The 60,948-nt window shown below is 51.4% G+C and overlaps 1 protein-coding gene across 7 annotated transcripts; it reads left to right on the top strand.

The window, feature by feature from the left end:
• Positions 1-2,321: 2,321 nt before the first annotated feature.
• Positions 2,322-43,324, top strand: LOC109284360 (leukocyte immunoglobulin-like receptor subfamily B member 2). Of its 7 annotated transcripts, XM_059728112.1 has the most exons (12): positions 2,322-4,020; positions 8,475-8,540; positions 23,775-23,810; positions 24,489-24,773; positions 26,313-26,597; positions 27,610-27,906; positions 39,147-39,254; positions 39,884-39,911; positions 40,339-40,373; positions 40,918-40,955; positions 42,598-42,726; positions 43,060-43,324. In XM_059728112.1, the coding sequence occupies exons 1-12, from the start codon at positions 3,381-3,383 to the stop codon at positions 43,075-43,077; spliced, it is 1,965 nt and encodes a 654-aa protein (XP_059584095.1). In that variant the 5' UTR covers positions 2,322-3,380; the 3' UTR covers positions 43,078-43,324. The 7 variants fall into 7 exon arrangements, 6 of the variants coding, with proteins under 6 accessions (XP_059584095.1, XP_059584094.1, XP_059584096.1 ...); XM_059728111.1 differs by having other exon boundaries at positions 42,598-43,324; XM_059728116.1 differs by lacking the exon at positions 2,322-4,020 and adding an exon at positions 6,000-6,068 and having other exon boundaries at positions 42,598-43,324.
• Positions 43,325-60,948: the final 17,624 nt, after the last annotated feature.

The following is a 60,948-nucleotide window of genomic DNA, read 5'->3' as shown; positions in this document are numbered from 1 at the left end:
AAAACTTTTAATGGAAGGGAAGAAAAAAAGAAGAAAGAAAAACAAAAGGAAGACCAGTCCAACATTCGCATGTTGGCAGTAGTAATACAGCCCACAAATCCCTATAGAACCAATCTGCCCCGTGGCCCGAGGCCCTTTGTGCCTAGGCCACCGGGCCGTACCCACCAACCGTACGGGCCCAATGTGTGTCATTACTGTAAACAGGAAGGACACTGGAAAAGAGAGTGCAAGTTAAGACCAAAAAGATCCCCAAGTGATAACCCTGAAAATCAAAAATTCAAGAACCCTCAGTTCACTACTGTTACCCCAGATCTTGCTCAAACCCAATGTGACGACTGACGTGATGAGGGAGATTCTACATGCCACTTTCTGCAACTATCCTCTGTCCAACCTAAAGAAGTCACCCTAAACTGCAGTGCTCAAGATCCCCTAATACCCTTAAAGATAGGAGAACACGTCTACGAGTGCCTGCTAGACACAGGGGCAACTTTTTCCAGTATTTCCAAAGGACATCTTTCACCAAGTGGAAAACAAGTCACTGTTATGGGAATTGAGGGAAAACCCTTCCATTGCTCATTTTCTCAACCCATGAACGTAAAAATTGGCTCCCTCTCAGCAGAACACTCTTTTCTTCTAGCAACTGGCCCTGTAAACCTTCTTGGACGGGATCTTCTTTGCAAACTACAAGCCACCATACAGTGCTCACCTGACGGAATTATTCTAATGTTTCCATCCTCCCTGGTCCCAATGATAGCCACAGTGCTTGCAGTTACAGAAGACTCGAGCTTGCAGTCTCTTCCCCTTGTTCTAAAAGAAAGGGTACCCCCAGAGCTTTGGGGCCTCACCTCCAGCTCGGTGGGACTCCTAAAATCTGCAGATCCTGTCAAAATTCTAATTCGTACCAATCTTGAGCCACCTAAAGTACCCCAGTATCCTTTAAAAGCAGAAGCTATTGAGGGACTCAAGCCTTTAATTGAAGATTTTTCTAAACAAGGAATTTTAATTCCCTGTCAGTCCCCCTGTAACACACCTATACTTCCAGTAAAGAAACCCAAGCCTGGTCCAGACAGGAAACCCATGTATCGTCTGGTTCAAGATCTCAGACAAATTAATAAGTATGTCATTCCTCGACACCCGGTCGTTCCTAACCCCAATACTATTTTAACTGCAATACCCCCTGACACTGCTTTTTATACCGTAGTAGACCTCTGTTCTGCTTTCTTCAGCATCCCCATCCACCCTGAATCCCAATATCTTTTTGCCTTCACCTGGGGTTCTTCTCAACTGACCTGGACAAGGTTACCCCAAGGATATGTAGAATCTCCCAGCATTTTTTCTCAAATTCTTCACAAAGATTTGCAAGATGTTACTTTTCTTAACTCCTCATCCCTCCTAATATACATGGATGATTTACTCTTATGCTCTGCCTCATCAAAAGCATGTATTCAGGACACCATCGTTTTACTCACTGCACTAGCCGCCAAAGGCCACAAGGTGTCACCCAAGCAAGCTTCAGTTTTGTAAATCCACTGTTAAATATACTTGGGCCACATTTTGGAGCCTGGCCAAAGACGCCTGAGTGATGGCAGAATCCAAGCTATCCTAAATATTCCCAAGCCTATAACAAAGTGTCAAGTTCGGGGTCTGCTGGGAATGGTGGGGTTCTGTTGCTCCTGGATTCCAGCCTTCGGAGAGTTAACCAAACCACTTGTACAGCTTACCACAAAAGAGGCAGAAGAGCCAGTCTTTTGGGATCATGAAGCCGCCCGCAGCTTCAGTAATATAAAATCTGCTTTAACTTCTGCCCCTGCCCTAGGGCTACCAGATTATCGAAAACCTTTCACACTCTTTGTCCATGAGTGACTAGGAGTAGCCTCTGGGGTACTTACTCAACCCTTAGGCAACACCCAACGCCCAGTAGCTTACTTCTCTGCACAATTAGATCCAGTGGCAAAGTGGGGAGTAGGCTGCCTTCACGCAGTGGCAGCAGCTGCAACAATAGTCGAAAAAGCCCAGGAATTAGTCCTCGGATACCCCCTTATCCTAAAGGCTCCACACACAGTAGCCCTCCTCTTCCAAAAAATACTCAACATTTTTCTCATCAGAGAATAAACAAATAGAAAACCACACTTTTAATGGCTACAAACCTGGTCATAGAGAGATGCAATACCCTGAATCCGGCTACTCTATTACCTCTACCCAGCAACGGGGAACCAGGCTCCCACGATTGCCTTCAAGTTGCAGCATTTTCAGACAAACCCAGGGTAGATCTTAGTGACTTACCCTTAGACAACCCTGACTTGATTTTTTTTGTAGATGGCTCTTCAAAATTAGTCAATGTAGTTAGAAAAATGGGTTATGCAGTAGTAACTCCATTTGAAGTACTTGAAGCTGAACCACTGCCTGGGCAGTTGAGCTCACAGGCGGCTGAACTTACTGCCCTTACACGAGCTTGTCAATTCGCATCGGGCCACTCTGTAAATATTTGGACTGATTCTAAGTATGCCTTTGGAATCTGTCATGCCACTGGACAATTGTGGAAACAGAGGGGATTTATGACAGCCTCTGGAACTAAAATATCAAATGCTAAACAAGTCTATGATCTCCTACAAGCTATAATGTCCCCAAAAGCCATAGCTGTAATGCATTGCCCAGCCCATACCAAAAAGGGAGATCAAGTCTCAAAAGGCAATGCCCTGGCCGACGCTGCAGCTCAAACAGCAGCCTTACAGCCACTATCCGCCCTAGCCTTCCAAGCTCAAATTCCTCAGTCAAAGGCATATTTGGGAATATTGCTAGAGCCAAAAATGTACGAGTCTGCACCACCTTTAGAACAACAGAGATGGAAAGCGGCAGGAGCCACCTGTGAAAAAGATGGAATATGGCGATTGCCAGATGAAAGGATAGTGCTACCTAAAGCAGCCCTTAGACCCTATCTGCAACAACTCCATCAAAGCGAGCATTTAGGTTGTGAAAAACTTGCCACTATCACTAACAGGCTGTTCTACGCACCTGGAGTCTACCAGGAAGCAAAAAGGCTTTTAGAACACTGCAGTATATGCAAAAGTTTAATATCAAAGGAGAAAAATCAGGACCCCCTGGAGCCCGCCCCTGGGCTTATACTCACTTTGAAAGACTACAAATAGATTTTGCTGAGATGCCTAAAGACAATGGGTACAAAAACCTCCTAGTAATTGTTGACCAACTCACGGGGTGGGTAGAAGCCTTCCCACCAGAAGAGCTACAGCACAACTAGTAGTAAAAATACTCCTTAATGAAATTATACCCAGGTTTGGTCCTCCACGTATTGTTGAAAGTGATCAAGGATCACATTTTACTGCTGACATAAACAAAACACTGGCCAGCTGCCTAGGAATAGAATGGAAATTCCATACCCCTTGGCACCCAGAAAGCTCAGGACAAGTAGAGAGAATGAATCAGACCCTGAAACAAAAATTGGAAAGCTATGTGCTGAGAGCGGGTTAAAATGGACTAAGATTCTCCCACTGGCCCTTATGTCCATCAGAATGACCCCCAGGAGAAAACTAAAGCTCAGCCCTTACAAACTGCTGTTTGGACACCCTGTCCCCCAACACTTCCCCTTACTACTGGCTTACACTTCTCTTTTAGGCGATGAAGGACTCACCTCTTATATTTTATCTCTACAGTCTCAGTTAAAATCTCTCCATAGGTATGCTGCTTTAAGCCAACCCCTCCCTGCCGATATCCCAGCACATGGCATCCAGCCTGGAGACTGGGTGTATGTAAAAACTTGGAAACGGTCTCCCCTTGAACCTAAGTGGCAAGGACCGTATCAAGTCCTCCTCACCTCCCACACCGCCGTAAAAGTAGCAGAAAAGGACAACTGGATTCATTATACTCATACAAAGAAGACAGAAGTTTCACCAGAGCTCAGGATCGGCTCCAACGCAAGCTTCCCTGACCTGGAAAAGGGGAAGCCAGAAGAAGACGACTGCAGAATTCGCGGGAGCACCGCACGCCCACCTGACCGCGACAAGGGTGAGCCAGAAGCAGATGAAAAAATAAAAACAAACACCTCCTGGACCTTCAGCTCATTAGATAATATAAAACTCAAACTAACCAAAGTCCATTAATAAACTGTCACCCTTTTGGGGTCCTGCCTAGCCCAGGGAGCACCGAACTCCAAGTACTGCATCCTCTAGACACTTTTGGATCAGCTGAAACTGAGCACTTTGAGACTGTAACATGTCCCAGAAGATCAGTTATTGGAGCTGCAGGGTTGTGCATACTGTTTGTGCTGATTTTGTTATATGTTTTTTATAACTATGTTATTTCTAATATTTCTCTTTGCTGGAGAAATAAGTCTTTCACAGGGGTTGGTTATAGCTACCAGTTGCTGCAGATGTGCTAATCCTGGTGCCTGAGGTTTTCCTGTCTGGATAAGCGATTCAATCGAACTCTCTGATATAGATGGGAAGGTCAACATTGCCCGTTGGTATCCTCCCTCACATTGCTGTAATTCAGCAAAAGTCCGAGTATTTACTTATGGAACAGAATATTGTGTAAATCCTAGCTACCCAGTTTTCAGACAATTTGCAGAGTCTCCTCAGGCTAAGGCTACTCTTAAACCTACTGTTGCCCAAATCTCTGATAACAATATGTACCTCCAATACATTGAGAGAGCCACTAAAGCAGAAAACCAAAGTGACTGTTGGGTGTGCAGTCATTTTCCTCTCCACACCCAAGGAGGAATTTCCATGACTTCCATCCCCTTGGGCCCCATTGAGTCACTTTTAAATCCCTCTAATAACCAAGCTTGGGACCAAAGTCAGCAGGAGTTCCTTTTAGTAAAGCCTCTTGTTAGAGATTGGTGTTTCTATATAAACTGCTCAGTATCAAACTGTATCAGTTTAGACACGAGCATATGTTACCACTATTTTACTAGTTCAATTGGAAAAGACTGGCGTAATAATGATACAGCAACTCCTACCTGTTGCAGCTCCTACAATGATTTCTACAGCAGCAAAATTTAACCAAGGGCACTAATCCTATCTGTACCCCCATCTCCTCTTTAAATAATACCTTGTGGTATTGTTTCTACACTGATACCTCCCGGGGACAATGCTTCTTCAATGGAACTGCAAATCCTTCCTTTAAATCTAGGGTGAACGTGGGGTGCTAGGATTAGAAAACGGGGGCCGAATACCTCCTAAGTATTCAAACCTCGCTGCTTTCAAAGGACAACACTGGGTCTGTGGCTCCCACACCTATCATAAAATCCCTGCCAAAGAAAAAGGTATCTGCTATCCGGCACTGGTAAATCCCTCTACGTCCTTTGCCACGCACTTTCCACGGGGCAGGTGGTGAAACAAGAGGGATTTGCAAGAAAGCCGTGATATAGTAGACAAACATCAAAAAGCTCAGCTTACCAAGGGAGTATTACTCAGGTGTTCCCTTGCAAGTATGCTCCCAGGAATAGGCACTGTGTATCTTGGAAAATTTACATTATGCCTCCAAGCTGTGATAGAAATCATAGCTCACAAATTCAGCGAAGGTCACAAAGACCTCTCGAAGGCCGTTGCTGCCTTGGCTGACACCCAAGAAAAACTCTGACAAATGGTAATTCAAAACCATATAGCCCTTGATTTTCTCCTCACTGCTAAAGGGGGAGCTTGTGCGGTTATCGGACCAGAATGTTGTGTATGGGTTAACAGCTCTTTTACCATAGTTCAAACCCACCTCAATAATGCAGCTGTACATATCCAAAAAGCCGAAGATGTAGCTAAAATCCCCAAAGATGCATCTCTTAGCTGGCTTACTAACTGGTTCTCTTCCCTTACAGGATGGCTTAGACCTTTTATGCTAAGTATAATTAAAATAGTTATAACTATAGTCTGCCTGTTATGTTGTTTCCAGTGTTTATGCTCTCTAGGACAACAGTTTATGCAAAGGCAAGTAAAAATGTATGGTCAGTTTGTACAAATATCCAGCATCAATCATCAAAACCTAACCCCACAAGAAGTTGAATACCTATAAGTGTGTTCCAAAATTCCCTCTGGAAAATTGGAACAAAGGGAGGACCTGTGGTGAGTATGTTTGTTATTACCCTGAAATAGAATAGTTTTCTGATAGCATACTGTTAGGTTAACAATAATTTGGATTATTAAGAAGTATTAGCTTTACAGCTGAATACAAGGCATGACCTGTGGCCTAGCAATGCAGCTGACCACAAGGCAGAATGATAGCTAAGCCTTTGCTTGTGTCAAGTAATCATTTTAACTGTATTAAGCATTTTCTGAGTTAAAAAGTGGATCTGTGTCTGTGTGCTGAAAAATCAGCTACAGCAAGAAGTAAGATAAGACAGGGAAGCCATTGTTCTGGGTGCAGTGGTTGTGTCCTTGAGAAGTATCTACTACTGTGTAAGTTTTTGCTAACATATTATAATGTTACTGTTACTTAACTTTTAGCTTTTAAAAAAAGTGCTAGTTCAGCTTAATAGAAATATGCTGTTACAAAGATTTGTAAAGCACCGCCCAAATATTGCTTTTTGTTAACCCTGTAAGTCTTGCCTTATTGTAATAAGTATAAAAGATCGCTTCACCCTTGAGGGGGGGGCATTTTGCCTTTTGCTGGCTTTATGGTCTTTGCTCGAGCAAATAAACAGCTGCCTTTCTTTACCCGCATTGTCTGTCTATCAAATTACAGCTAGACAACGAACCTTAGGGAGGTTTCTCCCACCACAAGGGCACTGGCAGGGCCACAGGGCTCTGGGTGGGGAGTAAGGGACACAGGCAGGCCTGAGGGGCTGTGACTTGAGAGTGAGGGTCTGGACCTGTGTTCTGTGAGTGAAGGAGGCAGGGGGAGCTCTGATTTTCCATGATAAAAAGCCTAAAATCAAATACTGAAATGTATAGGTATTTAGAATATATTTTATTATAGTGATTGAGGCACTGGGAGGCTTCCAAATTGTTTTATAACTGTAAATATCTCAATAAAACATTATCTTCTTCTGATAGCTGTATACATAGAGGTCTTCCATTTTAATCACAGGTTTTGTGGTTTTAGTCGGAGAATACGCATATTTTTTATGATATTCCACTTGTGCTCTCTGTAGACTGGCATAGTTCCAGCCTGCAAGGGGCTAGGGGAGCGGGAGGAGGGCAATCAGGCAGTGGGGCAACGTGATGTGCATGTATATGCATATGGCTGCCAGGCAGCCGGGAGAGCAGCTTCTGCAGGGAAATTTGGGAGGGGATGGAGAATTGAGGCCCCCATAGGGAGGGAGAGCATTGAGCAGGGCTGTAGCTGGAGGCCTTGGGGCCCAGAGCTGGAATATGCAGCCACTGAGTCCCAGCAGGGAGTGGGATGGCAGCTCTTCCAGGGGTGGAAGGGGTGTGGGGCTGGCTCTCTGCAACTGCACACATTCCCAGGAGGGGCAGGGGACCCGTGTCCCCCAGATCTGTGTGCAGGGCAGATGCAGGTTGCCCACTGCAGGGTCATGGTCCCCGCCCTGCTGCCCTCCTCCAGGGCTTTGTGGTCTGGTTGGTGAGACCCGGAGCAGCAGGGCAGAGCAGGGCTGGGTGGAGAAGATCCTTGCAGCTGCAAGCTCCTTGCATGCAGCCCCAGGGAGGCATGCAGGGCACATGTCCACTGGATTTGTGCATGGGGCAGAGGCAGGCTGCCACTGTGGGCTGGAACTCTGTGCCCCCACACCTTCACAAATTCCACCCCTACACACACACACCCCACCCCAACTATACAAAGTACCAGTGTTGTAGCTGGGGGGGCAAGCAGGGTGACCATCCTGGGGACCGAAGTGAAGGGAGTGTCAACAGGTGCTACCCAGCTGAATTGGGTTGCAGGACAGAGCCGTTAGTGGGTTGTTTGGGTGGTGTGGGAATAGGGGAAGGGAAGCTCCTGTCGTTGTGTGCACTCCCGACAAGCATGCCAGGGGCGGGCGAGGGGGGGTGTGCCTATTTGTGCATGGGCGAGGTTGAGCAGCCACTGCGGGCTTTGCCCTGGGCACCAAACTTCAGTGCTTTGGCGCTGCAAAGTACCTGCATAATTTTGCATACCTCTAAGTTTTTTCTAACATAATTTTGAGTTGTTAGCTCTGCAATTAAAATTGTGATTAATTGTGACTATTTTTTTTAATTGTGTAACTAATCACGATTAAGTTTTTTATTTGTTTGACAGCTCTACTGTAAATATTTCAATAAAATATTGTATTCAATTGATATATATATAGTAGCCTTTGTTTTAATCATGGATTTGGGGAGTTTTACTAGAAAAGTTGCAATTTTTTATCAGGGAAAACCAGGATCCCTGGTTATATGATAAGGAGAGACACCTTCCCAAGACACTGGGCACCCAATCAACCCCTCAAAATGGAAGTAAAGAAAAGAGTTCAGCTGCGAGGAAAGAGAGCAAACACTAGGCTGCTGTTTCAAACCACTTGCCCCACTCCTCACAGTGTCTTTCTCTCTGCACAGGAGGAACTGACCAGACTGAGCCTAGATGGACACTGGCTTTGACAGATGAAGGGAGCGCTGGGACAGGTACAGTGCTGGAGGGGTGGACTCTGTGGATATCCAAATTACAGGACTCCTTACTAGCAGCAAAGCTGAGTGGGGGCTGTTGAGACTGCCTACATTTACAATCCCCTACCACGGCCTGACACAGCCTCAAAGAGTGCCAGCTCCACCTGGCCCAGGGAGTGCAGGGACTGGAAGTGGGATGTACAATCCTCATCACCCACTCACCCTTCATCCCCACAGGCTGTCAGCACTTTCCTTCTCTGGGGACAAGGGAACAGCCCCTCCGTACCTGGTGTGGATGGGAGAGGGATCCTGGCTCAGTAAAATGTATGAAGCAGGGTGGCCTTTCCTGGGGGATATTGCCTGAAATCCCTGAGTCCTGGAGGCATGCAGAGGAATCAGGATGAGGGGCTGCCGAGCCAGTGCCTGCCTTGTACTAAAGCTCCCAGCATCTCTTTGTGTCCACAGCACAGGGGCAGCCCGTTAAGAAAGGCCTCCCTGTTGTGCTGCTCCCCTAGGGGCAACGGTCTTCTTCCATCAGCCTTCAAAGTACAGGAGCTATGCTGCCTGCTAGCTGGGGAAACTCTGCAGGAACTTTGTCTTTCCTCCCCAGGGCTCAGAGCAGAACCTGGCTCTGTGCATTTGGCCCACCAGCCCATAGACCTCCTGAGGGTCCCAGTGTGGTGAGGCTGGGAGTGAGAACACAGAGCTAGACCCTTCACCTTTTATGCCCAGCTTCACTGGGTTGCTGGGATATGACCATGAGAGAGGTTTTTAGACATGGTAGCCTGAAGTCAGTCAGAAGGCAGGTACATGTGCACCCACAAGGTCTGATCTCTAGGAGATAAATTCCTCAGCCCAATCAGACCCTTGCACAGCTCCCCACAGCCAGCTTCCCCCCATCCCTACCCCACAACCCCCCAGTACCCTGCAAGCCAGTGGCGATGCGTGGGGGGTGCACATGCACCCTCTGAGAGCACCAGTGCGCCCCCTGAAAAGCCACCCTCGCCCCTTAGTCAATGGGCAGGGGGGGTCAGGCGGGACCGCCGGTGCAATCCCAGCAAATGCCTGCCAATCACTGCAGCCGCTCCCATAAGCGGCCTCAGCCACTCCCGGAAGCGGTTGCAGCGGTCGGCCACAACGATTGGCTGTCACGGGATCGGCTGCGGCGGACCCACCCGCTCCGGTCAGCAGGAGTGGTCGGGGGGGCGGCAAACTGAACCCCACTCCCGGTGCCAGCCCAGGACGCCGTGCACAGCGTCCCAGCGGGGCTGGTCCCGGGAAGGTGCAGTTGTCTGGGTGCTGCTGAGCTCCCCGCACCTCCAGTGCCGCCTCCTGCCCCTGCTGCACCGCTCCTGACAGTGGCAGGGCTGTGGGCAGCGCGGAAGCTGAAGCGGGGCAGCTCCTGCCCCACCATGTGGGGATCCAGCTCCCGGCCACGGACACCAACACAGCCAGCATCAGGGGAAGGCGGCCGGGAGCTGGAGCTGCAGCCTCACGCACTGGGGCCAGAGCCTCCTTGCTGCACCTTCCCCCCCAGCCCGGAGTGGGGCAGCAGGGGCAGGAGAGCGAGGAGGAGCTGCTGGAGGTGGGGGGAGCCGAGCAGCTCCCACATGACTGTAGTGGCACAAGGAGCAGCCCTAAAAGTGACTCCTCAAGCCCCTCACTAGTAGCTGTTACCCACAAGCCCCTCTGCTCCTGGAACCCCAACATGAAGTTCTGAAGCCCCTACACTTACCCCAATCCTTTGTAGTCCTGAAACCAGGGGTCTCCCAGTCCATCAGCACTGTATGCATTGGGAAGCTTTGGGGCAGCCCCTCCCAGCACTCACTGCCTGTCCTGCTGTCTCACGCATACCAGAACCAGAACCAAAAGCCCCACAGAACCAGGCTACCCCCATTGCCATCGCTGTGGTGTGCTCCATCCTCCTTTTCCTTGTGGCCTTCCTCTGCTACAGAAGACTGCTAGGAGGGAAGGGCTCTATCAGCTGCTTACCAGGGTTGGGAAAGGTCAGGGCTTGGATGGGAGACTGGGAAGGAAACAAGGGAAGAGGGGTGGGGACTTAGTAGCCAACCCTGGCCCCTCACAGCCTGTGCTGCCCTAGGGTGGTGCTAGAGGGCCTTCCCTGCAAGGAGCAGTGAGTGTGATTATAGTGGATGCTGAGAGAGGAGTCCCTGTAGAAACAGCCTCTGACCCCCCACCCCAGAGGCAGCTGCACCTCAGTGCCAGCGAGTTGCCAGCACCAGGCACCTTGTTCACTTGGGTCCCAGGGAAGTGCCTGTCCTATGGGCCAAGTCATTGTAACCAGCACCACTAATGGGTCTTGCAGCGATCCAGTTTCCCTGCTGTCTCCAGTTCCTCTTGTGCTGTGATGCTGACCCTGGTGGACAGTGTTGCAGACAACACCCCCTGAACCAGCCTGGCACCCCAAAGGGATTCAACTCAGCATGTGGCAGGGAGGGAACACTTTTCCCCCTGCCCCTTCAACTCTGGTGCTGTGTGTGTGGGAAGTGGTCAGGGCCCAGCCATTGGGAAACTTGGTATAGATCAACTCATGAAGGATTGTCTGTCTCTCTCTGCAGGGAAAGTTTGGGCACCAATATGGTGCAGGTAGGGATCTGAGCCACACACTCATCTTTCTCTGGGGTTTCTCTTGGGGTTTGCCCACCCCAAACGTCTTTCCCCTGTGGGACCCAAGGGCCCAATGAATCGCACTCCCTCAGGTGTCTGTGGTCAGGGTGCAGCTTGATGGGGACTCCTCTGCTGGAGCGCTGTGACAGCTGAAATTTATGTCTGTGTGATAAAGGTGCTTGCTCTGTGAAGATTAGACCAAGTGTTTTTTTGTCATTTGTTCAGATATTAAGCTATATGTTGTTGTTAGAGCCTAACTAAGTCAAAGATGTAGTGAGGCCTTGTACGTAGTATGAGGCCTAGTAAATTTAGCAAAGCCTTGTAGAAGTGGTAGTAGGCCCTGTGGTATAGTAAAAATTAACCTTATCAGATGAATGCTAGGCTTGTACTGCTATTGGTCAGTCCTAAAGAAAGTTTGCAGTGGGAGAATCTGGATGGCTGTAAGTTATCAGCCTAGCTCAGAAGTTATAAATTAGCTAGCACATCCAGAAATCATTTAGAAGGGAGATACAGCTCTGTGAAAGGAACTACTAATTAGCTGCTGACCTGGATCAGTGGGCCTGTGGATATCGAGGAGCCCAAGGATTGAATATCAGAGTCCTTCCCAGTACACCTTAGATAGCACTGATCGGGGACACCTGACTTCGCTGAGATTTGCAGAAGAGAAACTTGCCATACATCAGGCATCAGAGGGGACTGCCAATAAGTTGCCAGTACAAATTATTATTGTCTATCCTTTTGTTATTTGTGTGTTGTTGTGTGTTTGTTAAATCAATAAACCTTCCTTACCTTTCTACCCATGACCACACTCTCAATCCCAAACCTTCCACAGGCAGCTGGGACAGAGCGCCTCTCCAGGCCTCTCTCACACTGCTGGGCTCCTCCCCACCCTGTGCCCTGCTCTGGGCACTGAGGGCTCAGCTCCTCTGAGCTGCTGCACCACAGCTCCTGGCTTCTGGGTGCTGGGCCTCATGCTGCAGAACTACTATTTCCCCGTGCCCTAGCTTTGGCACTGAGAGCTCTTTTAGCATAGGTCAGGCTCTTCAGGCTATGGCTGTCCATCCTCATGCTGGGTGGCTAACCCAAGGAGCCTCTGCTGCTCCCTGGCTCCCAAGGCTCGAGCCTGTGCATCGCCCTGCACACCGTGGGACCTGGCCGCTTGCCGGGAGATGAGGCCTAAGTCGCCACACTGTCCCTGTGCGCTGCTCTGCGCACCATGTGCCCCACTGGCCTTGCCAGGGTTGCAGGCTTGAGCCACCACTTGTGACTCCCAAAGCCTGGACTCTGTGCACTGAACCGTGTGCTGTGATGGGCCCGAGCGGTTTCACATGGCTCCCAAGGCTGCTCCTCCAATGGTGGTTTCAGGAGCCTTGGGCCTATTGCCCAGTAGGGGAGAACTCCCCCGCTTTTCTTGACTCCGCTCTTCTTGAGTCCCTTGCCACATCATTTATCTATGCTGGAGGCCCCACCCCTGAAGTGGGCGGGACCTGCAAAGCTCAGTCTTTATTCAGGTCCAGGAACTCCTTGCATCCCCCGCCTGCCTCAGAGCAGGGGCGGGGCAAGCCCCACCCAGCTGTTACCCGATTGGTGGAAATGTTCCACCAATCCAAAGTGTCCTTTTCTAAGCAGGGTTGTAGGTTACACAACACTTCCCAGAGATGAGCCTATGAGCTCCTTTTCATCAACCTCCTGGATACTAGAGATCATGGACTAAACATAGGCAGACAAGGTTCCTTGGGTGAATTTGATATCTTTTATTAGACCAACCCAAATGGTTGGAGAATATTTATTAAGCAAGCTTTCGGGTTCAAAAACCCTTCGTCAGGCTAAGGAAGCTGCAGCAGTTGGTGTGTGCTCTTCCTGGATGGATGGATCCACTTCGATTCCATCCAGGAACAGCACACACCAACTGCTGCAGCTTCCTTAGCCTGACGAAGGGTTTCTGAACTCGAAAGCTTGCTTAATAACTATTCTCCAACTATTTGGGTTGGTCTAATGAAAGATATCAAATTCACCCAAGGAACCTTGTCTGCCTTTTCCAAGCAGGGCTTGCCAGGCAAAAGCAGCGAGCTCGCCACAGAATGTAGACTAGGCCTGTGCAAGTTGGCAGCTATTCGATCTGGCTTTGGATCCGGCTGCTTCAGATGCCAGTGATGCGATCCAGAGCTCCAGACCAGGTAACCCGCTTCGATCCGGCTGAAGAGGCTCCGAAGCTTCGGAGCCGCCTCAGAGATCTGGCCATAGGGTATAATGGGGAATCAGTGAAACATCTATAACTTTGTTGTTTTTTGTCTGATTTGAATGAAACTTGCAGGAGTGGTAGCCTCTGCTGAGAGCATGAATCTTGCCAAGTTTCAAGAAGATCGGTGCAGGGGTTTGGGGGAGGAACTGTACCCCAAATTCTTGAAAGCAAACCTCATGTCACATCTATGTGCTACACCACAAGGGGGTCAAAACTGCAGGGATGGTGGCCCCTGGTGAAGCCACAAAGCCTGACAAGTTTCAAGGAGATAAGTGCAGGGATTTGGGGGAAACTGCACCTCAAGCTGTGGACAAACAAAACTCGTGACATGGGTGACACTGTGTGTATTAAGGCGCAGCAGGGTGAAAGCTGCAGGGATGGTAGCCCCTGCTGTGGCCACGAAGCCTGCCAGCTGCCAAGGAGAGAGGTGCAGGGCTTCTGGGTTCTGGGGCCCTGCACCTCTAGCTGCTGACAGGCAAAACTCGTGTCATGGTGCTTGTGCAACTGACTGTCTCTGTCTTGGGGCAGTTGATTTTCTGTATTGATTCTTTCTTCTCCTTAGTCTGTTGTTTTTGTAGGTGTTAATTGCTGCTGATTAACTGGTTACATTAGCTAACAACTGTGTATTGAGCTGGTCCCTGAGTGAATCATGATTAATTGGTAACTGGTAACACAGTAGCTTAGCAGCCAGACCTGCAGTAGTTCCTGGCCCCCCCAACCTCCCCTGAAAATTTCATCCAAATCAGACAAAAAACAACAAAGTTATAGATATTTCATTGATTCCCCATTATACCCTATGGCCGGATCTCTGACGCCGCTCTGAAGCCAGTGCTTCAATCCGGGCATGCTGCTTCAGACACCAAAGCGTCCAAAGCGCCTCTGGATCCGAAGCCTCACGCAGCCCTAATGTAGACCCCTCGCCTGTTGTTCAACCTGCTTCAGCTGGGTGTCTCCTACCCCAGTGCTCAGGCCTCCAGCTCCAGCTCCCATCTGACTTCCTCCCAGCTCCACCCACCAGGCCTGATGAGCAGCCCCCTGCCGGCAGGTTGAGCAGGGTGAAGGTGCCGGGAGCTGGAGCTGAAGCCCCGCGTGCTGGGCACAAGCCACCAAGCTGATGCTTCCCCCTGCTGGGATTGGTGCAGCAGGGCCAGGAGCAGCAGTTGGAGGTGAGGGGAGCAGAACAGCTCTGCCACCCTGGCCAGGGTGAGGTTCCAATGCGGCTGTTGTTCCTGGTGCAGCTGCAGCTGCTCTGCTCCCCTGCACTCCAGGAGTGACTCCTCCTCCTCTAGCCCCTGCCGTGCTGCTTCAGATGGGGGAGTTCAGCCCCACTGCTCCCGCTGGAGGCGAGGGGAGCAGAGCAGCACCTACCAGCTGTAGCCACACTGGGAACAGCCCTGCCAGAAGCTGTGCTGGGGCCAGAGACATGCAGACAGGTGGGAGCACAGCACGTGCTGCCCTGGTGAGCTCTGCTGCACGTGCCTCTGCCTCCCTCTCCCTCCCCTCACCCCTGGCTGGCTGCCAGGTAGCCCCCCCGCAATATGCACATGCCCCCCCTCCCCCCTAGCCCCGCTAGTCAATTCCCTCTCAGAGGGCAGGGTACGCAGGGAGCAGATCACACCTGTCCAGCTCCTAAACACTGGTCTACAACCCACCCAAAACCCCATAGGGAGTCTTAGTGAATTACTGGGGTTGAGGGGGTGCCAACCTCACTGCCACAGCTCATCAAAACTCCCTAGGTGGCCCACAGGCCCAAATAATTGCCCACCCCTGTTATAACCCCATTTCTTCATTAGTTCCTTGGAGCATCCAAATACAGCAGTAGCTAGAAAATGGTATTTAGTGATTTGCTTTTTGGAATTGGCTTGTAGGTACAGAAGATATTGTGTTAGAACATGATCCAAGGAAAAGGCAAGGATTCACTGGTTTCAAAAAGCCTGTTTGTGACAAAGTTTCCTTCAAGGCAGACACCTGTCTGAAGCCAACAGACAAGCAGGAATAAACAGGGTGGGAAATCTGGACAGTGTACCCATAACATGAGATAAAGTGACATTAGGTCACAGTAATCAGCTGCAGAGCCCTTGAGATTTCTGGCTTTGGTGGATGGACCAAATTAGTAGGCCAGCAGATGGCCAAATTAAGACACTGGTAAATGACCAAATTAAGATGCGTGCATGTGATGGGTTTGGGAAACAAAGGAATATGCTGACAGAACAGAACATGGCCAGTATAGCTATCACAGGGAAACCTTTCAGTGGAGATGAAGAGTCATCAGAGGAGAGAAAGAACACAAAACGAAGTATTTCAGAGTAGCAAAGGGACCCAGAGGGGAGATCCTGGGGCTACCATGGACAAAGGGCACACCACCAGCCCTCTTACTCCCTCAACTCGGCCCTTGGCCTCCAGGCTGCTGACATCTGACATTCAAGAAAGAACCACAGGATGAAGCTATTATTGAATGGAAGAAGTCATGATTGATCTGAGGGTTTGGGTCCACCCAGAACAAGGTATCTGGATCATAAATCCAGTGTCGACATCTGGTATGTAGGCTGTTGAGACATCACCACCTTTGCCATGGTTCATCAGCCCCTGGGAGTATGGACTCAGCTGCTGAAGTGTCCATGTTTGTGTTGCCAGGTATTTTCTTCAGGCTCTCATTCCAGATCTATAATCATGTCTCCTTGGGTGTGACTTTGAGAGGTTGGGTGGTGGTGATGGAGCTCCTGCGTGACTTCAGACATTTGTGTGCGGTAGGATGGTCATACAGCGGGTGTCTCACATCTTCAGTTTGTCTCGATCATTCTATCCTGCTGGGCACTGCTCTTCTAATGTCCGTCAGAGTGATGCCAGCCAGCAAGTACACAGTGTTTTGGCTGGTAGGCTTCATACATCCTGTGATGCATTGCAGCTATCATTCAGGATGGGGTCAAGGCACTTAGCGTGTATAGATCTCTCCCATACAGGCCATGCATACTCAGCAGAGGAAAAGCTAAGAGCCAGAGCAGTGGTTGGGAAGGTTGAGGAGCTAGCTCCCCGTTTTGAGTTGGTGAGCTTATATAGGATGGTGTCATGAGTGCCCACCTTTGCTTTTGCCTTTATAATGTATTCTTAGTATAAGAGGGTTTGACTGAGGATGATTCCAAGGTCAGTTGGATTTGGACAATAGAATAATCAGCTCTCAGGCTCAAAGCCATTGTTTTGGGCTGTTATGCACATGTTGTCTGCATAGATAAAAGGGCTTTTTTGTAAACTGATTGGTTGGTCATTTGTATGGATGTTACATAACAGCAGTGCAAGTAAGCTTTCTTGGGGGAGGCCATTAATCTGTTGCCTCCATCTGCTTCGCTTTCCATCCCTTCAAAAAACTTCGCTACAAAAAACACTGAAGCAGAAATTGGTGAAATGTGCTTTTTGGTTAAACCTGATCAGCAGGACACAGAATTAATACAGGCCAGTGGACAATTGATGGATATCAGACTCACTTTGAAGTCACCAGTGGAAGAACACAGTGTAATGCAGGCTCTTATTGTCATAAAAAGGCTCTTGCTTGCTTCAATGTTAAGCCTCTTGTGAAGCTCACACAAAGCTGTGTGCAAGAATAATGTGTGAAACTTTCACCCTCCCTAACCAGAAGACAGTGCCTGAGTTGTCATGCAAGTGAAGATAAAGTAAAATAAAAAGAATTGGTATAAAGTCATATATATATTATGACACAGGTGTCTAGTGATGTAAATACACAACAGTAACCATAATATTATGTTTAAGTGGTTGAACCAAACAGTTGCATCAGGAGCAGCAGAGTGTATTGTTGTTATATGTCCTTCATATTTGCAGACTGGGCACTGAGTCCATGGTCTGCTCAGGGTGACCACGGTCACACACTCGAGAGGTTTTTATTTTCCATTTGCGCATCAAGTATCCACATCTTCCATGGTTTGTGGGGATATGGTATAGACTTGCAACTGAGTGACGTGGGAGGTCAAAGCCAAGCACCTTCTGCATTAGATCTATCACAAGATGTATATTTGGGACTTCCTGTGAACTCCATTTGGTTTCCCAAGTGTGACAGGAGCACTTCTCCAGGGTCGCTATGCCAGCTGGCCTACCCACAAGTCTAGGGCAGTCTGCCCTGTCTCGCCTGCTATGACTTGATCTAATATTGTTTTTTATGAGCAGGCGGCTGCCCATTCACTACCCTGATGCCAAGGGGTGCTATCCACAGCTCCGTATCTTCCCTATGCCGTGGTCCATGCCTCACAGTTGGCATCCAAACAAGTTCTTACACCTCAAACCTAATTTGGCCTCACAACATCTGAGGACTTACTGGGGTCGTGACTTGCCCTAACTCCCTGGGTCAGCCACGACTATCACTCTTGTCCCTTCCTGGGCAACTGGGTCAGCACACAAGCCAGCCCATCCTCTAGGCAACTGCCATTCTCACCCACCTCTGGGCAACTATTCACAAACTCTCACATTATCTCCCTATGGGGTTGGCCCATGTGCTGTCCTTCAGGGTGCGCACACGCACCTACTCGGTGTCATGACCCAATGATTGTGTGTGTGCTTTGGCACTGCAGAATTATTTCCCGCCACATGGAGCTTTCTTTGCATGGTGCAATTCTCAGCTGCAGAGAGAAACCCCGGTGCAAAGGAGTTCCCGCCACCTGTATGTAAATTTGTTCCCCATTATTGGCTGTTTCTAAATTATTCCCACGTGGCGGCTAGCGATTGGCTTGCTAGCCGTATAAGAGGCTTGAGCAGTTTCCGCCCAAGTCGGAGATCTCCGAGAATCTCAGGAGGATCCTGAGAACCCCAATTCCGAGAATTCCGGGAGAAATCCGAGAGAATTCCGGCAAGGAGTCCACAATTATCTTGTGGATTTCTACATATATCTCGAACCGAATGATGGTTTGATCAGCCATCAAGAATCTCTCCCCGTCACCGGACGATCCCTGACGTACCCCTGCCCTGCACACTCGTTGAGAGTCACAGCACAGACTCTCGTATCGGTTTAGAGAGCTCTCATCGTTCGAGTTTTCTTCTTTTCTTCTATCTACAACTGTAACCAAGCAAGTTTTCCTGCCTGCACCGCAACCATCTACAGTGTAAGTAAAATAATCTTTAATCAACCTCTACGCGTCAGTGCCTAATTCTAGTCCGCCGTGCCGACTTCCCTGGCCCACATGTCTGGGCTGCTGGCCACAGCCCCTCGGCCCCGACACTCAGCACACCTTTGGACCTTCAGGCCATCACTTCAGCCCTACTCAGCCCCTAAACGCACAGTTCTTCAGGCCACCGATGTGCACCCTGCTCTGTGTGGGCCCATACAACTACCCCCTTCCTGGGGTCACACAACTACCCCCTCTCCGGGGCCACACTACTGCCCCCCTCTCTGGGGCCCTCGGGGTCTTAACACTTCCCCATACATGGGGCTTAGGTGCCATGATAGGTGTGCCTGGCCCTGACCCACATAATTACCTACTGAGGAGTGGGGGCTAGGGTCATGAGGCGCCCTTCCTTTCCTTTCACCAAGGAGGTAACAGGCCTGGCATTTCTTGGGGACTCCCTCGCCACAGGGATCCACACCAGGCTACCCTGCCCCAGCAAGGTGCAGTTTCAAGTCAGGACCAGGAGGCTCCAAACCATCCCCAGAACTCCTGCCCTTACCTCCAACGTGTTCTAGGAGCAGGAGCTTGACAGGCTGATGCTGCTGCCTCGGCCACTGGCAGCAAACTATGGCCTGAGTTTGTAAATGGCTGCCCTAATCAAGCACCTGCCAGTTACCTGCTCCAGCCCTTAAAGTGGCAGGTACCAAAAAAGGCACCCGGCCACACCAAGCTTCATCAAGGTTGAAGTCACATTGATGGAGGCTAAGCACATGGATCTAGGAGGGTTTGCACCACTTTAGGCATGGTGAAGGGCATTGTTGAGGTTCTGGTGGATGGGGAAACAGTTGTTTTCCTTAATTCTCTGAACTTCCCATAGAGGTGCTGCATTATGAGGAATGGGTGGAGGAGCAATGTGCGGTGGAGTGACAGAGTCAACTCATGCCAGTTCCTCAACAACAGACTGCTAGAAGGCTCAGTGCTTGCACCAACTCTCTTTAAAGTATGAACAAGCCACATGCCATCAATAAAATCGCAAATTAGTATATGTGAATGACCTTGCTTTGGCAATGCAAGCAGCCGACTTCAATGACATCCAGTTCACCTTGAATGAGGACCTGAATACCATGGAGGAAAGTTTTTAGGGCTATAGTAAAATGGTTCCTTCAGGATCAGGCTGTGGGATTCATGTATAAATTTTCCCTCTGGCATGCGACAAAGGGGATGTTCTGATAAACAGGTTTCCCAAGGGAGATGCTACAGGTTGTGTATGTCTAGGAAGATGGAGAAGCCCATTTTCAGGGAAACTGATGAAAGGTGGTGCATGTGAAGGCAGGAACACAACCTGGATGTGGTGCGGTCTGCCTTCTCTCTCCTTTTCTGCTTAAACAACAAATAACAGTGGAGTAGAGGGGTGGCAGGTCTGGAGGAAACAGGACAGGGGCAGATGGCAGTTTGAGGGAGTGTGAAGAGGCCGGGCTGAGGGGCTGGAGGCAGACAGGATGTACCCCATTCCTCTCCCACCTGAGAATTTGAACCAGCAAGTGAGGGTAGTGTGGTTTCCCACCAAAGCCTCTACTCAGTAATGAGGGGAAACAAGGAAGCAGGAGGGATCTCATAGCTGCCGTTCTGTCTTCCCTTGCTCTGTGTTCACATCTCCTTCCCCTGCTCCCTCTCCTTTTTGTATCCTCTTGTGTGCCCCTGTGTGACAGAGGATCCCCGGCAAGATGGACCTATGATCTAACCCAGTAACTAGTAGTCCTTTGTTCTTATGACTCACTTCTGTTCTTCTGTCTTAACCTCTCAGCTCCCACACCCCTACATCCAGGTCACCTGGCACCCCAGCCTCCCATCCCTTCCTCCTTCCTCCCTGTCACACAAACCCTCCTGCTCTCCATCGGCCCCTTATCCAGTGCTGTCCCCTGGCCCCCTGCACTTCTGTCAGAAGCCATCTCTCCTCAGAGGATCCTAGCTTCAGTCTCATCCAAAGCCCTAGAAGATGGTAGCCATCCTTAATGAGGGCAACCTCACGGCCATGTTATGCTGCTCTGTGATGGCAGGGAGGACTAACTTCCCTGCAGATGGCAGGGCTATGGGGGAAAAAGGCCAAAGGAGACCATGGGATCAAATGAGCAGTAGCAGCTTGAGGGGTGCTGAGATGGAAAGATCTGGAAAGAAAACAGGGGCCTTTGAGGGCCCCTGTGGAGGAGTGGTTGGGTTGGGGGGGGGGCAGGTTGTGGAGGGCACATCTGTTCCAGCTGAGGAGTGAAGACAAGATCCTTTTCCTGCCAAAACCCCTGCTGAGCCAGGGCAGTTTGGGCACTGCAGGGATGGGATGAAATGGAGTGGAGCAGAGCCCCACACAGCCATGGGAAGGATTCAGCCTAAAATGCCTCCTCCCCCAGCTCTCATGGGACTGGGGGAAGTAGGATGTGGGGGAGAAAAATGGATATAAGGGGACATTGGTTAGAGGTAGAATGGGGAATAGATGGGGTGATGGGGGCCAAAGCACTTGGTGAAGTCAGGGAGAAGAGTGAGGGTGGCTGTGAGGGGACAGGGAGAGTGAGGCAGAGTTGGGGAGAGGCAGGCAGTGTGAGAGGCCATGGCATGGGGCTGGTGAGGGAAGGAGGAATGAGGGGACACAGGGCAGGGTATAAAATGTCAGAGGTGACGGGGGCTCCTTGTTCCTGGCTAAAGGGTCTTTCCCCTCTGCTCACGATTCGACCAATCACCATATTTCAGGTCAGGTAGGAATTCTCCCCATTGTCAGATTGGTGCAATATGGGGGGTTGCTGACTTCCTCTGTAGCAGGAGTCACAAAGCTATGGGGAGAAGTGGACACGCCGGAGGACAGGGAACATCTGCAGGCAGACCTGGATAGGTTGGACAAGTGGGCAGAAAACAACAGGATGCAGTTCAACAAGGAGAAATGCAAAGTGCTGCACCTAGGGAGGAAAAATGTCCAGCACACCTACAGCCTACGGAATGACCTGCTGGGTGGCACAGAGGTGGAAAGGGATCTTGGAGTCCTAGTGGACTCCAAGATGAACATGAGCCAGCAGTGTGACGAAGCCATCAGAAAAGCCAATAGCACTTTATCGTGCATCAGCAGATGCATGACGAATAGGTCCAAGGAGGTGATACTTCCCCTCTATCGGGCGCTGGTCAGACTGCAGTTGGAGTACTGCGTGCAATTCTGGGCGCCACACTTCAAAAAGGATGCGGATAACGTGGAGAGGGTCCAGAGAAGGGCAACTAGTATGGTCAAGGGCCTGCAGACCAAGCCCTATGAGGAGAGACTAGAGAAACTGGACCTTTTCAGCCTCTGCAAGAGAAGGTTGAGAGGCGACCTTGTGGCTGCCTATAAGTTCATCACGGGGGCACAGAAGGGAATTGGTGAGTATTTATTCACCAAGGCACCCCCGGGGGTTACAAGAAACAATGGCCACAAGCTAGCAGAGAGCAGATTTAGACTGGACATTAGGAAGAACTTCTTCACAGTTCGAGTGGCCAAGGTCTGGAACGGGCTCCCAAGGGAGGTGGTGCTCTCCCCTACCCTGGGGGTCTTCAAGAGGAGGTTAGATAGGCAGCTAGCTGGGGTCATCTAGACCCAGCACTCTTTCCTGCTTATGCAGGGGGTCGGACTCGATGATCTATTGAGGTCCCTTCTGACCCTAACATCTATGAATCTATGAATCTATGGCCTCTACCTCAGATCTCTTGAGTGTATATTAACAACCATTTATAGAAGCAGGATGTTGGCTGCTGCGGTTTCCCCAATTTCGCTGTGGGAGGATGGAGATATCACGTGTTGTGTTGTGTTAGGGTTGAGGGTAGTTTTACAAGGAGTTCAGATTCTAGATTTGAACTGGATGGTTTGGATAGGGCTGATCCTGCCTCAGGCAGGCTCTTAGACTAGATGACCTTTGGCATCCCTTCCAACCCTGCTTCTCTGTGAATCTGTGACTCCTGGTCCCTCCATCTCTAGCCTTAGTCCCCCTCAGGCCCCTCTTTCCTCCAAGAGAATAGAAATGTCATTGTTGCTGCGGAAGCTGATGACATCTCAGTTGTGTAATTTGCATAATTGGACAAAACTAGAACCAGAGCCATCTCAAGGGAGACTTCCCCTTTCTCTGAATCACTGGCTGGAATTTGCCAACTTCTAAACTTATCCTGACATCATAACTGCAATCCACAATGCTCCCAGTTGTGTCTCTCTCACCTGGCCCCAGGTAATAATAGTCTCTGCAGTGTCACCACCGGAGAAGGACCTGTTCCAGGCCCATTAGCCCTTGTGCTCCAGGGAGTTGCGGAGCCCAGCTGGGGTCAGAAAAGAACCTCCCTCCATGACTGGGGACAGCATTGCTCATTGTGGTGCATTATCGGAGGCTGAGGCCACCTTTAAGCATGTGATGTGCCAGGTAGACAGTTATTCTGGGTGAAGTGGGGCCATGGGACAATATTGTGGTATCTACGGCTCCTTTTAGGAAGTGCTGAAATTTGCCCAGGACAGGTGATCTCTGTATTGGCAGCCTAGGTGTGGGGCTGGTAGAAGCTCACTATTGCTGCCCGTATTGGTGAAGGGGAGGGGCCATGTCTATCTGCAAAAGCAGATGTGGTTGGCTGGTGGTTGCAGAGATCTGGATCTGCTCTGACCACAATGGAGTGTGTGGAGAATAAGGCGTGATGAGGAAGAAATGGGCTGAGAGCACTGCTGGCTTCCTCTGGCCACTGCCCCAGCTCACTTCCTTCTTTGGGCTCACTGGAACATCACTTTCCATGACACAGGGGATCAGGGCGTTGGTAGTAGCACTGGGGGACTGCTCAGTGCATTCAGCCTGGCGCCTGCTCTCACAGTCCTCCTCCTGGGTGAGTTCCAGAGACATCCAGGCTATGTGCCTGTGGGACAGAGAGTGACATGACACCAGGGCCTGTGCCCATGCGCAAATTTGAGATGAGGGCATGTATCCATGGTCAGAGACCAGGATCTGTGTTTATGGGTTGGGAGCAGGGTCCAGGGCATGTGCCCTAGGGAGGGGCAGGAAGGAAGGGTCTGAAGATTTAGTACCATTTTCATGTGCCCATGCAGGGCATGAATCCCTGAGACCAATATCTGAGGGAAGGTGGGAACTGGAAGACAGCAGTTCCTTTGGGTGTGAGTCCTGGAGCCTCTTCCCTCTCAGTTAAACTAGTTTGGGGATCCCAAATTGGGAAACAACATACAGGGGCAAGTGCTTCGTTTGCTGGGATCTAGTCACTGATGAGCTGTTTGCTTCCCAGGTTGCTGGCTGGCTCCTCAGAGCAGGGCATGGGGAGGTGAGTAACACCCATTCCTCACCCTACATCACACAAGAATTTCTCCCCAGAGCTCAGGCCACATCTCCTGCCTCCCTCCCCCCTGCACCCATGGGAGAAATGGAGTCATTGAAGCAGGGCCTGGTTCACAGCTTGAAAAGCAGCAGAGATTCCTGCTCTCACTTGTCTATGTCTCTTGCCAAGCAGGCATGGGAGTGGGGACCTGAATATCCCAGTCTGTACTAGGGCTGAGAGGGCCCTTTCCTGTGCTCTGGGCACCTCTGATGTAGTCCAACAATATTCTGGAGTTGTGCTGGTCTTGTACCATAGCTGGCATGGCCAGGGTTGGGCCGGGACTAACAGGTGCTTTTGCACTATAAATCATAGTTGAGTACACCCTGTAGTGCAGTGATTGGAGGTCACCCACCATGGAGTTGACTCCATTTATCCCAAACCCAGAGCAGCAGGGTCTTCTCAGCTCAAGCCTTCTCTGCTGGCTTGGCTGTGCCTGCAGAGTCAAGCAACAAGGCTACTTGTGCAGCAGCCAGGACCTGAGCTGAACCAAAACAGCCGCTGATCAGACACAGCTCAGGGAGGGCAAGGGCTGGAGTCTGAGGGAGGCAGATACAGACAGAGGGCTGGAGCAGGAGAGTTGGGCTCATGTCTGCCCAACTAATTGTTGTCTCTCTTTCAAATTAGAGTACCCCAAGCCCCCCATCTCTGTGATCCCCAGCTGGGTGGTGGCACTTGGGTGGAATATCACTATCCGCTGTGAGGGTTTGTACCCAGGCATGAAGTTCTATCTGTACAAAACTGGACACACAGACCAGCTGCAGCAGGAGGTGCCTGGGGGGAACGTGTCTGAATTTCCCATCACCAAGGTGAGCTGGGAAGATGGAGGAAGCTACACCTGCAACTATCACCCCATAGTGGATAGGAACAGCTGGTCGTATCTCAGTGACCCTGTGGAGCTGGTGGTGAGAGGTGAGGGGCCCCCATGTCTCTGTCTCACCCCCACCAGACCCTCCGCAGGTTTCCATGCTGAAGGCTGATGCTGGGAGCGTGGCTCTACCCTAAGTCCTGAGGGCCTGGAAAAGGATGTTACTTAACCAGGGCTCTGCCTGCTCCACAATTCCCACCTATACCCTAGGGGTAGGGGTCTTCCCAGGTGGGAGTTACAGGGCAAGAAGACTGTGTCCAGCTATACGTTGGTTACAGAGTGAGGAGATGATGTGTGTCCTGTTATATCATAGCACATGTATGTACTATAGGGCAGAGCTGCACAACCCTGCCCACAAGCCTAGGTGGAAATCTGAACACAACCCAGGTGTCCTGACTCCTGGCCTGGTGCTCAAACCAACCAGCCCCGTCCTGCCCAGAGCTGTGAGTGGAGAACAGGAGTCCTGCAATTTGATCTCCGTATTGTACTCCCTGGGCACCAGAGACTTATACAATGCACATCGGGAGCTTTGATGAGCTGTCGGGGGCCAGGGCGGCCCCCCAACAACTGGCCAAAATTCCCTGTGGGCGGGGTTCGGATTATGGGTGGGGGGTTGACCACCCCCAAGAGACCAGAGCTCCCGGCAGCCGAGCAGAAATTACTATTTACCTCGGGGGAAAACGGCCAGTCCACCCGTCGCGGCCCGGCGCCGTTTGCTGCAGCTGCCCGCAGCCCGCGCTGCCCCGCGGCTTCTCGCCGCCGACCCCCAAGAGCCAAAGTGTAACTGGAACCGCCCGTGTCCGGACGGGACAGGGGTCTGCCCTCCCTGCCCGGGGCCACGGGGGGTGGAGGCGCTGCCTGGGCGCCAGCCGGGGAGAGGGGCGCGTGCGGCAGAGCTCGCCCGGTCGGGGCGCCCCAGCAGCGCCGCACGTGGGGCCGACCCCGGCCGGGGCAGCCAGTGTCCTGCTCCCACCGCACCGGGCTCGGCCGTTCCCAGCGGGGCTGCGGTCGGCCGGGCTCGCGTTGTCGCCGGGGCCGAGGGGAGCGCAGCAGCACGCAGCCAGCCCAGGCCCGTGCGCAGCTTCCAGCGAGCCTGTTCCCGGCGGGCGCTGCCCTGCGGGAGGGCGGGCAGGGGCTGGCTTCATCCCGTCGGCAAGGGCTGCAGGGAGCGGAGCAGCATCCGCCGGCTGCAGCCGCACCGGGAACATTTTTTTTTTTAAACATTTTATTAGAAAACCAGACGCCGCACCGGGAACAGCCCCGCTGGAAGCTGCGCGGGGCCGGGGCCGGGGCCGGGGCCGGGGCTGGCGCTGGCGGGAGCGCGGCGCGGGCCGCCCCGGCGGGAGCGGGTGGGTCTCACTCAGCCCCATGCTGAGCGCCCCGGGGGCAGCCACGGGCCGGATCTATCTACTTGGGAGCCTGGATTGGACCCGTGGCCGTATTTTGCCCCCCTGCTGTAGCCCCTCAGGGAAGCACCCAGGGGGTTGTGCCCAGGGGCTGCCAGGACTGGGCAGGGGCTGGTCAGACAAGTGGGGACTGAGCACTGGGTCGGTGTCTCACAGCTGATTTCCTTCTCGCTGCAGAGCCCAGCCACCCAAAACCCAGCATCTCCCTGTGCCCCAGCACAGCAATGACCCCAGGGGGAACTGTGACCATCCGGTGCCGGGGTACACACCTATGGATGAAGTTTGTTCTGAACAAAGTGGGAAGCAGTTTCCCACCCCAGGACGCCATCGGGTTTCAGGCTCAGTTTGTCATCCCCAGTGTGAGCACTGAGCACAGCGGGAGCTACAGCTGCTACTACCACAGCAAATCTGACCCGTTCACTGTGTCTGAGTCCAGCGACCCTGTGGAGCTGGTGGTGAGAGGTGAGCAGCACAATTCAGCATCTTGCTCCCAGCCTCACTCACAGCCAGACCCCCAGAGGGTGCTGGTGATGGGCGGGATGTTTCAAGCCAAGCTCTGCCCTGGGGCCCAGGATGGGGACACCCAGTCAGGGAGCAGGGACTGAGACACTGGGAGGGTTACCATGTACCAGGGAGCAGTGTGTGCTGGAGGTTCAGCACAACTGTTCAGCCTTTGATCTGCCCCTTTGTGCAAGCACATTCAGGAACCGTGATCACATCCCACTTGCCTCAGTCTGTGCCCAGGGGGGTGGTGAATGAGGCTGTAGGAAGCAGAAGAATGGATCTGTGATATGAGGAGCTGGGTAGGATCCAGGAGATCATGCTGCAGTTCCTGGCTCCATCGGAGGCTGCCTGGGAGAGGAAAGTGAATCCCAGCTTTCAGAAGTGCACTTTAACTCCAGGGGCCTCAATGTAGGGGCATCTTGGGTCACCTTCCTGAACTGAAGTATCTGCAGTTGGTGGAGACTGTGTGAATGCTGCCTTGGCATCGTAACTTCTTTTGTAACAGCTATGAGCAGGCTCAGGGCCTCACCATACAAGGTGCTACATAAACACACAGTGAACAGGCAGTCGTTGTCCCTGGGAGGCAAAGGGCAGCTCATCCCCCCATGCCTGTTCCCCGTTGTAGGAGGGACCTGGGAGGATGATATTTCAGTGTCCATGCAGCTGGGGTTTGCTGCGCTGAGTGCCAGAAAGAGCCCCCAGGTCAGTGAGTCGTTCCCTGTACAGGGCAATAAAGGAGGCAGAGACCACCCATGTGCTGGTGAAGATGGATAGAAATGCTGGGCAGTGGTTTGGTCTCTGCGCCCTGTTCCCAGGACCAAGTTTTGGGCTCCCAGGGAAGTTCTGCAATCTTGGGGAGAGTCTTTTCCCAGAGGGCCCTGTCTTTGCCCTTTGGCTCTTCCTGGCAGGTGAGGTTAGGACTGGGTGACTGTGTAGATCCATGTCTCAGTGCCTCTCCCCCCACACACAGATCTCAGCTACCCCAGACCCAAAATCTCTCTCAGCAACAGTGAACCCATTGCTCCAGGCCAAAATGTCACCATCCGCTGTGTGTGTCGGTGTCAGCACCAGGACCTGAAGTTCTTCCTGCACAAGGCTGGAGCTCAGCAGATGCTGCAGCCTATGAAAACTATGGGGAAAGTGGCTGAGTTCTTCATCCCCAGCGTGACCAGGGAGCACAGAGGGAGCTACAGCTGCAGCTACCGCCCCCAGGGAGAACTATATGTCTTGTCATATCCCAGCAACCCTGTGGAGATTGTGGTGACTGGTGAGTATCCTTCCCGTTTGCACCAGGGTGTTTGAGCCAGGCTCTGCCCTGAGACCTGAGGCCTTGTAGAGTTGACATTTGTCCAGGGAAAAGTGTGTGAGTCACAGGAAGGTACACCTCTAGGGGGAAGAGCCACAGCTCCTGCAGATTCTGGTTGGAGGGAACAAGGGAGTCTCTTGTCCCCAGGGGAACTGCAAAGTAGGGGATCATTCCCAGAGGGCTGTTTCCTAGGGCCGCCTCTGCTCTTGGGTTATATGCAGGGATCTGGGTTTTCCATTTCCCATGAAAAAAACAAAGGAAAAACTCAGATTTCCCTGTTCAGCATCCCCTGCCTCCAGTGGCTTCTCCTCCTGCCCTTCTTGCATTGCTCCAGCTGCCTTCTACCCACTTGGCCATCTGCAGGTGGCTACTTGGAGGTCTGTGGAGAGGGTGGAAAGCAGCCAGGACCTAGAGCTGAAGCTTCAGCCCTTCATGCTGGGGCCACCCAACTGAAGCTTCTCCCTTTGCCCACAGTGGTGCAGCGGAGGAGGAGATGCTGAAGGTTGGAGGAGGTGAGCAGCACCTTGGCAGTTGCAGCTACACCAGGAGCAGCCCTGCTGGGAAGCTCTGTGCACTGGCTAGGGCCAGTGGGTTAGGACAGGACATGACACAGGCTATCCCAGGAGGGAATAGGCAGGGCTCAGCCCCCAACAAGCACTATTCAGTTAGCTGCTGGGGGGAAGGGGGAGAGGGGCTGGATTGTACCTGCACCACCTGGGGAGCTCTGCTGCACATGTCTTCTGCCCCACCCTCCCCCCACCCCTTGCCAGGTCCCAGAATCTAGGATGCAAACAGCACCCCCGCAACAATGTGCACAGCACCCCCACCCCAAATACACACACCACACACAATATATAGGAGTAAGACTTTATTGTGAGCTATGATGCAATCGCCTCTATATACACTACTCAAAAAACATGAAACAGGGCAACATTTTTTTGAAATTAAATTAAGATATGTTACAGTAGATGTTTGATTTTTAGTATATGATTTGTTTTTATCTCTAATTTGTTAACATTATATCTTTTGGAAGATTTTATGTGTGTGGCGCTCAGCAGCTCACCAAACCTCATTAAGTGGCCCTCAAGCTGAAATAACTGCCCACCCTGGGGCTAGAGGCTGAATTCTAGTGCCTGCTCAGGCACTGATTTTCTCTCCTCCCACCTCATACCAGTTGGGCTAATCATCCTTTGCCTGTGTCCCTGGTCTCCCTGTGCGTGCACACATGCATGCACGCTCACGAAATAGCAGTCTCTGGTGGCAACAAGAACAACATGAATGATATGGGGCTTCAGGTTTTGCAGATTGTAGTCCCTGCAAGAGGGAGAAATGTAGAGTCACAGATCCAGAGCACTAGGGAGCTTCTCCATAGCCAGCTCCCATTTGCTGTCATTTCTGACTTTTTTTGCATCTGGTGCTCTGTCACGTACCCCAGCACTTGCCCATGTGTCCCCTTCTCTGGGGGAAGGATGGGGTCTAGTGGGTTGTAGCTGGGGCTGGCAGCCAGGACTACTGGGTTATACCTCTGGGTCTGAACTGGGAGCTAGTGTTCCGTTAGAGCCCAGGGGAAGGGTTCAGATCAGAGCCAACACCTCCTGAAGGGAAAGAGCCCCATCTCCCACTGCCCCCCTGTCTCCTGGGGAGCAACTCAAGGGCCCAGGGCAGAGCTGAGCTGCTGAGCTTCTCTGCCTACAGGATGTAGGTAAAGGGCCACAACAAAGCTGAAGGCAAAAGCAGGAAGAAAGGGGACAAAAATAGCTCACCACCCCCATAGGAACCAGGGGCAGGGCACACAAGTTCCCTCTTCCATTCCCCACCCAGCCAGCAGTGCTATGGAAGTAACAGATTATAATTTAGTGACAGTCCCTTATAATGGGTGGTGGTGTGAGTTAAAGCCATTTTCCATGACTGTCAGTAAAAGATTTTGGCTCTTTCTCACTCTACTACTGTTGCCTCAAGAGTTGTCAGAGATCACCATACAGCCCACATCTCCACATGCCCCCGGCTTTTCTTCCTGTTTCTCTTCTCTTTCTTTACCAGCCCCAATCCATTGTTTCCCTCTTGCCCTGGCTCTGTCATGTCTCTCCTCTCCTCCTCATACCATCTTCACCTGGCTCATCTGCTCTCCTGCCCCCTCTCCCCTTCCCCATGCTGTCCCCAGCCTATGTTACCAGGGAACCCTGGACACTCCCCAGCAATTCTCATCTTGACAATGGTCATTCACATCCCCACTTTGCCTTTCCTTCCCTTAACCACCTTCCTCAATAGATGCCCCCAGTAGATACGGCCACTCTCCCCCATCGTTCTCAAGGGAAACAAGCACACAGCTAAATGGTGGCCTCTGCCCCCACAGCCAGGGCAGGTGCTAGCAATGGGGAAGGCCTCTGCCTCTATTGTGGTGTGAATAAATTCCTGCTTCTTGAGCACTCTGAGGGATAGATCAGTGCCCCCAGAGCAACCAGCATGGGTTGGGTTGAAGAGAATGGGCACTTGAGCGGGCACAGATCGGGCAAAGAGTGGAGAGTCTGGGGGGCAAAGACAGTGAGGGATGAATCTGAGGCCAGGGTAGTCTAGGGGTCTAGGGTTAGCTTGAAGGAGATTAATTAAAGCAGGGGTCTGTATCTCCCATTGGCACCATCATGTGATGGAATTGTGGGAGCAGAATTGTTTTCCCGGCAAAAGAAATGCATTGGCCATCTTTGACAGGGGCCTCATCCCTGGCACTTGTATCGGGTATGGGAGCAATGGGCAGGGGGTTAAGCAGCAGTGGCTGGATTGCAAACAGGTGCCCAGGGAGCTCCTGCCCTCCCAGTCATGCTCTGTGGGGTACCAGGCTCAGACAGGGACAGCAGCAAGCAGCACCAGTAGGTGGGTCCTTCCTCTCTGCCCAGTCTCCTTCTCACCCCCTCCCATTCCCTGTCAGTCCAGGAGCAGGCACCAGGAAGGGAACCCCCCTACTACTCCTCCTGTTCTTGCTGCTGCTGTCTCCAGCAGATCCTGGGTGCATGTGCAGGCCAGCTGCAGTGCTGCAGGAGCAGTTGCTGGCAGTGGAGGGAAGGATTGAGAGAGGATGGGAGGGAACCTGCCACTGAGCATAGAGGGGAAGGGAGAGTGGAGAAAAGATTCTTTCCATCTTGAGGGACTTAAAAACATCCCCTGCTGCTGCTCCCTGGTTGTGGGCTGCCCACCCTGGTGTGGGGAGATGATAGGAGCTGAAGTGCAGCTACCCCTGCCATGCAAGTCTCTGCTCCCCCCCACCCCTGTTTCTTAAAAGGCATTTCAGAAACACCTTTTAAATGATGGCATAGGGCAGCAGTTCCCAATCTGTGGAAGGAGTACCACCAGTGGTACATAGACAACCTGTCAGTAGTATGCATTAACAGATTTATTATAATTACTTTATATGACAACATTTTTCTGGAGGTATTTCAAGTTCCATCACTCTAAATTGGTGGTGTGCAACCTGTCAGGTCTTGGGAACCACTGGCATAGGGGATTGGTTTAGATGACCTCTTCAGGTCTCACACAGGCCTACTTTTCTGATTCTATGATCCCATCCTTCCCCCATAAGTAGGGAGGACCTGGTTAGGTGACAGGGCATCAGGTGAAAAGATGGTTAGAAATGACAGCAGGTGGAAGGGAGTTGGCTCTGGAGACACTCCCTATTCCTCTCAGTCTGTGGCTCTTCATTTCTCCCTCCTGGAGGCACTACAACATGCAGAATCTGCAGCCCCATATTATTTACGTAGTTCTTGTTACCTGCAAGGTACCTGCCAGAGACTACTCTGTCCCAAGCCCCCCTGACCTTCACACTGCAAAGTGGAAGCCTGGCAGAGCTAGGGTCAGGAAGGAATATCCCTGCTGACTCCATGGCAGAACATCACTTGGTTCAGTGCTTTTTGTGGACTAATGCCTCCCCTGGGCTGATCAGATGGCCCAAGTAGGCAGGGATTCTCAGCTAGGTGGGCTCAGGTGACAAGTTTCTCCCCCTTAAACTCACAGATGTGAGCACTGGAGGCTTCTGAATAAGACGATGTGGATCGCTGGCTACACAGGGGGTCTGTGTTAGCTCTGACCACACCAGACTATCAAAGATAGTTGAGGACTATTTTTTTCTCATATTGAGGAAATGAACTGCGATCATCACCTTCCTACAGCTGCCCCTGCTGCCAACGCTCAGTTCTTTCTTCAGCGCCTGCAGGGACATCAGGCTCAGTGAGTAGCAGCACTGAGAGGCAACCCCCTTGCTGTCATCATGGTGTTTGCTCTCTCTCCTCTTTCTTTGCCAGTACTGGAGACAGCCAGAGTGTGTGTCCGTGGCTGGGTATGAGGACCAAGGCATTCTGCTATGGAGGGATATAAGAGGAGGGTGTATTCCCACAGGGTGGATCTGAGACCAGGGCATGTACCTACATCTGTGGAGACAGTGATTTGAGCCCCACATTGTTGGGGGCTGTTCTGGGCAGTGTTGGGCTCTGACATCACTGATCATATGGAGGGGAGCTGGTAGGTCCCCCTCCACTCCTGGTTAGGACAGGATCCACTTAAACCCAAGGGGAAAGTGACAGCTGTGGGACCTGGGATCTTGTCATTACTAAGCCATCTCCTTTCCAGGCCATGGGATGTGACTATTGTGAGCTGATTGCAGTGGGCACATTGGTGTTAAGTACTGACAAGAGTAAAGGGGGTTGGAGTCCTGGACCCCAAAATAGAACAGACCCTGTGAATCTTTCCTCAGCCTGGAATGGAGCCTGAGAGAACTGTACCTCAGACCCCAAAGCAACCTTTTGAATTGACCCCTGCGGAGCTAAGATTATGAGTATGACTTGGGGCCCAGGTCCCTTGTACTCCCAAGCCTCTGTCTGTTCTTCCCTCTCTGTGCCACTGGGGCTGCACTAAAGAGCAAGTTTGCAGTCCCATGGAGCAGAATCTGCATCTCCCTGATTGAATCCTTGTTTCTCTGTGATGCAGATTCCCTGTTAACCAAACCCTCCATCTCCATGAGCTCAAGAGGGGTGATCCCCCTTAGGGGATGTGTCACCAACCAGTGTGAGTGTCAGTATGTGCAGTTCTATCTGTATAAAGACAGAAGTGAAATCTTAGACCTGTCATCTCATCTTGATGGGTGGAATTTTACCATCCACCATGCCAGCTGGGAAGATGGAGGGAGCTACCATTGCTGGTTCCTGTCCAACTGAAACCAGACTCCTGGTCAGATCCCAGTGACACTGTTTGGATCAATGTCATAGGTGAGGGGCCCAGTTCTGAGAGGTGGATGCTCAGAGCCAGGATCTCCCCTGAACTCCGAGGTGCCACAGCAGGGGATTCTGTCTGGTAGCAGCAGTCTCAGAAACTGGGGAGAGAAGGATGGGGGGTTGTCCAGAGGAGGCTTTTCTTTTATCCTCAGCACTAGCTTCAGCCATAAGTGACAAGGGTTGAACTCTCAGCATGTGTGTGTGTGTGTGTGTGTGAGAGAGAGAGAGAGAGAGAGAGAGAGAGAGAGAGAGAGACAGTAGCCCAATTGGTTTGAGGCAGGGGGAGAAAAAATCCATTATTGAGCTAGAACTCTGCCTCTAGTCCAGGGGTGAGCAGCTATTTTGACTGGAGGGCCACTTAACGAGTTTTGGTCAGCTGTCAAGAGCCACACATCTAAAATCTTTTAGAAGAAATCACTTTAACAAATTCAAGACAAAAACCAAATTATATCCTAAAAATGAAACACCTACTGTAACATTTTTAACTGTATTTCAAAAAATTATATATATATATGCTTATTTATGGCATTTTTTTGAGTAGTTTATGTAGAGTGCTTGCATCATAGCTCCAAATGAAGTCTTACTCTTGTACATTGTGTGGTGTGTTTGGGAGGGGCTGCATGTCTGTGTTGGGGGGCTGTCTGCTAGGTTCTGGGAGTTGACCTGGGGCGCAGACAGGAGAGCTCACTGGGGAGGTGCAGGTTCAGTCCAACCTGACCGCCTCCTCACCCCCGCTACCTCCACAATGCTCCACATGGGCCTGAGCCTTGCCCACTGCCACCCAGGGGAGCCTGCACCATGCTCCCACCCGCAACTTGTGGTCCCAGCCCCATCCCGACTCCTGGCCAGCGCCCACAACTTCCCAGCGGGGCTGCTCCTGGTGCAGGTACAGCCACCCAGCTCCTGCTTGGCTTCCGCCTCCCCACCCCGCCCCGGCCCCACCATGGCTTCTCCTCTTCCTCCTCCTGCCTTTCTGTGCCACTCAAGGCATTGGGGGGGGGGGGGGGGCACATGACTCCAGCTGGATCCAACTCCAGCTCCCGGGCACCTTCCACCCACTCGGCCACCTGCAGGTGTCTGCTCATTGCACTTCATGGACATCCAGGGTGGGTGGAAGGTGGCCAGGACCTGGGTGTCACACACTGGGGCAGGAGCTGCCTAGATGCAGCTTCCCCCCAGGGTGGAGTTGAGCAGGACGGGGAAGTGGAGCCACTGGAGGTGGGAGGCGGGGGGCAGAACCGAGCAGCTTTGTTGGGAAGCTGTGTGCACTGGCCAGGACTGGACCGGCGGGCATGGTTGGGAGCACGGTGTGGGCAGGAGTGTGCAAGGTTCAGCACCATGTGGAGAACAGCAGGTGGAGTCGCTGGCCAGACATTCAGTTGACAGGCCGTATTTTGCCGACCCTTGAGGCTAAATCATCATTTAAACCCCTTTCCTCTGACTCTGGCACCCATTTATGCTCCTCTATAGCCTCTGAGGGAAAACCAGACCAGACTTGGCGTGATTCTCCCCCACAGGAAAGAGCAAGGCCAAGGTAGAGTAGCTACTGCCAACGCAGGTCAGATGGGAGATTCCTGTGTAACTGCACCCAACTGCGGACACCAGCCCAGCATCGTCCTTCCTCCATGGAGCCCTTTCCCCTGCCTAGGGCCTAACAGATGCTTCTTTTTCACACAGAGGGTACTGACCTGACTCTGCTTCAAACAGTGTCCAGTGCAACTGGCCCAGGGAGTTCAGGGACAGAGAGTGGGAGTGGGATGGACAATTCTCATCCAACCAGCCATAGATCATAGATGATGGGAGCCCCAAAAGGCTCCTCCTTCTGCACTGCAAGTCCCTTCTGCTTCCTCAGAGGGCTGTTCCCTAGGGCTTCCCCTGCTCATGGGGTTTGTAATATGGAGAAACACCTTCCCCAGGCACTCATCTGATCCCTTGAAATGACATCAAAGATAAGTGCTGAGTTGCAGGGAAATGGCACAAACACTAACTAGATGTTTCAACTCACTTGCCCCATCCCTGACAGTTTCTTTCTATTTGCACTGGAGGAAGTGACCAGACTGAGCTTAGATCAACACTGGCTTCAACAGATGGAGGGAGAGCTGGGGATGGTACAGTGCTGGAGGGTGGGACTCTGTGGATATGCAGATTACAGGACTCCTTACTAGCAGCCCAGCTGCTCAGGGGCTGTTCAAACTACCTACATTTACAATCCCCTACCACAGCCCAACACAGCCTCAAACAGTGCCAGCTCCAGCTGGCCCAGGGAGCTCAGGGACAGGGCCTAAGAGTGGGATGGACAGTCCATATCCAGTCAGCCATTGTAACAGGCTCATTCCACCCATGGTTCTGTCCACCATGAGTGGGAGCTCCATAGTGTGGTATGGACACAGGTAATGACTGGTATGGGGCACAGATACCAAGATATGAATTTTGGCCTTGTAGGGTATTAGATGTGCCCAAGTTGGCTGGTCGCACATACCGAAGACCGTCCCTGTGTAAGAGTCTGATTGAGGTGAGGAATGGATGTCCTGGAGATCAGCCCTTCTGGGAGTCCCCAGGGCAGGGTGAACACAGGGAGAGGTCCATCCAGCCCTGCACTAAGAGGAGACTACACAAGAGTCCCTCTCTCTGTACCAGCTGCCCAGTGGGCACAGACTCTGCCCCTCCAGGCACAGGCGTTCCTCCAGACAGCACAGCAAGAACAGTGTTGTTATTGCTCTCTCTGCCACTCACTTTCACAGGCCATGTTTTTCCACTGATCTCAGCCTGCTGGAAGCCCTCTCACACCTGCCAACACCCCCTCCCCATCTCTCCCATCCCTATGATTCTGGTGTTGGGGTAAATTATCTGAGGTGCTGGGAAATTCCTCAGTGAGGGGAAGAACCCAGTGATGATGAAACGAGTGTTGCCACTCATACGTTGGAAGCATGAGGGCCAGAAAGCCAGCAACAGGTAGAATGATCAATATTAATAAGGCCTTGGAAGTCTGAAGGAGGGCTGTATAGGCATTCGTAGATCATGTGGTCAGCCATCTGAGCTTTAGCACCACAGCTGCAGCCAGCATTGCTGGAGAGGCCCTAAGAGTGCATGCTTGCCTTAAACTGTCCAACACCCATTCTGAGAGGGTTAAGAGCAGTCCAGGCCCTGCAGGGCAGCTGCCAGGCTGAGGGGTGGAAGCTCATGTTGAGGATGAAGTTCTTTAGCTGCAGTTCTTGTGCAGCACATTTCCTGTTCCACTGATGGAGGGTCCATGCTGTAGGTGACAGGCCACTGGCAAATTCAATGAGCTTATTGGACTGAGTGGAGAACAGGTTCCAACTTCAGGTGATAGTTGGTTTTCTGGCTTGCAGCTACTATTAGACTGGAGTGCAAAGAATGGTTTGGGTCTTGGGCTTTCAGGCCTAGGATCAGAGTAGCAGCTTTTCTCAATGTTTGGGGGGTGGTGGGGGAGAATGCCTGAGAGGACTTGTAAGCAGTCAACTGGGGTTGGCATAAGGCATCTGGTAATGGTCCTCATGATGCTGTTAAGGTTGGACTCCACTAGCTTTGTGTGCATGCTCTGGCCCCATACCGGTGCACAGTGCTCAGTAGGCACATATGCAAGTGCCAAAGAGGAGGTGCAAAATGTTTCGAAACTTGTACCCCAGGTGGTACCAGCAAGGTGATGAATACTCTGCTGCTACCCTGCTGTTAACGTTACCCTGGATCTCTTCCAAGTGCTAGCAGTAGGTAAGGGTCCAGTCCAGCTTGACTCCTAAATATGTAACGGTGTAAAAGAGTTCAAGTGTCCAATTGCCAATCTTAACTGTTATTTCTTTCTTTGCCTGGTTGTTACTTAAGTGGAAGGCTTTCGCTGCTGTGTTAGCAAGACTGAGCTGGAGATGCCATTTGTGGAAGTAACTGGCAAGCATGTTCATGTCTGATGTCAAAGTGGCTTCCCAAGGCTTGCTTGAGTTGGTGAGAGCCAGGTTGTCAGCCCAGCCATTCTGCTTGGACTGGTTGTGAGGCAGATCCACAATGTACACTTTGAAAAACAATGGAGAAAATACCGAGCTTTGAGGGATGCCGTTCTCAAGACTGCTAAGGTGATTTTCCTGCCTGTTGATGGTCTTGAGGGTGAAACTGCAGTTCTGAAGCATGAGCGTAATAAAGCTGATCATTTTGTCAAGAAATTCAGCATGTATGGCATCAGGCTCTGGTAATTTGTTGTCTTAAAAGCTTAAGGGCTGCCTTCATTTCCTCAGTACTAATTTCTCCAGACAGGTGAGCATTGGGACCATGAGTCTTCCAGAGCTGTTTAACTTCTTTCTTTATCTGCCTAATGAATTCCTTGTCAGGTTTAATGTAGCGGCCAATACAGGCAAGTTGAACTGCAATGTCATCAGCTTAAACTTCACACTTGCTTATACTTTGTTTCTTTCCTGTGAGATGGTTTATCTTCTGCCAAGCCTTCCAACTGGAATGTGAGAAGTTAATTGACTCCAGTGTTTCTTCCCATCAGGCTTTTCTGACTTTGTCTAGATGGTTGATGAGCTGTGTGGCATCATTGTTGGCTTGCTGTGGCCCAGCTGAGATGAAACTTTTATACACCTGTTGGCATTCATCATCCCAGTCTGGGATATCAATTTCCCTATACCCTAAGGGGATACTATTCTTGGCACATGTAAGAATTGCATCACACAATGCACCGTAAGAGGCATTCATGTCCATGGGTTTGGCAGTGAGTCAGCAACAGAGTTTGTATCAGTTTTGAATTTTCCCCACCTGGCATTGCACAAACTCCACCTAAGTGATGGTCTGCTGTTCATTGTCGCTACAAAGCTTAGGTGAAGGATTAGTGATGGCTGACATTGTGACCACGGGAACTCTTCCAGCACTCGTCTGGTAGGCTGATAGCTGACATGTACACTTGAGAAATCCAGGTCAGGGTTGATAGTTGCTTGCCATCTTCGTGATTCAAAGCTGTTAGCTTCTTTGAAGTCAAATAGCAGGTACAAGTTGTTTGTTGATGCCCAGGTAGCCAAGAACTCCCCATCAAGGTCTATGTTCCTATAGCCCCAGTCTGTGTGCTGTGAGTTGAAACCACCAGATACAAGGCATGGGTGTTGGATTGGTGGCACCTGGGCAGAAGACAGAGGAATTCCTGGAGGCTTATAGACGTTCAGGATGGAAGTGTCACCAGTCTTGATAGTGAGCCACTCAATTTTGTTGTCGTCTAGTGAGGAAGCAACTTGGCACCACTCGGTGTCTGTTCTGACAAAGGCTGCAAGGCCACAAGTCTTGCTGATGGTGAAGGCAGCCAAACTAAAGCCTTGCATTTCGAGTCTGTCAGGTGATTCACAGTGTTTCCTACAGCAGGATGACAACTGCATTGTGTTCAGCAGCAATCTGATTAATGACAGAGCTTAGCTGTGCTGCTTCTTTCGATGTTGAGTTGTAGGATGGGAGATGGAGATTTGTTACCTAGTAGTGGTGTGGGCCCAGAAGTTGTAATCACGCACCCTAAAAAGGGCATTATGCTAGGTGCATGAACCCTGCTAGCATTCCAACAAGCTACTTGGCTGGTAACAATCCGAACACAGGGGCAGTGAGACTAGTGTGCCATTAGCTTCCCTCAAAGATGTACTGATGGAGTAGACCACAAGAAGGTTGCCACGATCTACCCCAGTGGTCTGGGCTGTGGAAGCTGGGTGGAGTGAGCACCTGGGACAAGAGCTTCACCCCCTGTATCCCATCTTACCTCTGTCCCCTGAGGACCACTGTCACCTAGAATCCCCTCTGCTCCTGGTCCCCCAACATGATGTTATGCAGCCTCTACACTCACCCCAGTTCACTGCAGTCCTGGATCCAGGGGTCTCCCAGTCCATGAGCACTGTCTGCAGTGGGAAGCACTGGAGCAGCCCCTCCCATCACTCACTGCCTGTCCTGCTGTTTCATGCATACCAGAACCAAAAGTCCAATGGAACCAGGTCACCTCCTTTGTCATCGCTGTGGTGTGCTCCATCCTCCTCCTCCTCCTTGTGGCCTTCCTCTGTTACAGAAGACTGCTAGGAGGTACGTGCCTGTGCTCAAAGAGGGAAGTGCTCTATCAGCTGCTTACCAGGGCTGGGAAAGGTCAGTGCATGGAAGAGAGACTAGGAAGGAAACTTAGGGTGAGGGGTGGGGGCTCAGTAGCAGGCCCTGGCCCCTCACAGCCTGTGCTGCCCTAGGGTGGTGCTAGAGGGCCTTCCCTGCAAGGAGCAGTGAGTGTGATTATAGTGGATTCTGAGGGAGGAGTCCCTGTAGAAACAGCCTCTGACCCCCCACCCCAGAGGCAGCTGCACCTCAGTGCCAGCGAGCTGCCAGCACCAGGCCCCTTGTTCACTTGGGTCCCAGGGAAGTGCCTGGCCTATGGGTCTAGTTCATTATAACCAGCATCAGTAACGGACCGTGCAGGGATCCAGTTTCCCTGCTAGCTCCAGTTGTTCCTGTGCTGTGATGCCAGCCCTGCTGGACAGTGCTGCAGGCAGCATGCCCTGACCCAGCCTAGCCCTCCAAGGGGATTCAGCTCAGCACCTGGAGAGGGAGCACTTCTGCCCCTGCCCCTTCATATGCAGTGCCCTGGGTGGGGGAAGTGGTAGGGGCCCAGGCACAGGGGGACTTGGTGCAGATCAACTCATGGAGGATTCTGTCTCTCTCTGCAGGGAAAGGTTGGGCACCAATATGGAACAGGTAGGGATCCCAGCCACACTCTCAATCTGTGCCCCCCCCACCTCATGATCTGCTAGGGTTGTAACCCAGTTGTAGGAGGAGAGTAGGTTTTTATGGGTTAATGTGGGAGGGAGGGGGGCAGGGAACCAGGATACCTCTGTTTTCTTCTGGCTTTAGGTGAGGACTAGCATTTGGGAGTGGAACAGAAACACAGGACTCTTGGGTTCTCTCCCCAGCTTTGAGAGGGAGCATGGTCTAGTGAGTTAGAGCAGCGGGGCTGAGAGCCTGGGTTCTGGCCCAGGCAGAAGTGAGAGGTAATGGTTGGAGGAGGGGACTGGGAGGCTTGGACTGATATGTAAGGTTGGACTGGCTCTCACTGCCTGTTTAAGGAAATCTCCCTGTGCATGAGGACATGTACAAGTGACTTTTTTCTCTCTCACCCCTACAGGGATATGAGGGCTCCAGAGGACCCAGAACCTGTCTGTAAGTGGCATATAAGGGGAGTGTGGGATTATGGGGACTGTGCTTGGGGTGGTTCACTCACATAGGGCAGGGCAGGCATGATCCATTGGGCCTGCTGGCAGGTTGCAGAGTGGAGAACCTTTCCATGGATAAAACAACTGATGTCTTCATCTTCCGGCCTCCATGAACCATCCCAGGCTGGAGGGGAATGAGAGATGGAAAAGTCTCCAGCTACCGTAGATCACTTGCCTGTTGCTTTAACCCACCTGCCTCCACTTCCATCCCAGAGCTGGAGATGGATTGCAGGAATCCTGGCTCCCAGCACCCAGGCTTTAACATGCAAGAATCCATCCCTGTCTTTGTGCTTTCCTTCTGTGCCTCTGTTTATTCCTATGTAACTGGGATCTAATGACCTGCCCCAGTTGTAGTGGCGGAGGCTGGCTGTAAAAGGTTCAGGATCTCCTAGATGGGCAGGTGGATGGGAGAGACAGAGGGTCAGTGCTAGCTGGGGTGTGAGTCAGTGTGAGATGAGGCCTCTCAGATTCACCTGCTGTTTGTGTTATAGATTCTTCTGTCACTGAAGGAAATCAGGCAGAGACCCTGGTAAGCACCTTCCAATCTACCCCACACTGGGCCTGTGTGGCCCCAGACCCCAACCCCTCCTCCAGCTCCTTGCTTTTTGCTTGGGGCTCTTTGATTTGAGATGGGGATGGGGTTGCTATGTGGTGGTGGACTCACAGCATCACCTGGTAGGAGTCCAGACTGCTTCATGTACGCACATGCCTGTGTGCTGGCTTCACTGCTGTCTCTGTGGGACTTGCTCCTGCATCTGTTCTCTGCTGTGTTTGTGTATCTGTGGGTGTTTGCAGTGCACCACTGAACACATGCATATGGGCTGTGTGTAGGGTGATGCCCACGTCTCCCAGCCCTCCCTCCACCTCCACCAGTGGCACAGCTGGAGCAGAGCCATGCAGAGTGGGTGTGGATTGGGCTGCCCGCTGCATGCGCGAGGCTCCCCACCCTGATACCTTTCCCTCAGGAGCCCTGCACAAGCTGCATACCCCTACCCACCCAGCAGCAGCAGGTGACACAACTCCACACTTCTGCCACCCCCAATGCTGGCACAGGGCTCCCAAGGGAAAGGCAGCAGGGTAAGAAGCCCCAAGCCCACAGAAGACAGCCTGCATCTGCCCCCACTGCATGCGCAAATCTTAGGGGGCATGTACCCCTCCATGCCCCTCACTGAGGGGTGCGTGCCACGACGGGGAGCTGGCCTGCCACCTGCTCCCTTCATGAGCCACCTGTGGCCCAGTCCTGCTCCATTCTCTGGCCCTTTTCTTATGCACAACCCTGGCTGGGCAGTGCCCCCAGCTCCCTCCCTCACCATAGGGGCCTCAATCTGCCCCCGCCATGCCCCTCCTATGCCCCCTCCCCCCATAGACATACCTGCAGGGAGCTGGTCTCTGCACTGCCTGGCTGTATTCCTATCCCCATGCATGTGTTCAGGCAGGCACATGCACATGACTCCCCCTGCATCCTCCTCCCAGCAGCCCCAAGCAGCCACTTGTAGGCTTGGATTGCTGCTAGCCTGCAAGGGGAAATGTGCAGTATCCCCATCCCTGCATGACACTGTGAATCTGGGACAAATACTGTCCTAGAGTCCAGCAGCCCAAGACCAGGACTTGATGTTCCCAATCCAAGACTGTCCCACCCAATTAGGGATGGGTGATCACCTTAGCCGTGTGATTGGGTGTGAGAAGGATGTTGCAGCTATTGCTGTTGGTGGGTCATGCTTGCAGGGTGTGAAGCACAAGTGTGTGAGTAAGCCTGCAGGGGTTTAGGTTGTAGCCATGTTGGTCTAAGGATATAGGCAAACAAGGTTCCTTGGGTGAATTTGATATCTTTTATTAGACCAACCCAAATGGTTGGAGAATAGTTATTAAGCAAGCTTTTGGGTTCAAAAACCCTTCATCAGGCTGAGTAAGCCTGTGCATGTTTTTTGCATTGGGAATATTTCTGCCTGTGTGCATGTGTAGGCGCACAGATGAGCTTAGTTGTGGGTGGGTGAGTGTAAATGTTCCCCATATCAATGTGAATGTCTGTGTAAGCAGGCACAGTAATATGAGTGTGTGTATGTCTGTGTACACGCATGTGTGCACACACATGTGGGTGTATGGCTGTATGTATACACAAGCCCCATACCCCAATGACTGTCTTTCCGTCTGCTCTTCCCTTCCCCTTTCAGCCCCAGGACGAGCTCCATGCCAGTGCTGATGGCATCACCTATACCGAACTGAACCATGAATGTCTGAACAGGAAACGGGGGAATCCTGCCCCCACCCCTACTGAACCCATCTTGTACAGCATGCTCAAGGTGACCCAGGGGTCCTACAGTGACAGCTCCTCCCCACCCACGCACTTCTAGCATGACCCCAGCTGGATTATCCCAACAGTGAGGGGCAGGGAGTTGTCGGCCCAGCGAGGTGGTGACAGTCATTCACTTGCAATGGCAGCACTGTAGTGTGGATTCTGCTTACAGGGAAGATTTACTGAGATCCTTGCATCCTTCCTCCCCCAGTGTATCCCCCATGTCCTTGCCCCAGCACAGGCTGGTGTGGGGAGCCAAGCGGAGGATTCAGTGCAGGGAGGAGGAGGGGATGCCCCCAGGCAGCTCTTTGCATTAACTGACATTCTGCTTCATTTCTAGATTTGTTATCAATGCTGAACCCCAAGCTCTGACTGGTCCCTGCCCCCAGGATATCAATCTATGTTCATCAGGGCAATGCAGGATCACTCTGGGGTGGGATGCAGGGGGCTGCCTATACTATGATGCCTTGCTCAGTGCTGAACTTCTACTATTGCAGTAAATAGCTTCCCAGCAGGGGGGGGCTGCACAGTAATTACATGGAGGACCTGTGATAATAGAAGTCACTTGATGAGAAGGAAAGCAATAAAGCCACAGTGCTGCCCTGTCTGGACTCTCATGCTTTGTTGTTATCCATGTGATGTGGTGTCAGGAGGGGGAGAGCTTCCACAGGGAAGTCGATGAAAAGGCAAGACCATTTCCAGAGAAGGAAAACCCTTCAGAAACAAAAAGAAAACAGTAATCCCAGTGCTGTGGCCGGTCCTTGAGTAGGCGGATATGGGAGGGGATGCATCTTTCCCCGCACCTGCCTCAGGTTATATTGGGAAAACTATGACTTTGCAATGGGAAGCAAAGCAAGAGCAGCTGCACTGCTCACTGCCACAGGCAAAGGCTTGCCATATGCTCCAGCAGACTCTGGACAGACCAGCAGCCCTTTGGAGGGCCCAAGTGACCTCCTAAAAGTGCTCTGGAAGCATTTTCAACCAACACAAAATGTGTCAGAGGCAAGAGATGTTTTTTTACTAAGGCCCCCTCTACATCTTACATTTATTGCTCTATTCCCTGATTAACTGCACAATTAATTAAGACTAGCTACACATGTGGACCGACTATGGAGCTTTTAAAAGGACCAACCAGTACTAAGGGTGTTGTTAAAAAATGTGTAATGACTTTATAGTTGGTTTCTATCCAGATTTAACCTGCATTTGTAGCCTGTTCCCCTTATGCCTGGGAGATCCCAGTTGCTGCGATCTCCCAGCAAGGGCGCCCCATGGCTGCCAGGGCTGAGAGTCCCATCAGCTGACGGATTCTCACCCCATCTGTGACCAACAAACAGTTGAGGCTGCGAGTCTGGAAGATGATGGCCTCTAAGTCCTGGAAACTGTAGGGCAGCCCTGAGGCTGCTAGCTAGGAGCCTTGTCAGCAGAGTGGGCTCCCAGCCGCAAGTGCCTGCTTCTTTCTGGGATTGGTCTCCCCCTGCACTGACAATAAGGCATGATGGCACCTAATGTGTAATCCCACAAGTCTGCTCCCAAGTGGTCTATCTCCAGCGCATTGTGGAACAAAAAAGTATGTGTATAAATGCCCTTAGACTCCAGGAGCAGTGGACAAACCAGCAACCAGGGGAGTTTGAGTGCTTGGGGAGCTTGCCCAGCCACATTCTCGCCTTGTAGCTTGCTGAGGGGAAGCAGGTGAAGCAGGAAGAGGGAATTTTCCCCAGAAGACAACAGCAGAAGAAAAAGAAGGATCTTGTAGGAAATGAACAGATGGCTGGAAAATGTCACAGTGCCAAAGCCTCTGCCACTGCCAGCCCTTCCTCTGCCTGTTCCTGTGCTGCTTCTGTCTGGGCATGGCCCCTAACTTCCAAGGTTTACACCCAGGTTCTGGCCTGGCTTTGCTGTGACCCCAGCTTGCACATGCACATGCACATGCCTGCAGTGTAAGAGGTGCCTTCTGTTGGGATCTCTCAGGAATCAGGGAAGGGAGCTACAGGAGGAGGCAGATAGGCTCAGTAGTATCAGTGAACATGAGTCCTTTATTGACTTGATGCACAGAGACCTCCAGCATCATGGAAGAGGGACAGCCAGAGACAGCACCTTCTTTGTGAGGTGGAAGATGGGAACTTAACACCCCCCCCCCCCCCCCCTGCCCCAAGCAACAGACAACACTTCTCTTTCAGACCTGTGGCTGTCCAGCTGAAGGACAGGTCTGAAGCCCTCACATTGGATGAGAAGGAGCCAACTTCATTGACAGGGGAAAGCAAACCATGCACCCCGAAGGGAGGGAGGATTGAGACCATTGTTACCAAGAACAAACAGAGAAGGAGTTGCCTAGGGAGTTAACCCTATGGGAGATCCAGGGAGCAGGAGACTGTGTGTGTGCACAGGGGCCCAGGTGTGTGTGCTTGGTGTGTGGGTTTTTGTGGGGTGGTTTTCTTTTTCTCTTACAGCTTGCTTCTCCTCCAGGGAGCAAAGGCGGCACAAACAGAGGCGGGTCAGCAGCTGTGACCTGTGTGGGATGTGCCATGCTTATGTTCCATCCTGAAGTCAAGACCATTTTATCTGCATCAGATGTAAGCTAGTGTCTGCCCTAGAGGAAAAGATTCAAAGGCTGGAGGCCTTGATGCAATCTATGCTGCATTGCATCAAGGAAAAGAAAGATTACTTGGACAGGAGTTATGAGAGGTTGGCACTGGAGAGGCCAAAGGGAAAAGAGAAGTGGGTATTTATGTTGGATATTAGGAAGAATTTTCTAACCAAGAGCATGTCTCAACATGGGACCAGGTCCGCTAGAGAGCTAGTGGATTGTAAGTGCAGGTTAGACAAGCATTTGGCAGGCATAATGACCCTGCTGCGAGCAGGGGGCTGGGATGGACTAGATGACCTCTGCTCCTTGGCTATGATTCCATGCCCACAAACTTGGAGTTCCCCAGAAATGGAAGCTCGTGAATGGTAGGAGGCTTCTTTTCATCTGAGCTGGCCTGGTTGAGCTGCTTCTGCTGGCCAGAGTCCTTGAGCAGTGCTCTTTGTGTGTGTAGATTACCATGTTGGTCAGGCTCAGACCCACTAAACTGCCTGGTCCTGCACAGGTAACAATTGTTCTCAGTATTTTTCCTCTTTGCTTAGACTGTGTCTGCCTGGCACCTGGGCCAGATCTCCAGGAGTCTCTGCCAAAGACCTGTTGTCCTCAAACGGGGTTTAGATCTGTTACGCGGCTCAGAAGCCATTTCTGAGGCCATGATTTGGAGGTGCAAGTGGTGTTGGGTGTGCAGTGTGGAGCCCCATGGTGTGATGTAAGCACATGGTGCAGTCACATAGGATGGTCATGGGGTGGCAGCACGGACACGTCCCATGAAGGCTATGACTGCCCCTGGGGCATGGTGACAAGAGGGCCATGGTGACTTACTGAGATGAGCAAATGGCTGAGCTGGGGCTTCTGGCCTGGGTGCAGGGGCCAAGGCTGTAGCTGGGGCTTTTGGGGAACGGGAGAATCTGTTGATTTAGTTTTGTCCCTTTGGCACTGGCTCGAGTTCTAGTGGTGTCTTTCTTGGAGGAAAAGGAGTTAAAAGCACAGATATCCATGCCATGTGGGATCAGGGAGAATGAGGACTTCCTGGATAGGAGTCCTGAGAAGCTGGTGCAGGAGAGACCAACGAGCATGGGGAGAAGTGGTGGCAGGTTACTGCCAGAACATGGAGGGTCCCTAGAATCCACCAGGCACATCTTGCAGTCAGTAACTGCTGCAGGCATGCAGGGGTGGAACAGCTGGGAAAAGGAAGAGGGGAACACAATGGCTGACTAGGACCAGAGATGGAAGTTGCAATCTGGAGGCAAGAACTGCAGGGCCCTAGGGCAAGAGACTCCATGATCCACTACCATGTTTGGCGATTACTTCCTGCTGGGGATGAAAGCACCTATTTGTCATCCAGATCAGTGCTTTTGGGAGGTGCAATGTTTGCTTGGAGCCTGTAGTCAGGACAGCTCAGTGATTGTCAGAGCTCATCCATCCCTCTTACCATTACCCTAAACATGGCCATGAACAGAGCTCAGCAATGCATGAAGCAGCACCTACCAGGCACATCTGTGAAGGAGAAGGGGCTTAAGGGAGGGGAGGGGCTTGGGAGTGGGCAGACTGAAGCCCCCATGGTGAAGGAGGGAGTGGCAAGGAGTGGGAGGGAGGGAAGGAGGGAGTGCGGCAGGGGCTGGAGTGAATTGGGCCTTGGGGTGGGGGTGGGACAGAGCTGCAGGCAGGCTCCCACCACTGCACGCACCCTGGGGGAGGCATGGGGGCACATGCCCACTGGATTTGTGCATGGGGCAGAGGCGGGCTGCCACTGCGGGCTGGAGCTCTGCGCCCCCACACCTTCACAAATTCCACCCCTACACCCCCCCCCCAATGATACAAATGATCCCCGGCTCCGGCGTCTTCGTCCCCAGCTCCAGTGTGAAGCACACAGACGGAAGCCTGTTGAGCCTCCATTGAGCCCAACGACCCCCAGGACCCTCCAGCAGGACACTTACCCGGACCTCCAGTGCAGCCAGAGGTAGAATAATAGAGTCATAGAAGTAGGGTCGGAAGGGACCTTGTAGATCTTCAAGTCCGACCCCCTGCCTGGGGGAGGAAAACTGGGCTCAAATGACCCCAGTCAGGTAGGCCTCGAGCTTCTTAAAGACCCCCAGGGTAGGAGCCAGCACCATTTCCCTTGGAAGTCAGTTCCAGATCCTAGCTGCCCTGACTGTGAAGTAGTTCTTACGGATGTCTAATCTAAACCTACTCTCCAACAACTTGTGGCCGTTATTCCTTGTTATCCCGGAGGGCGCTAGGGGAAACAAGGTCTCCCCCAAACCCTTCTGGTCCCCCCTAGTGAGTTTATAGACTGTCATCAGGTACCCCCTCAGTCTTCTCTTGTGAAGGCTGAACAGGTTCAGGTCCCATACCCTCTCGTTGTAGGGTCTGCCCTGCTGTCCCTGGATCATGCGGGTGGCCCTCCTCTGGACCTTCTCAATGTTGTCCACATCCCTCTTGAAGTGGGGTGCCCAGAACTAGACACAGTACTCCAGCTGCAGCCTGACCAGTGTCGCATAGAGGGGGAGGATCACCTCCTTGGACCTACTTGAGATGCACCTGTGGATACACGATAAGGTCCGGTTAGACCTGCCGACTATGACCTCGCATTGTCGGCCCATGTTCATCTTGGAGTAAATAATGACTCCAAGATCCCTTTCTGCCTCTGTGCTCTCAAGAAGGGAGCTTCCCGTTTTATAAGTGTGCTGCTGGTTACTACTGCCCAAGTGCAGCACCCTGCACTTGTCAGTATTGAAACGCATCCTGTTTTTGTTAGCCCACCCCTGTAACCTGTCCAGGTCTTGCTGCAGTCTTTCCCTCCCTACTAGCATGCCCACCTCACCCCAAATGTTGGTATCATCAGCAAATTTAAACAGGTTGCTTTTCACCCCGTCGTCCAAATCGCTGATAAAGAAATTGAACAGTGTGGGCCCAAGGACTGAGCCCTGGGGGACTCCGCTGCCCACTTCCCCCCAGGTTGAATATGACCCATCCACCACCTTCTGAGTATGACCCTTCAGCCAATTTGCAGTCCATCTGACTGTGCAGGCATCAATGGCACGGTCACCTAGTTTTTTAACGAGGATGGGGTCAGAGACAGTGTCAAAGGCCTTGCTGAAGTCCAGAAAGACTACATCCACGGCGACACCTACATCCAATGCTTTTGTGACCTGATTGTAAAAGGCAATCAGGTTGGTCTGACATGACCTGCCCCTGATGAAACCGTGCTGGTTGCCCTTGAGCATCATCCCTGATGCTGGCCCATCACAGATGTGCTCCTTGATGATCTTCTCAAAGACTTTCCCCAGGATTGAGTTAAGACTGACGGGCCTATAGTTGCCCGGGTCCTCCCTCCTGCCTTTTTTTAAAGATGGGGACCACATTGGCTATCTTCCAATCATCTGGCACCTGGCCTGAGCACCACAAGCGCTTGTAAAGCCATGCCAAGGGCCCTGCAATAATCCCTGCTTGCTTCCTCAACACCCTTTGGTGTAAACTTTGGGGTAAATCATCCTCACTGGAGGACAGGAGGGTGATCCAGCTCAGCAAATGGGTCAGGAAATGGGTGGATGAGAACCTGATGGTGTTTAACACTGAAAAATGCAAGGTTCCCCACCTTGGGGAGAAAAACCCGCAGCATGTTTATAGGCTTGGCAGTGCTACACTGGCTAGCACTATGGACGAAAAGGACTTGGGAGTCATGATTGACCGCAAGATGAACATGAGCCACCAATGTGATGCTGCAGCTAGTAAAGCAAGCAAAACACTGTCTTGCATCCATAGATGCTTCTCAAGCAAATCCCAGGACATCATTTTCCCATTGTACTCAGCCTTGGTGAGGCTGCAGCTGGAGTACTGCATCAAGTTTTGGGCTCCACAATTCAAAAAGAATGTGAAGAAGCTCGAGAGAGTCCAGAGGAGAGCCACGCGCATGATCAGAAGTCAGGAAAATGGACCGTATGATGAGAAGCTGAGGGCTATGGGACTCTTCAGCCTGGAAAAGTGCAGGCTTAGGGGTGATCTGGTGGCTACCTATAAGTTTATCAGGGGTGCTCACCAGGATCTGGGGGAATGTCTGTTCTCCAGAGCACCCCAAGGGATGACAAGATCAAATGGCCACAAATTCCTTCACGACCATTTCATGCTGGACATAAGGAAGAACTTTACTACTGTATGACTAATAGAACAAAGGAGGTGATGCTCCCCCTCTGTGCGGCACTGGTCAGGCCACAGTTGGAGTACTGTGTCCAGTTTTGGGCGCTGCACTTCAAGAGGGACACAGGGAATCTCGAGAGGGTGCAGAGGAGGGCCTCTCACATGATTAGTGGCCTTCGTGATAGACCCTACGGGGGGAGGTTGAGAGAGCTGAATCTCTTCAGCTTTCACAAGAGAGGGCTGAGGGGAGATCTTGTGGCCGCCTATAAATTCATTAGGGGAGGTCAACGGGGAATAGGGGAAGTGCTGTTTACTAAGGCGCCCCAGGGACTGACTAGGAATAACGGGTGTAAACTAGTTGAGAGTGGATTTAGGTTAGATATTAGGAAGAAATTTTTCACAGTAAGGGTAGCTAGGATCTGGAATGGGCTTCCAAGAGAGGTGGTGCTATCACCTAGATTGGAGGTCTTGAAGAGGAGGTTAGTCACCTGGCTGGGGTCATCTGACCTCGGTCCTCTTTCCTGCCAGGGGCAGGGGGTCGGACACGATGATCCATTGTGGTCCCTTCTGACTCTACAATCTATGAATCTATCCAAGCCCCCAAGGTTTGGAATAGACTGCCGCCGGAGGTGGTTCAAGCACCTACCTTGAATGCCTTCAAGAGAAATTTGGATGTTTATCTTGCTGGGATCCTTTGACCCTAGCTGACTTCCTCCCCCTGGGGTAGGGGGCTGGACTCTGTGATCTTCCAAGGTCCCTTCCAGCCCTAATGTCTATGAAACCTATGAAAGTACCAGTGTTGGCGGCGGGGGGGAGACATAAGCATGGTGAACATCCCTGGTGCTGAAGCAAAGGGAGCATCAACAGGTGCTGCCCAGCTGGATCGGGGTGCAGGACGGAGCCGTTAGTAGGTCATTTTTGTGGTGTGGGACTAGGGGAAGGGTGGCTTCTGCTGTTGTATGCATTGGACAAGCAGGTAGGGGGCCAGGGAGGTGGGGCGCCTCCCCAGATCTGTGCATGGATGAGGCTGGGTCACTGCTGTGGGCTTTGCCCTGGGCACCAAACTTTGGTACTTCTGTGCTGCAAAGTACCTGCATAATTTTGCATAACTCTAAGTATTTCAGTATAATTTTGAGTTTAAAGCTGTGCAATTAAAATTGTGATTAATTGCAACTAATTTTTTTAATTGTGTAACTAATCATGATCAAGTTTTTTATTCATTTGACAGCTCTACTGTAAATAAATATATCAATAAAATATTGTATTCAATTGATACCTATATATATAGTGACCCTTGATTTTAATCATGGATTTGGGGAGTTTTATCAGAAAATCTGCAACTTTTTATCAGGGAAAACCAGGATCCCTGGTTATATGATAAGGAGAGATACCTGCCTGAGACACTAGGCACACAACCAACCCCTCAAAATGGCAGCAAAGAAAAGAGTTCAGCTGCGAGGAAAGAGAGCAAACACTGAGCTGCTGTTTCAAGCCACTTGCCCCCACTCCTCACAGTGTCTTTCTCACTGCACAGGAGGAACTGACCAGACTGAGCCTAGATCAACAGTGGATCTGACAGATGAAGGAAGCGCTGGGACAGGTACAGTGCTGGAGGGGTGGACTCTGTGGATATCCAAATTACAGGACTCCTTACTAGCAGCAAAGCTGAGTGGGGGCTGTTGAGACTGCCTACATTTACAATCCCCTACCACGGCCTGATACAGCCTCAAAGAGTGCCAGCTCCACCTGGCCCAGGGAGTGCAGGGACTGGAAGTGGGATGTACAATCCTCATCACCCACTCACCCTTCATCCCCACAGGCTGTCAGCGCTTTCCTTCTCTGGGGACAAGGGAACAGCCCCTCCGTACCTGGTGTGGATGGGAGAGGGATCCTGGCTCAGTAAAACGTATGAAGCAGGGTGGCCTTTCCTGGGGGATATTGCCTGAAATCCCTGAGTCCTGGAGGCATGCAGAGGAATCAGGATGAGGGGCTGCCGAGCCAGTGCCTGCCTTGTACTAAAGCTCCCAGCATCTCTTTGTGTCCACAGCACAGGGGCAGCCCGTTAAGAAAGGCCTCCCTGTTGTGCTGTTCCCCTAGGGGCAACGGTCTTCTTCCGTCAGCCTTCAAAGTACAGGAGCTATGCTGCCTGCTAGCTGGGGAAACTCTGCAGGAACTTTGTCTTTCCTCCCCAGGGCTCAGAGCAGAGCCTGGCTCTGGGCATTTGGCCCACCAACCCATAGACCTCCTGAGGGTCCCAGTGTGGTGAGGCTGGGAGTGAGAACACAGAGCTAGACCCTTCACCTTTTATGCCCAGCTTCATCGGGTTGCTGGGATATGACCATGAAAAAGGTGGTTAGCCATGGTAGCCTGAAGTCAGTCAGAAGGCAGGTAGATGTCCACTTTTTATAGACTAACAAAATAAGATATCCATAAAGCGCAGAAGTTTTTATGAACCCAAATTCACTTCATCAGATGCTGTGAAACGAGAGCAGAGTATAATATGCAGTGAATGATGAGAATACAATAGATGGGGAAGCAGGAGAGAGAAAGGAAATTCCTACAAGGGCTGATCTCCAGGAGATCCATTCCTCAGCCCAATCAGACCCTTGCATAGCTCCCCACAGCCAGCTTCCCTCCCAGCCCTGCCCCACAACCCCCCAGCACCCTGCAAGCCAGTGGCAATGCATAGGGAGTACACAGCAGTGCACGTGAATCCCTTGAGAGCACTGGTGTACCCCATGAACAGATGCACTTGCCACTAGGCACCAGTGCCCCCCCTGCAAGCTCCGGCCGATCGCTGCAGCCACTCCCAGAAGCGGCCACAGCCGCTCCCAGAAGCAGCCACAGCCACTCCCGGAAGTGGGTGCAGCAATTGGCCACTGCAATTGGCTGTCGCGGGATCAGCTGTGGGGGACCATCCCCCCCAGTCAGTGGGACTGGTTGCAGGGAGGGCATGTCTCCCCACCCCCCCCCCCCCCATGGCGAAGGTGGCACCAGTAGCCCATGCTGCAAGCCCCTTACCTTAGGCTCCATGAGTGAAGAGTGAGCCTGAGCTGAGTGAGAGCCTCAGGCCCCGCTTCTCTCCCCTCCCTCTCCCTCCAGGCAGGCCTGGGGGGTTTCCCACACTTTTTGCAATCAGCAGCCTGCAGAGCTCTTTGAAGAAGTGGGAGATCCATGGGTTGCTCTGCTAAAAGATCAAATCTGCATTTTCTCTGATAAAAACAGGATATCAGTGGGAAACGGAAAACCCGGATCCCTGCCTATGACATCGATCCAATCAGTGTCACTGGGATCCGAGCAGGAGGTTGGTTCCAATTTGGACCAGTATCAGCAGTGGTAGCTCCCTCCATCTTCCCATCTGGCGCTGTGGATGATGAATTTCCCCCCATCTATATGAGACAGCAGATATGACATTTCACTTCTGTCCTTATACAGATAGAACTGCACGTCCCAGCACTGGCACTCACACTGGATTGTGACAGTGCCCTTCAGGGGGATCACCCCTCGTTGACTTGTGGAGATGGAGAGTTTGGGTAACAGGGAATCTGCATCACAGAGAAACAAGGGTTAAATGAGGGAGACCTAGGCCCTGCTCCATGGGACTGCAGACTTGCTCCTTAGTGCAACCCCAAGACAACAGAGAGGAGAGGACAGACCGAGTCCTGAGACTACAGGGGATCTAGGCCCCAAATCATAATTTTAACTCTGCAGGGGTCAATTCAGAGAGTTGATTCTGGGGTCTAAGGTACAGTTCTCTGAGGCTCCATTCCAGATTTAGGAAAGGTTCAGGGGCTCTGATCTGTTTAGGGGTGAGGGATCAGGACTCCAAACCATTTTACTCTTGTCAGTCTCTTCTGTGCTTACCATCAGTGTGCCCACTACCATCATCCCACAATAGTCACATCCCCATGACCTGCTCTGCCAGGCCAGCCAGCAGCCTGGAAAGGAGACAGCTCAATAATGACAAGCTCCTCCATAAAATCAGGTGTGTTAGAGCCCAGCATTGCCCACAACAGCCCCCAGCAAGGGGAGTTCAAAACACTGTCTCTGCAGATGTAGGTACATGCCCTGGTTACAGATCCACTCTATGGGAATACTCTTTCATCTTATACTCCCCAATGGGAGCATGTCTTGGGCCTTATATCTCCCCATTGACACACACTCTGGATGTCTCCAGTACTCACCAAGGAAGACAGAGAAAGTATGATGATGGCAAGAGGTTCCCTTCTCAGTGCTGCTACCCACACTCTGGTCCCCAGCTCCACTGAGCCTGATGGCCCTGCAGGCACTGAGGAAAGAACTGTGCCTGGGCACCAGGGGAAGCTGTAGGAAGGTGGTGATGATCTCAGTCCATTTCTTCTCCCATGCAGTCAGCAGGGATATTTCTTCCTGACCCTAGTTGTGCCCAGCTCTCACCTTGCAATGTGGGTGTCGGGGAGACTTGGGAAAGAGCTATCTCTGGCAGCAACCAAGAACAACATACATGAATAATATAGGGCTGCAGGTATTGCTGATTGCAGTGCCTGTGAAAGGGAGAAATGTAGAGCCACAGATCCAGGACAATGGGAAACTTCTCCAGATCAAGCTTCCATTTGCTGTTATTTCTGTTTTTGCATCTGATGCCCTGTCATGTACCCTGCCACTGCCACGTGTCCCCTCCTCTGGGGGAAGGAGGGGGTTTATTGGGTTGTAGCTAGACTTGGCAGCTAGGACTCCTGGGTTTTCCCTCTGTCTCTAAACTGGGAGTTGGTGTTTTGTTAGAGCACAGGGCAAGAGTTCAGATCAGAGCCAACACGTCCTGAGAGAAAGGGCCCCATTTCCCACTGCCAGACCTGTCCCCTGGGGAGCAGCTGAAGAGCCCAGGGCAGAGCTGAGCTGAGCTGCTGAACTTCTCTGCCTACAGGATGTAGCTAAAGGGCCTCAGCAAAGCTGAAGGCAAAAGCAGGAAGAAAGGGACAGAAGGGCATTCTCCAGCAGAGTCTTGATTCCCAAAGCCAGGAGTTACAGGGTCAGTGGCTGTGGAGATGACAGGATGTCAGGTTTACAATTGGTTTAGTTAGAAAGAAGGGGAAGGCATGATGGGATGTGAGGGGAGATTTTGGAGGAAAAGTTGTAGGGAGACATAGAGACATGGGTTTGGAGGGAGGAATGGGGGAAAAAGCAGGTGTTGTTTGTCTCCTGTGTGCCCTGCCCCTGGTTGCTGTGGGGGTGCTGATCTATCTCTGTCCCCTTCTTCCTGTTTCCATGTGACCGGCTAGCTGGCAGTGACCTAGCCCAGGGGTTTTGAAAGGGCAAAAGATGATTGGAGGACTTGGGATTCCCTTCCTCACCAATCAGGCCCCAGAGGTTCACTCCTCATGTCTCCTGATTGGCCCCTTGGGTCACCTGGAGGGGGATAAAAGGGGCAGCAGGGATGACTCAAGAGAGAGACCAGTGAGGGAGTATGAGGAAGGAGAGCGGAGCCAGTGGGGCAGAAGCAGTTGCCCCAGAAGAGCCTGAAGAAGCAGGACCTGCAGGCAGCAGTGGGACCCTCAGCAGCATGGGGTGTGACCAGCAGGAGAGGTTTCCTGCTGGGCTCCAGAATCCCCTACCAGAGGCTGTGGCCAGCAGGAACATCTAAGCAGTGACCTGAGGGGTTCCCAGCTTGGCTTCCAGCTCCTCCAATCAGAGACCAGGCAGCTTGATGTGAGGCTGGGGCTCCAGGAAGGTCAAGACCCCTAGCAGCTTAGAGCAGTACCAGCATTGGTGGCTGTGTGGCAGTGTTCCTGTCTACCATGTGGGAGATCTAGTTCAAGTCCCAGCTTTGGGGACTTGGGGTGAGTGAGCTAACAAGGAGAAATTGTTCTTGCAGTAGAAAGGAGCCACTGTGTTTTCCCCCTTTCTCCCCCTTCAGGTACCTAGGTCTTATATTTCTTTGTCCTTTAACATTTTGTATTTTGTGCCTTTTTATATTTTCCACAACAAGTATTGTTTTGTTCTGCTGTTTGTGTTTTTATATTTTGTTAACGCTGTCTTTTGCCAATGATTGTAAGTGTCTAACCTTTGTTGAATCCTGCCTCCTTGGGGCACTGTGGTGTCTACTATACTCCGGGATTATGCCTGTTATGTTCTCAGTATTGTTGCCTCATTAAAAGGTATATGGTTAAGTCCCCAGTGGTGGTCTGGCTCTGCTCTATAGGGAGAGGAGAGTCCCTATATCTCTCACAGTGCTTGTGCACCTGCTTTGATCCCTTCAATTGGAGAGGGGGTACCTTTTGGAGTACCGCCCAGGTTACATCCGCCTTCACCTTTTTGTGTCTCTAGTCACATCCCATGGACAGAGAAGTTAACTCAGTCAAGCTCAGTTTCCCGTGAGCTCTGCCCTGGGCATGCAAGCTGTGTGATGGGCTCCCCAGTGGGCAGCTTGGGCAGGGGGTGACAGCGCTTCCTCCCAGGGCATGGCACTGGCTTCAGTCCAGATTGTTCCCCTCAGCTCTAACCAAGCCCCAGAGGAGACCAGAGATAAAACTCAGGACTGCTGGCTGCCAGCCCCCTGCTCACCCTCAGTCAATGCAGTGGGTGGAAGTTCAGGCACTCTGGAGTGGGAGTCTGCAAGCTGGGGTCCACCAAGCTTTTCTGTGGCCTGTCAAGCCTGGACAGTGGGAGCAACTGGTGGGGGGTTAAGCAGCAGTGGCTGGGTTGCAAGCAGGTGCCCAGATCTGCTCCTGCCCTCTCCAGTCAGGCTTGGTGGGGAACCAGGCTGTGACAGGGACAGCAGCAGCAGTAGGTGGGTCCCTCCTCCCTACCCAATTTCACTTCCACTCCCCACTGCATTCCCTGCCAGCCTGGGAGCAGGCACAAGGAAGAGAGCCTGCCTGCTACTGCTCCTGCTGCTGCTGTCTCTTGCTAAGCCTGAGTGCCTGAAGTTTCTTTTCTCCCTCCTTTTGAGTTATTTCTCTGGCAGACCTCACATGTCTCTGATACCTTCTTGGCAGCCTCTCTTAATCCCACTCCAGTTACATAGTGACTGATCCACCTTACCAGGGCCCTGGGTCCATAGTGGGTGCCATGATGAGCTCTCTTCACTACCACATGAACCCAGGCAGCTGGGATGATAATGCGGCCATCCTTTGCTACTAGCCACCCGTGCTCCCCCTTCTTTGCTTGAAACTCTCTTATCAATTGTTTGTCTCTTTCCCCATACTGTGGTGTCACAGGCTGGTATAAGTCTGGGAGGAGAGGTAACAGATTACTTACTTCGGGCAGCAAGTCTGTCTGAGGTCTTTTAGCTGCTTTCTTTGCTGTAGCGTCAGCAAATCAATTACCTTTTGTGGAGGGGTTGTTTTCTCTTTGATGTGCTTTGCAATGCATTACCGCTACCTCCTTTGGTTCCCAGACTGCCTTGAGGAAAGCTTTTATCTGCTTGCTATGCTTAATGCCTGTTCCTTTAGAATCAAGTAGACCCCGCTCTTTCCATAGCGCTCCGTGAGCATGTAAAACAAGGAAAACATATTTAGAGTCAGTATAAATATTGATAGTTTTGTTGGTCGCCAATTGCAAAGCCCGAGTCACAGCAATGAGTTCAGCCTTTTGAGCTGAGACAGATGGGTTTAAAGGTCCTGCTTCTATCACATTCTGTGTAGTCACGATAGTATATCCGGATTTTCAAATTCCATTCTCCATACTCGAGCTGCCATCAGTGTAGAACTCCAGGTCAGCTTTTTCAAGAGGTCTGTCTCTCAAATTTGGTCTTGAAGAATAAACAGTTTCCAATGTTTGCAAACAATCATGCACAAGATCTGGTGTGTCACCCATAGATGGCAACAGTGTTGCTGGATTTACAGTGCGAGAAATGGCCAATTTTATTTCAGGCTTATCTAGGAGGATGGCCTGATATCGAGCCATTTGTCCCGGGGTTAACCAGTTCCCTCCTTTCTGCTCCAGGACTGTAAGCACTGCGTGAGGCACATATACAGTCATTTCATGGCCTAGGGTTAACTTTTCAGCTTCTTGTATTAGCAGACAGGTGGCAGCAACAGCCCGGAGACAAGCAGGCCATCCGCATGACACAAAGTCTAATTTTTTTGAAAGATATGCCACTGGTCGTTGCCAGCTACCCAATTTCTGTGTTAAGACTCCCACGGCTACCCCACCTCGGTCATGCACAAAAAGGGAAAAAGGCTTACTCATGTCCGGTAGTCCTAAGGCGGGTGCTTCAATGAGAGCCTGCTTTAACTGGCAGAATGTTTGCTCACACTGTTCAGTCCATTCGAGCACCTTTTCATCACCTTGTGTAGCTCCATACAGAGGTTTTGCAATAACCCCAAAATTTGGAATCCAAATCCTGCAAAAACCTACTGTACCTAAGAATCCTCGTAGTTGTTTCTTTGTTATTGGGGGTGCTAGCCGGCATATAGCTTCTTTTCTTTCAGGCAACAGGGCTCTCTGACCAGACTGTAATTCAAATCCCAAGTATGTTACCTTCTGGGACATGGGCTGCATTTTATTTCTGGATACTCGGTATCCTTCTTGGCCCAGAAAATTAAGGAGGCAAATTGTTCCTTCCAGGCAGCTTGCTTCAGTGGTGGCTGTTAAAAGCAAGTCATCCACATATTGCAAAAGAGCACAGGACAGTGGCAGTTTTAGCCTACGTAAATCCTTGCTTAATGCAGTGCCGAATAGGGTTGGGCTGTTTTTAAATCCTTGGGGTAAAACAGTCCAGCACAACTGAGTCTTAATGCTAGTATCTGGGTCTTCCCATTCAAATGCAAATATTTCCTGCGATCTCCTCTCTACCGGTATACAGAAGAAAGCATCTTTTAAATCAATAACCGTAAACCAGTTATGATCTGGGTTCAAAGCAGATAGCAAGGTGTACGGATTAGGCATTACAGGGTATATACTCACAACCACTTTATTTACAGCTCTCAAGTCTTGGACGAAACTATATTCATTACTCTTAGGCTTCTTCACAGGCAAGATGGGTGTGTTAAAAGCTGATGTACATTCACGGAGAAGGCCATACTCCAGGAACCGTTCAACTAACAGCTTCAGTCCTTTCCTGGCTTCCATCCGCATTGGATATTGTTTCACACATGGAGGCTGGGCCCCTGGCAAAAGTTGAATCTTCACAGGGTCAGCATTTTTAGCCTTCCCGGGTCAGTGACCTGCCCATACCCATGGAACAACAGCATCGAGCAGGGGTTGAGGAATATCCGGTGTACTTTCCTCTTGGAGAAGGCTGAGAAGGCAAGCCTGCAAATGCCACCCCTTTTCAGGAGGCACTGTTAAAAACATTTGCCCATCCTGGAACGACAACGTAGCTTGCAGTTTACAGAGGAGGTCTCTCCCTAAAAGGGGAACGGGGCAGTCTGGCATGTACAAGAATTGATGGGTAACTTCGGCCTGCCCAAGATTACAGGTCATTGGCTGTAGGAAGGGTCGTGTTACTGCCTTCCCTGTAGCCCCTACCACCGGCAGTCTTTTTACTTAAAGGTTTCAGTTTTTGAGTTAAGACAGAATGGGCAGCACCTGTATCAACAAGAAAATCTACCAATTCATCTCTGTCCCCTAGTTGCATTTTAACCAGAGGCTCGTCAGGGGACACCGGGATCTGGGTTATCTTTCCCTCCCGGGCCTCCGGTCCCCTTCAATCTGAATCCCTTCCAAAAGCGAATACTCCACTGCTCTCCTCTTTTTTCTTTTCACCTTCCCCAACTTTCCGATAAGGGCATTCCCGCTTCCAATGTCCTTTTTGTTTGCAATAGGCACATTGATCTTTCTCTAATGGACCCCGTCTCTGAGGCTGTCTCCGGGATCCCTCATCTCTAGGTTTTCCCGTGATTGCAGTTGCCACTAGGGCTGCCTGCATTTTCATCTTTCTCCCTCTTTCTTGTCCTGTTGCTTTTCCTGAACACTTTCTCGGTTAGTAAATACTTGGTAAGCAATGTCTACTAGTTGGGAAATAGGCATACCTGTTGCTCCGTCTGTCTTCTGCAATTTCTTTCTAATGTCTGGTGCACTCTGACCTATAAAGATCATATTTACCATGTGAGCGTTCGATGCATCCTCCGGATCCTCATGAGTGTATTGCCTGAAAGTAGTGTAAATTCTTTCCAAAAAAGCACTCGGGGTCTCATTAGTCTCCTGTCGAACCTCATACACCTTACTGAGATTTTGAGGTTTTTTCACAGCATCTCTCAATCCTTGGAGGATATATTCTCGATAGGCACGGATGGAGGTCATATCTTGGTCTGGTTTCCAATCTGGCTCCTGGATGGGGACATGATCGTCTCTATTTCCTTGCAGGTTCCCTGCAGTAATTTCCTTTTCCACGTACTCACGAGCTTTGTTCACTACCATTCTCCTTTCCTCTGGTGTCAACAGGATATCTAAAAGAGACTGAACATCTGCCCAGGTTGGGTTATGGGTTTTGAAAATTGTTTTAAACAGGTTTCGTACCTTTTCAGGATTCTCTCTCAAGCTGGGGTTATTGTTCCTCCAATTATACAAATCTGATGTAGTGAAAGGAACGTGCACAAAGGTTCGACAGTAGGTTGGCTCACCGTCATCTTCAAGAGGCCCGGGTACCACTTGTTCTCTTAGGGGAAATACCCCATTTCCCTTCCCACGGCCAGGATCAGATTCCCTGTGATGTTTTCCCTTAACCCCAGAGTCTGCTCCTAACTGTACTCTCCACCCACCTCCCGGGGTTATATCAGGAGAAGTCGGGGATTCTGGAGATTGCCAAGCACCTGACGGCCATGGTTGGCGCTGTTCCAGATCCCTGGGTCGGGGAGTATTTTCAACCTCCGCCTCGGGGGGGGGGGGGGAAGAAGCAGGAAGAGCAGATGCCAATGAGGAATCAGATGAATCAGGAGGAGGAGGGGGAAGAGGAAGAGAATAAGGTAAAGGCAGCAGAGGGGGGGGAGCCTCCGGCTCCGGACAGTCCAGGACAGGATTTGCAGTTGGTCGAGCCACAGCCATCTCACAGATCCCAACCCCCTCCCCCAATCCACATTCCTCCAAAATCTTTCTATCTCTACAAAGAGACATAAACGCTTGCGCATACATCAATTCCTCCCATTTACCATTCTGCCGGCAGAACAAAATCAATTGTAAGATGGTATTATAATTAACACTTCCCTCCCGAGGCCAATATTCTTGATCATCTAGCTGATAGCGTGGCCACGCAGTTTCACAGAAGAATTTAGCTTTCTTTTTAGTCATAGGTTCCCCACCAAACTCTGCCCAATGTCCCAATACACAAGAGAGGGGGTACATTTCCTAACCTTACTGTTAATAGTACCCATCTCAGGGCTGCCTTCCCGGTTCTGACCGTCTGACTTACCTGGGATCCAGGGATCTGTTCTTAGTCCTTGTCCTCACAGGGGAAAAATCACTGGTCTTGGACTCGGGCCAGACAGAATACTTACAGAGATAATCCCAGGCAGGCGTACTGACGGTAGGCCTTATGCCCTTTCTACCCTCTCACCCAGGTGCCTGTTACTGATACTTTCACTCTGTGGTGTT

Source organism: Alligator mississippiensis, chromosome 5, assembly GCF_030867095.1.
Source record: "Alligator mississippiensis isolate rAllMis1 chromosome 5, rAllMis1, whole genome shotgun sequence".
NCBI lineage: Eukaryota > Metazoa > Chordata > Crocodylia > Alligatoridae > Alligator > Alligator mississippiensis.
This window is presented reverse-complemented; position numbering and strand designations above follow the sequence as displayed.

Coding starts and splice junctions, on each gene's coding strand:
- LOC109284360 (XM_059728111.1), top strand. CDS start 3,381: ATGGAAATTCCATACCCCTTGGCACCCAGAAAGCTCAGGACAAGTAGA. Junction 8,541..23,774: donor TGAAGGGAGCGCTGGGACAG/GTACAGTGCTGG, acceptor TTTGCTTCCCAG/GTTGCTGGCTGGCTCCTCAG. Junction 24,774..26,312: donor TGTGGAGCTGGTGGTGAGAG/GTGAGGGGCCCC, acceptor TTCTCGCTGCAG/AGCCCAGCCACCCAAAACCC.